The sequence below is a fragment of the Electrophorus electricus genome, chromosome 6, assembly GCF_041902795.1.
Source record: "Electrophorus electricus isolate QZ-2024a chromosome 6, ASM4190279v1, whole genome shotgun sequence".
Classification (NCBI taxonomy): Eukaryota; Metazoa; Chordata; class Actinopteri; order Gymnotiformes; family Gymnotidae; genus Electrophorus; species Electrophorus electricus.
In genome coordinates, this window is record NC_137502.1 from 28,920,602 (window position 1) to 28,991,446 (window position 70,845).

The 70,845-nt window shown below is 44.2% G+C and overlaps 3 protein-coding genes, 2 long non-coding RNA genes and 5 other non-coding genes across 15 annotated transcripts; 5 read left to right on the forward strand and 5 right to left on the reverse strand.

The window, feature by feature from the left end:
* Positions 1–17,271: 17,271 nt before the first annotated feature.
* On the reverse strand, positions 17,272–25,052 carry gmeb1 (glucocorticoid modulatory element binding protein 1). Of its 5 annotated transcripts, none has more exons than XM_035525693.2 (10): positions 24,934–25,052; positions 22,807–22,959; positions 21,716–21,762; positions 21,338–21,459; positions 20,782–20,885; positions 20,233–20,381; positions 19,837–19,968; positions 19,620–19,757; positions 19,169–19,291; positions 17,272–18,784 (listed from the first exon to the last, which is right to left on the reverse strand). In XM_035525693.2, the coding sequence occupies exons 2-10, from the start codon at positions 22,938–22,940 to the stop codon at positions 17,922–17,924; spliced, it is 1,812 nt and encodes a 603-aa protein (XP_035381586.1). In that variant the 5' UTR covers positions 22,941–22,959; positions 24,934–25,052; the 3' UTR covers positions 17,272–17,921. The 5 variants fall into 5 exon arrangements, with proteins under 5 accessions (XP_035381586.1, XP_035381588.1, XP_035381587.1 ...); XM_035525695.2 differs by having other exon boundaries at positions 24,929–24,947; XM_035525694.2 differs by lacking the exon at positions 24,934–25,052 and adding an exon at positions 24,775–24,903.
* A 162-nt stretch (positions 25,053–25,214) lies between these two features.
* On the reverse strand, positions 25,215–25,350 carry LOC113577258 (U11 spliceosomal RNA). Its single transcript, XR_003410608.1, has one exon. It is a non-coding gene; the product is annotated as a U11 spliceosomal RNA (small nuclear RNA).
* A 2,092-nt stretch (positions 25,351–27,442) lies between these two features.
* rab42a (RAB42, member RAS oncogene family a) lies at positions 27,443–33,009 on the reverse strand. The gene is made up of 2 exons (XM_027009754.3): positions 32,622–33,009; positions 27,443–31,136 (listed from the first exon to the last, which is right to left on the reverse strand). Exons 1-2 carry the CDS (start codon positions 32,834–32,836, stop codon positions 30,710–30,712), a joined length of 642 nt encoding a protein of 213 aa, XP_026865555.1. The 5' UTR covers positions 32,837–33,009; the 3' UTR covers positions 27,443–30,709.
* A 152-nt stretch (positions 33,010–33,161) lies between these two features.
* LOC113577246 (uncharacterized) lies at positions 33,162–36,536 on the forward strand. Its single transcript, XR_003410603.3, has 8 exons — positions 33,162–33,177; positions 34,221–34,293; positions 34,802–34,865; positions 35,541–35,602; positions 35,788–35,827; positions 35,987–36,036; positions 36,209–36,271; positions 36,455–36,536. It is a non-coding gene; the product is annotated as an uncharacterized LOC113577246 (long non-coding RNA).
* Positions 34,588–34,721, forward strand: LOC113577257 (small nucleolar RNA SNORA16B/SNORA16A family). The gene has a single exon (XR_003410607.1). It is a non-coding gene; the product is annotated as a small nucleolar RNA SNORA16B/SNORA16A family (small nucleolar RNA).
* Positions 35,140–35,275, forward strand: LOC113577256 (small nucleolar RNA SNORA16B/SNORA16A family). The gene has a single exon (XR_003410606.2). It is a non-coding gene; the product is annotated as a small nucleolar RNA SNORA16B/SNORA16A family (small nucleolar RNA).
* LOC113577255 (small nucleolar RNA SNORD103/SNORD85) lies at positions 35,643–35,724 on the forward strand. The gene has a single exon (XR_003410605.1). It is a non-coding gene; the product is annotated as a small nucleolar RNA SNORD103/SNORD85 (small nucleolar RNA).
* LOC113577259 (small nucleolar RNA SNORD99) lies at positions 36,073–36,143 on the forward strand. The gene has a single exon (XR_003410609.1). It is a non-coding gene; the product is annotated as a small nucleolar RNA SNORD99 (small nucleolar RNA).
* A 34-nt stretch (positions 36,537–36,570) lies between the features above and the next one.
* ctps1a (CTP synthase 1a) lies at positions 36,571–47,174 on the reverse strand. 2 transcript variants are annotated; one of them, XM_027009785.3, is made up of 19 exons: positions 46,432–47,174; positions 45,392–45,572; positions 44,993–45,163; positions 43,460–43,560; positions 43,207–43,323; positions 42,960–43,043; positions 42,725–42,805; positions 41,840–41,991; positions 41,501–41,633; positions 41,088–41,176; positions 40,719–40,813; positions 40,564–40,626; positions 40,373–40,416; positions 40,168–40,264; positions 40,007–40,062; positions 39,778–39,874; positions 38,902–39,046; positions 37,156–37,250; positions 36,571–36,979 (listed from the first exon to the last, which is right to left on the reverse strand). In XM_027009785.3, exons 2-18 carry the CDS (start codon positions 45,567–45,569, stop codon positions 37,166–37,168), a joined length of 1,788 nt encoding a protein of 595 aa, XP_026865586.2. In that variant the 5' UTR covers positions 45,570–45,572; positions 46,432–47,174; the 3' UTR covers positions 36,571–36,979; positions 37,156–37,165. The 2 variants fall into 2 exon arrangements, with proteins under 2 accessions (XP_026865586.2, XP_081572407.1); XM_081716281.1 differs by lacking the exon at positions 45,392–45,572 and having other exon boundaries at positions 46,432–47,171.
* A 17,378-nt stretch (positions 47,175–64,552) lies between these two features.
* On the reverse strand, positions 64,553–70,327 carry LOC145658610 (uncharacterized). The gene is made up of 3 exons (XR_014124255.1): positions 70,266–70,327; positions 69,961–70,106; positions 64,553–69,869 (listed from the first exon to the last, which is right to left on the reverse strand). It is a non-coding gene; the product is annotated as an uncharacterized LOC145658610 (long non-coding RNA).
* Between the last annotated feature and the right edge of the window lie 518 nt (positions 70,328–70,845).

Here is a 70,845-nt window from a genome sequence, read left to right on the forward strand (position 1 = left end):
CTTGTTTATTTATTAGGGCAAAGGGTTACCTCAAAAAAGTGAAATTATCTGGGTGGACAGAACTATGGACTTCTGAGCTTTAAGTAATCTGTTATCTGTGTGCATAGCTATCCATTTCTATTTTCAGTTTCTGACTTCTGACTTCTGCAAATGCTCCAAATTCTCGAGATTCATTTTTTTAACATCCCCTGCCTTTTAAACAGACAGAATCTAAACAAAATAAATAAATAAATAAACAAAGGTATTATAAAATACAACTGAATAGAATATATATCTAAGAAAAGAATATGAGCATGTACCTACAGTATGAGTAAGGTCTGAGTTGTGACAGTGTTATACAGTTTATACAGAATATATGACCATATTATGATGTATAACAAATATTCAAGTGTACTGAACTGTTTCTATACAGTTGTATGTATAAAACGTTAATGCATTCAAAGTGTTAAGTAAATGTGGCATCAGAAAATTGTGTGTTTTCTCCTGGGACTTTATTTAGTTACATGTTATGTGTTAATTGAACTGTGTGTATGCATTCATACCTCTTTTTATAGTCATTAGTGTGGGAAAACTTGTAATTGTGATGTTTTTTCTGTTTTGTGACCTTTCCATCCTTTCTGCTTGTTTTTGCTGTTTGTGAGCCTTGTTAAATGCTGCACCCTCACAATAAAGTATCCTTTTCTTAAGCAGAAACATCTTTTCTTGACTCTTCTTCCACATCAACGCCACATTGATGTCAGGAGTGGAATGCAGCCACTGGGCAGGAAGGAATCAAGAGGTGAATCAAAAAACTCGAATGCGGACTGTGAAATAGAAGTCGCCCGGAGGAAAGTTCCCAAAACATTATGCCTGGCTCCTACTGGATGAGTCTAGCCAGCCGCTAGTGGCGCAGCCGGCTGAGGAAGAGTGTGAGAGAGAGATTGTAGCAGCACAGAGCATGGCAATGGCAAGGGCCCCGTTATAGCCGGATGGCAGCTGTCACCTTATGCTTAGCACCAGAGGGAAAATCATCACAAATGTTTGTAGATCTCCAGCCGGAACAGCACGGCAACTAAATGGCATTTACGATGGTCCTTCAGCGAAGCTTCAGACAAGTGCCGGAAGGGTTCTCAGTCAGGCAGCTGCTCTTGGAGAGGCGAAAGCTTCATAGGTGATCCCCCAGTGGATGGCTGATGGCTCGGGAGGCATACCTAATGTTCGAGAAGTGCTACGACAGTTCCTGAATGTGCTGCTTTGTTGAGGTAGCATGTACAAATCATCGAACTGGCCAGCCTCCAATCAGAACTTGACCTCAGCGTAAGAACGGCAGGGTGAATAATGCCACACTGTGGTAAAGGAGCTCCATGAGGAGATGATGTGCAGAGCAGCCTCTGCAGTAGTGGCAGCAGAGTCGATGCCACGAACCTGAACCGGAAGGGACCTGGAAAGGGGGATGTTCAGTGAGGGGCCAGCAGCTGCCAAAAGCTCATAGTCCTCACTGACACTGACTTGTCAGTGCCTCTACAATAACTAGGCATGCTCCCTCACCCCACAAACAGCACATTGGATCACTGGGAGGTGACAACGGTCTAACTCAATGACCGGGGCCGCGCTCGACCTCAGGATGGAAATGCTGAGCTTAAAGATCCCCAAGGGCTGTGGGCAGCACACACGAGTAGCACTCTCATCAGCACTGACAATGCAGCTGACAACAGAGAAAGCAAAAGTCACAAAAGGCAGCAGCACCAAGTGAGGAGAAGGTTTGTATGACACAGGAGGCGGAGTGTGAACTATGGCGGCAGAACGAGTCGGAGGAGCAGAATAACCAGGAGGAGCAGAAGCAGACACGTCTGCTGTTGGAACTCCACTGCCATCTTCAGCTTCACCGCCTTCATTTGGGAGTGCCCCCACCCCAGTGAGAAGGCATGGGAAGTCCCCCTGCCCCTTGAGAGAAGAGCTGTGTTGGGCCAGGAGGCCAAATGGACTGTGGTTGAGAGAGGGCCGGGGACGCTCACTGTCAAGCACTTATGCCAGACAGGATAGTGGGCAGGACTTTGGGTGCGGACAGACTGTTTGTTGGGGTTTGGTGGGTCACCAGGACAGGTGACACTTGTGGTGGAGGGCTGTGTGGCATCCACCAATGGATTTAAGGTGTGGACCAATCAGGAAGATGACGAGGTGTCCCAGAATGCCATGCAACCTCGTTTAGTTAAATTTAATGTTTAATGTAAATAACTGAACTATGTGTATGTGTTGGATTGTAGTTGTAGTTTCTGTAGTTTTTACTGAAATGTGTCACTATATGTGTGATGTGTTTTCAGTTTAGCTACCCCCCCCCACACACACACACACACACACACATATTCCCAGGCATAGCTTTTCCCTTTCTGCTTGTTTAGGCTCTTTGTAAGGTTTGTTAATGGATTCTTCACAGAGATATAGAAATCCTTCTTGAGCAGAAATGTCTTCTCTTCACCCTTCTTCTGTATCAACGCTACAGTATCAACACAGAAATTCTTGAAATTTCTAGAATACAACACTACAAATATTTACCATGAGGTGCACTTGTGTGTTAAGCACGAGTCACACCGCTAAACACACAGTTATAACTCTTGGAGAGTCAGTGCCAGATAAAGGTGAAAATGTGACAAAAATGTTCAGACAGCAGTCAACCACTTCTACACAGACAAAGCAACACCTACATACACCAGGCCTGACCTCTCTGTGAAACACGCTGACCTTTTGCCTGGCACCTACTCATACATATTTCCTTGGAGAGCTGATGGTCTGTGACTCACAGGCATTAACATAAATATGAATTTATGCCTGGAGCAAATCAGGGAATTGTCCTCTTCAGCTAGTTATGAAAATAATCAAATTGCTTTCTTTGCAGTCAGGCCTTTTAAGGGAAGGGTGCAATGGGAACAGTAGAATCGATTTTCTCTCTCAGAAAAGCGATAAATTCGTTAGGGGGAGGGATTGTTTGTGGGGTGGAGGTTAGGGGGAGTCGAAGTCTAGTTGTATCCCTGTAAGAGACTTTTTTTTTTTTTGGTCTTTTTTCCATAGTCCTATCAATTTTCAAATCGAATTGAGCTCTGCTGGAAAGCGTCCGTCAATAAAGTAAAGGACGGCATCCAATTCCACCCTTGGGTAAGCTTGCAAAAGACCGGTAATCAAATGTTTAATTAATGTTACGGTGACGCTCCCTCCCCAGGGCTGCCGCTTGTTACAGCCATAATGATCGTATTTGTGAAGCTGAAAACAATGTCAGAACGCTTTAGGATCAAGATTTGTGCGAATGGCTGTAACAGGAGACAAGGAGAATGCAGACATGACACTCAAATAGTCTGCAATCAATGGAGATTATCAAGGCTAGGGCAGCATTCATCAGGTTGTACAGTCTGATAAAGAACAAACTGTTGGCCACGTGTTTCCACAATTTAAAGCCATCTCCTCCCCTTTCTAACACCCCTGGTGTAATTTAGGTTATGTTAATGTGCGGGCATGTGTCGATGGGGCAGGCGGCATGTTACATTTTCTGGGAAGAAGTGGAAGTTAAATCCAAAGTACAGTACAACTGATTGTTTTCCTGGTTTTTAACACCCACAGCCTGGCTGACTCTCAGCTCGGCTCCATACTTTATGAGCTCTGAGTCGGTTTGAGAAGCTGTGGAGTGGGCAGAGATGCCTGGTATGATGCAGAGATGCCTGGTATGATGCAGAGCGAGGCATAAAGTTGGGATGGCACGACACACACACACGCTGTGTAGTCATGCGTTAAGAAGAGAACCAGAGAGAGAGAGAGAGAGAGAGAGAGAGAGAGAGAGAGAGAGAGAGAGAGAGATTAGTAACAGGGAAGAGGTTGAGGCAAATAGCCAGAGAGAACGCAGCGATGGGACGATGTGCTAAGTGGGAGAGAGGAAGGGGGGGGGGGCAGCAGCCGCAGAGAGGGAAGAACCTGACATCTGTGGCAACAGCCTGTGCATGCTGATGAGGAAGATGTGGCAGAGTGATGCTCAGAGCCATGGCCCTGTGAGCAGAGCTGTTGGGACTGTGTGTGTGTGTGTGTGTGTGTGTGGTCAGGGGTTAGCATCATGCATCTCAATGCAGACCAGGTGTGTCGGCCTGACAGCACAGAGCACTATTCTTCATGGTGAGATGGTAGACTGGGAAAGAGCACTGGAACTCTCTTGGCCTCTCACTCTCACTCCCTCTCTCTCTCTCTCTCTCTCTCTCTCTCTCTCTCTCACTCTCTCTCTCTCTCTCTCTCTCTCCCCACGTCTTCCTTTTTCTCCTTCACCTTCTTTTGTCAGGAATTATTTTCATAAATGCAGAGATAAAAAACGGCTCCCGCAAGCGGCGCACACAGACACAGTGAAGTTCTCCGATCAAAATACAACAGCCCATAGGCAGCAACATAGCAACGTCTTTCTGTTTGAATTCAGATGGGAAAAGTGTATGTCACATCCAGTCATGGGTTCTTTCTTCTTTCCGTATTTCCCTATTACTGCCATGCCTGCACATTTTTCCAGGCAGAGTGCAGACTCTAACACAGTTCTTGTTATTTTGCTTCCAACCCCTATGACACTAGTTTTAAAATGAAACACTGACTGTGGGGTCAGGATTAATGAACGATATTTAAATTCATATTATGTGAAACACATAGGAATTATAACCCTTTTTATACACTGTCCACCCATTCTGAGGAAATATTTGACAAATTTGTCAATAGTTCACACATACGAGCTTATAAGAGTTTTGAGCATTTCCAGCAGATGGTTAGGAGTCTCTGTCACGTCTCTGTCAACCAAAGATGGGTCACAACCTGCACACTGGGCCATCATGAGGCTAAACTGGGTCAAAACAAACCAATCAGAAACATAGCCAAAATATTAGATTTGTCAAAATAAAATAGTGTTACTTAGCAGTAGATAGTGACTCGGTACATCACAGAAGTGCCTTAGTAGAGTACCAAATAATATTTTTTCATAATCACAAAAAAAAAAAAAAAGAATTGTGTAAACGATTGATTTCATTAACCAAGCAAAGGCATGTTAAAGACTTACAGGCTTACAGGCACAAGATGCAAACCTCTGATGAGCTTCAAGGTGCAGAAAAGACTGGGTAATAGTTTATGGAAAAGTGAACAGATGAGACCTGGTGTAGTTTTTCAGGGTCATACAATGGGATACGAATAGGAATACAAATATGAATAGCCTTTATAGTCATTGTAAAGGTACAACGAAATACAGTGTGCTTTCTCCGCTGAGTTATATAGTGGAGTAAAGTAAATGAGAAAACTAAATATATATACAAGGTAGTGAAATAAAATATATAGAAGATAATATAAAATATATACAAGGTAGTCCAGTGGTGAAAGTACGTAGGTGCCACACTCTCATATGTGCATATAGGCGTACATGAAATATGAAATATGCATGTGTAAATATGAGATGAAGTAGAAGAAGGCTTTGGGGGGCTGGAATGATGCAGTACTAAATGACAGTGACCTGGACAAGGTTCCAGCATAAATGTCATGTGTGAACAATAACAAAGCAATATAGCAATGGGCAGTAGTGAGGTCATCAATCATGTTAGCAGCTTCAGATGCTGTTAAAGGGGACAATGTGCAAAAGTGATGATATACATTATACTATACTTTGAATAATACACATAATGTTCATAATAATATACGGTGAGCAATTCAAAAATAGGCTTATAATATTATTGATTGAGATGCACTAGAATACACTAAGAATGTCCTAGGGAATGTTCAGATCACCCGTAGGTCTGTGATGATTGTTGTTGTAGTACGGATGAAGTCCCTGAGGTCTAGTCAAGCTTTATTGCTGTAGTGAATAACTGTGTCCTCAGTCTGGCAGTATGGGCACTGATGTTCCTGAAGCCACATTCAGAAGGCAGTAGAGTGATCAGCTGGTTTCGGGGTTGTGTTTGGTCATGGCTCTGAAGAGGCAGCGAGAACTATAGACTTCTTATTAGCTTACAACCCAGAACACTAGCCCAAAGTTCACTCGAGTTCTCCCCACTGCAGTTTCAAAATCACTTCTATTCCAGCCCCTATCCAGCCCAGTGTTGTGGACTTGACCTTAACGTATCAGAGCATGACGTTTACTGATTAAAGAATAAACTGGATAAAAGCAAGAAGAATAAAGGCAAGAAGTCCCCAGAATAAACAGAAACTGAATATGACTGCATTACAGTCTTGGCAGATCATCTCCAGAGAGATATGGTTTACAAACTTCAGGAATCTTTTGCAAAGACAACTATTATATGACAATTGTATTTGATAATATATCAATTGGGTGCTGTTGATTTGATCCCCCAATATTAGATGACTGTATAAGAATGGTTATGATTCCAATATGAGTCAGCCACTAGCAGTGACTCAATTTAAATGTGAATTTGTGATTGCAGACCATGCCTTCAATAGGGGCTGGAATAGAGGTGATCGGGAAACTGTAGGAGGTGGGGTGAACCTTGGGCTAAAGTGGTGAGTTACTCCATAGGTGGGAGAAGCCAGCACCCCCTACTAAAGATATGGAGAGAGAGAAAGAGAGTGCAAGCGGTATCAGAACCAGAGAGGAAATGGGAGTGGGGGAGGTGCATGAGATTTGTGAGAAAAAAAGGAAGTTTGGGAGTATAAATAGGGAGAAGAACATCTTTTTGATGCTGATGTAACCATGGTATGCCTGGGAGGACCAGCATCTGAGGTGTCGGTGTGATCCGGGATGCCTTATCTGTACGAAAGGGTGCTGGGCCAATCCTGAAAGAGTCAGAGAAGTAATCAGGTGGGTGACCACTCATGAAAAGGTCTTAGAGAAGATGGTGATGGAACCAGCTGGTTGATGATGGAGCCACTTTTGGGGGTAAAGAGAAAATCGGTTGGCTGGGCATTTTGACCAATTCTAAGATGGACATGGCATAACAGGGGTTGGAGTGAACGGGAAGTGGAGGAAAAGGTCTAGAGTGTTTTTCCCTAGATGATCAGGTTGCTGCACTTGAGAGATAAAAATAATTTGTTGTGGTTGAAGATGGTTACATCTGAGAGTGGCAGGCGGGGTCACATGTATTTGAGGTAGAGAATCCTTTGGGGCATCAAAGCTACAGAAACCAAAAAGAAGGGCTCCTAAGAGATGCAACAGAAAAGTGTTTGCCTTGTCACAGAGACATTGTTAGCTTGATCCCTGATGATGACACAGCCATTCATGCTGAGAGAGCAAAATTGGCTGTGCTGTCAGGGAGGGAGGGATGGCGTGCTCACTTTCCCCTGTCAATTACAAGCAACATTGGCTAATCATGGGCATCTGTGTGCTCATGCATAAGAAAGGAACAGATAACGCCATCCTCTGAGTGTGTTACTCCGCCCCTTGACATTGCATAAGCTGCAACTTGAAAAGATGTGGTGATTGGCCCTGGGTGTAGCACATGACAGCCCTTTTCCTTTTTGGTTGGCAGTTATTGTGTGACAGGGGGGATTGGTTATATCTGAATTGGGGGAAAAAAATGGGGAAAAATCCCAAAATGAAAATAATTAACCAAAAAAAAAAAGAAAGATACCAAAAGGAAAGTGGGCTTTGAGGAGTTGGAATTGGATGTGCGTCTGTGTGTGGCACAGATGCTCTGAATTTTAGACCATTGGTGCCCCCAGAGAATTATGGTCCTGATGATACGATAAAGCTCCCACAAGGCAGATGAGAATCCTCTGCTAAAGGAATGAATTAAAACCAGTGTCCATGGTAGAAACCCCTGAAGCTGTACTACACGTGGTGTCGGCAAAAAGCTGCAAGTCTGTCGGGAAAGAGACATCATCCTGGTAGCAGAAGGAAAAGCCACTGCAGAGGCGTGGAGGATGAGCTAAATCTGAATTTTCAGGAAGACTGAGTCATGCAGGCAGGAGGCCTAGAAGGCGAGGATAAAGTGATAAGAGATGAAGAACTGCCCCTGGGGGATGATGATGTCACACAACAGTTGCCAGGTGACACAGGAGCTGGAGTTTGGTGCAACAGGGCACGGCCATGAAATCAGGCACAGCAGCGGCATTGTGGATGAGCTTATTCATAGTGAAGGAAACTTGGAAGGAGGTCACTTCAAGAAGATGCTGAGAAATTGAAGGTCTTTTAAGGTGAAAGGGGGACCCTGAGAGGGCAACGAGTTGATAGGCCATGACACAGTAAAGTAAAATGTGTGATGAGAAAAATGTCACGGTCAGCAGTCTCATGGCAGAGGGACGTCCAGCGCTAGGTACAGCTCTGGAGGTGAAAGAACCATGAGCAAGCTTGACAATAAGCATGGTTGGTTTGGGGTTATTCGCCAGAGTACTTGCAAGTAGTCAAGTCGATGGGGGTAATGCGGTGAGTGTTAAAAGGGGACAGAGGGGAGTGGAAGCAGCCAATCTTCAAGCCTTCATTAGTAGGAAGAAGGTTTGGAAGAAGGTAGCAGAAAGTAGTGCGCACTGGTGAGGATGGGTAGGCCAGTCAAAAGGAAGCCATTGAGCAGGTATGGCAGGTAAGGTTGCCAATCAGAGCAAGAATGTAATTTGGGATTGATTGAGAAATCAGAGGAGTTAGCTGGTTTAGGGGGTGATTGCGGGGGGGGGGGGGGGGGGGGGTCAGCTTAGACCGGCACTGTGGAGCTTCACAAGAGATTGAAGGCAGGTAAGATTCAGACGAGGATGTAGCCAGAGCTGGGGGAGCACTGGCCTCGATGCCCCCAGTCCTAATGCACCAAGTGGGGGGGGGAGGTCATCGGGTGAGGCCTGGTGCAAATGTACCGAGAGGGGCCATGACTAGGAGTTAAGTGGTATGGACACTAACAACTGACCTGAGGCAACAGAGTGGAGCCGATAAAGCTAAGGAAGCCGGCTAATAGGCAAGAGGTCCTCGCTGGATGCAGCAATTTCGAGTTCCAATGAGGTAGGTACAAACAAAACTGAAAGGTCGAAGATAGTGAGAGATAGCTGGAGGCTGATGTCACACTGTCGGAGGAAGGCTCTGAAAGGTCAGAGACAGTCAGAGATAACTACATGACTGGTGTAGCAGAGCTAGTGCAGGATTTGGAAAAGTGGGAAGTTTGGGCGTATAAAGAGACAGAAGGAGTAGTTTTGGGTGAGGACTTTTTGCAATACTTTGTAGCTCCATATTTTGCATATTAACCTCACAGTTCAGATCCAGTATGATGGCGTACAGAACAAAAATAACAAAAATTGTTTCACTCCAGTTGCATAAAGACAGCATTCTACTTAGTCATAACCCCCCCCCCCCACCCTAAAACACCCACACCCTAACATTCTACTGTACTGGACTATGAAGATTCCTTTGATATTAAGCCCATAGTGTTATTTAGGTGATGTTGTGATGACAGGGGGGCTTCTGCCTGTTTCCCCACCTCAGACACTATTTCTGCAGTGTAGAGTGAGAGAACGCAATCCACGTATTAGACTTGACAGTACAAGCTCTGACCTGTTACATGTTACGTGATAGCTCTCTCTCTGTCTCTCTCCCTCTCTGATTTTATGGAATGGTATTTTGAGCCTTGCTGTGCTCATGAGCACAGAGCAATTACAAAAGTCTTTAGGGATCAGCATTAAAACAACACAGAGAGAGAGAGAGAGAGAGAGAGAGAGAGAGAGAGAGAGAGAGAGAGAGAGAGAATGACAGGGCACTACAATGAACTTATATACTCCAGGCGAAAACAGCAGGAATGCCTTATGGGCACATAAAACAGAGATTTAGGCATGAAGAACCAGGTTAAAACAACACCTCCCTCATTCTCTCCTATTCATTTTTCTCTCTTTTCCTCTAACCTCTTCTGCTGTTCTCCTATTATAGGAATAGGATGCAGGAGTGCCAGGTTGCCATGGTGATGACCCTTGGGAAAGCTGGAGAGGGAGAGATATTCTTCAAAGAGTTTTAGGTCCATAAGGGTCTGACACACTGCTATTAAGTGAGTAGGTAGAGCAGGAAGGTGTTCATACATCATTTGCTACATTGTTAAGAACCTGTCATGACCATATACAATATTACATTCAAATGGAATGGTTCCCAAAACAATTTCACCTGTTGTTTTATTTGTTGTTGTTTCTTAATGCTAAAAATTTAGACGGTGTGTTATCACCAGTAATGGACTTCTGCTGTAAAATATTTTCCAGCTGTTCATAAAAAAGGGGTTTAGTGAAGTGGTTTGAGTCCAAATTGTTTTCCTGTGTGCTTAAAACTATTCCACTGACAAATTGTGCAGATCTTTAGGTAGTGGACACAGATTTCTGTATCATATGTGCCGTTCACGGGCTTGCATACGCATGCCTTCCCCACTGTTATACCTCTTCATGCTGCCTCTTCATCCTGTGAGTATCTGTACCCTTTTAAATATAGACAGACTGAAATGGAGGAGTGAAAGTTGGGGTTTCAGCAAGACCTCACCTCTCTGTTGAACGGCACTCTTTCCTCTTTGAATTTACCCTACCACCTCTCCCTCCAGCTCCAAAACAAAACAGTATCTAATATTAAAAAGTCCCACTATTTTCTTTTCCTCATTTAAAATATTCCTCTCACACACACACATACATATGCAAACACACATATCACCAAAGAGAAGCATTTAGTTTGTTCCTTATCCTAAAAATTGCACTCTGTGAATCAATGCCAGTGTCAGAGACATCCGCAAACACAGCTCGGTTCCTCATGCGCAAGTGAGTCACTCATCCTGGAATTTTAAAACGCTCTCATTAAACTTTTACAGTGTGTCTACACCACGACGAGCAGGCTGGCGTAAGTGGCTGTCGGTCCGGCGGGCTCGTCATCCTCATCTCTGATGACTGACGCTTTTTAAACACCTCTCATTGACTCTGTTTCACTGCCAGATCGTTTCACTCGCTTCATTCGTTTGACTTTGTCATCTCTTCACTGAATCAGCTGCTCGCATTGGTTTCCTCTGGCTAAATGATGCAAAGCTCTGTTAGGTTTGAGATCCACTCTGAACATTCCAAAGAATCGTCATTGCTACGCGGTGTTAATTATTTCATGCTCATTAGGGATCTGGACCCATAAAGCAGCTTTGTGACAACATGTGTAGTAAAAAGCACTATATAAAAAAACTGACAATTACTTTTTTTCCTTTCTCTTTCTTTATATTAATTGGACATTAAAAGGGGATAGTGATTGTATTTCATCTTCACCAGGGGATGACAGAAATGTCTGATGTAATGTTTAATGGTACCCCCATTGGGTAACCTCACTTGCCCTGCTCTGACAAACAATGCACTTTACATGGTCTTGGGTAATTTGTTGTTTTACTACAATTTCCTTTATCACATAAAAGAACCACTGCGCCACTTTAGGTACAACTCTACTTTAGGTAAGTAGCTACAGACATAACATAGTCTTCTCATATGAGTACAGGTTGCGAGTTTAGGCTCCTCCCTCTCATAAACAATTAAATCCATGTGTCTTTAGAGCATAATTGTGCTAGCCTGGGTTATGATCCCCCATAGTTCAAAATCTACAATTCATGCAACGCAGTCGCATTGTTCTTACCATGGAACTCAACAGACACCTTTTCTACAAAACCCAAGGACCTGTGGGCTGGACCAGGATGTGGCAGAGTTCCAATCCATTGAGCTGTCATTGCTGGTCATTTCCCCAAAGCACTTCTCCTCAGAGGGAGCCATCTGGCACAGGCTCACAACTCAGGAGCTCGGCGGTGTCTACTGCTATTGTGTGTGATTAGGCCATTTCCACACATGGTTAACCACGTCTAGAGCAATTACCAACAAGAAGGTATGAACAAAACCCAGCAGGAACCACTCTGCTACTCTGAATGTATCATGGTTGGATACCACCTACTGTTTCTGGTAGGAAAAGGCTTAAATGTTAGTGGTTTGAAACAAGAGGAGTATGCCCACTAAAAAAAATGTGTCCATAATGTAACTAGTAAAATAACAGCCTTAAAGGAATGCGCCGGTCCTAAATGTCAAAAATAGACTTTGCTCAGTGTTGATAATAGTTTAAAATGGATTTAGGCTTTATCAAATGCTTGGTTTTAGACTTACACACAAGGCCAAATTTCTTCTCATAGACAATTTCCAGGGCATAATTCCAGAGCACAATTTTTGCATCATCTCCAACTCAACAAGAATTTGACAAACAAAAAACAAAACAAAAAAAAACAACGTCCTAAACGCATTTTAAACTACCCACTTTTTTTTTTTATCAGAGGTCAGTTTCTGACCACAGGAATGCTGCTGGATGAATATTTTAGGGAGGCAAACCACTTCTAACTCTGCAGTGCGACTGACAAGGCTAGAATCTCCAGCAACACTGCTGTGCCTCATACAGTCACACCAGCAAAACACCCACTATCATACACCTAACAAGTCCCTGCTGTGCTGAGAATGGCCATGCCTTCCAAAAAACTCTCAATCAACCGTGGTCAGAAACAGACTAGTGACGCACAGTGTGATAAGCGTCAAACAAACCGGGCGCGCACAAACATGGACTATAATCCATGGACTATAGTAATTGTACATCTGTAATGTAGGTGTGCTTAATGAAGTAGTCAGTGAAGTGTACGTGCAGGGTATGTGTTTCGAAAGTGTGCGGGGAGTATAAATAGTGCCTGGGGTGGTTAGACATTGTCCCAAAGCAGCTTTGCAAAGATCTGGGACCAGGCCCATGATGAGTAAGCCGAGGATGACAGTGGCAATGAAAAAACTTCCCGAGGAGAAGGCATGAGGAAGAAACCACGAACAGAGTCAAAAGGGGAATCCATCCTCCTCTTGGTGACCACGGATAATGAAGTTACAAGCACCGGAGATATCGGGGAAATTTATGTAAGAGTTATAAATAGAACCATTCAGATGATTCAGCGTAAAGATCTTTGAACCAGGGAGCCGCGTTAAAAGACAATACATTAAAGATGTGTTAAAAGATCTAGCAGGGTCAATTAAAGGTCTATAAATGTACAGTTCACGGTCCACATATTTAACTGTGAAATCATTGCGAATGTAGTTTAGGGTTCGGTTATGCCTCTGCAATCATCACCAAAGTTGCAGAATAACAGTTGGCTTTGTTTAGCATAGTGAGCTCAGAAGCAGTGACGCTGCATGAGGAATACTGTATGGAGGTGGTGGATCTAGGGGAGATTGTGGCAGATGCTTCTAAAAATGGGCCATGGGGTAATCTATCAAAACACTCCCCACTCCCAGTCACATCACATCAGAGGATTAATTCAAGGAAACAGTGGGGAGAGACAGAGAGGGAAGGGGCGGAGAGAGAGAGCGAGGTTGATTAGGTGGAGACAGCTCTAAGCACACTCCCACTGTGTGTCCTGTCGTCTTTGGTTACGGCAAGGCTTGTGACAGACAGGGTGATGATCCGGCTCTGCGCACGTCTCCCCTCGTCTCTCTCTCCCTCGCCCCTTCTCCCAAAACACGAGCAGGCCCCATATCTCCAGCTCTACCAAGGAGTTTGCACCTCTGTCCATCTTCCTGCACCCCTCACACACACCCCCCTCCCCCTAAGCTGTCGCGCCTCCCCTCGCACCTGTCGCCGGAGTCCTCTTGCGTGCAGCTGCCGTGGCGATGCGGGACTGTGAAGGGGGAAGCGTGCTATCGCCCTCACCTGCCGCCAGCCTAGATCCCATCCCCCATAATGCCGTGCTGAATCATGCCCTGACCGTCCTGCTCCAGAAGGCTGATGGAAAGTCTTCGGCACACCACGGCGACTCTGCGGCTGCTGTCATCCTCACACCTGTCTCTCCAATAAGGACGATACAGAAATAGCCGGTCCCTGTCCGAGGATGCTGTCAGAGGACAGCCTCCTAATCACCTTCAAGATAACAGGTGAATTTTCCCCCAACAGCTTCATGTTTGACTGAACAGGATCTTTAGTCTACAATCATTTTCTACATTGGAATATCAGTGTGTGTGTGTGTGTGTGTGTGTGTTTGTGTGTGTGTGTGTGAGAGAGTGTTTGTGTGTGTGCAATTGCCACAGTAATAGTGTAATAGTAGAGTTAATAGGTTTCAGGATTAAAACAACTGCAAGTAGGTCCTTGAGTCAGGTGGTGAATAGAGTCAGCCAAGACCAAAGGGTATTCAAGGAGACAGTCGCACATAAAGACCCCATTTACATCTTGCATTAACATAACTGTATCTCCATATCACTGTCTGGATAATAACGGCCAATCTCACCTTTGCATTTGCACCTCATTGGCCAAGGTACAGGGTCATTCACAACAGTTGTAATTATAGTTCTGACTGTCAAGAGGCAACAGACACCAGTTTGCCACAATTACATTGGGAGCTACAGAAAATGTTACCACAGTAAATTGGTCCCTGCGAATCAACAAACAAAATTCCCATTGCATTCTTGTAACAATCTGGTGGCATAGCTGTGCTGTGGGTTACTTTCAACCAAACGCTAACACACTAGTTGGGCACATGCATGAGATTAAAGTGTGCATGGGGCAAAATCTAATGGAGCCAAACGGATGGAAAATAAATATCCTTTACACTTGGAAGGATCAAATATATCCTTTACAAATATGTGGCAATGTACAGTCTTCTACAGTTTGTTTACTTTGTGTACTATTGGGACTGAGATGGTCTGGTCACATTTTAGGAACCATTTATGTAGAAGTCCTGGTAGTTCCAAAGCGTCCACTAACATATTCCCACAACATTATGAGCAGTCGCCAGAATCTGACATTTGATTTAATGAACTTATGTGCAAACCTATCTAAAAGGTGGGTGGGGTGTATGTGGCTCATATAGTTTGTTATTCAAGCACTATCTTTCTTTCTGCATACTATGCTGGTTTAAAAAAGATTCATTCGAGTGTGGAAAATAGATAGGACAAGCCCATATGTGAATTTCCAGGCCTTTAAGATTGCAGTAGTCTCTTTTCATATTCTGCTCCTTTGCTTCTCTGAGGAAGCAAACCTTTAATGGGGCAATGTTGCTGTTTTGAACCTTCTGAACCAGCTTTTTGAACTGTTAGCCTCTGTCTGCACGATGGCTAGGGGGAGGGGGTCAGTGCGTTCTTATCAGCTGAAGGGACAGTCCAGTTAGCGAGGACGTTAGGAACGGAGGGCACATATGTCTACGAAAGTGCAGTAATATCCAGAGCTCCTGCGATTGGCACAGATGTTGCTCTACTACCTTTTTTAGTTGAACCGGAAGGAATGAAAGTAATAGAAAAACAAACCATCTGCTGTGAACGCTTTGCTTGATGGAGATGTTTTCGCTGTCCTCCCAACAGGGTTTGGCGAGAGCCTGATGATAGCCGTATCCGAGTTTGCTATTTGGCAAGTACCTGACTTGAATGCATGGAGTGGGATGAAATTGAAAGCTTTGGACCTATTATGAAACAACTCTTAATGCCTGCAGGAAGCAGAGTCACAATCCCCTCCGCACTGTAGTGAAAACACATGCAAGTACTATTGAATCCGGAGGAGTTCAAATCCCAGAGGACCCGAGCCCACATTCTACACGCCTGCCGCTCCATGCCCGTAAGGTCTTGCAAGCTTCACACGGCCCAGGCCTCATATGTACAGTGAACTGAGAGCAGAGACAAGCACTCTAAAACTCACAGCACAGTTCATCTTGGGCTGCCAAGTCATTGTAACTGTCTGGCTGTGTGCACAGTCATGCCATAAAGGCAGGTGAGCTACCCCATTAAGGATTCAGTCGGCTGACACAACAGTATCCGGCAAAGGGGAAAAAAAAAACTGGCCGGCCTTTACCCGCCTCTTAGGACTGAATACAGTGGCAACGCGCTGCCTATTCAAACGCGGGCTACAACATGCAATACACCGCGTGGAGCAGCTACATTTTGCGAAAAAAAGGTGTTTTTTTTTTTTAAAAAGGTAATATAAAACAGCGCTCGGCGAAAAGACATGAATGCGTTTCTATGGCGCCTGCCGCCCCTCCCCGCTGGCCTGTCGGGCGCTGACAGGACCCTGCGGCTGTGATGACGGCTGGCACAAACAGGCCGGCGTCAAAGGCTCCGGCGCCGTGACAGCTCCCACCCATCACGGCCGCGATGCGCTGCGTGACAGCCAAACAGGCAGGGGGCCGCCGACAGAGAAAGGTACGGGGACGGGAAGATTAAAGTCGCCCCGATCCCTTTCTGCTTTTTATGAACGTGGTTAGCGACCACTTGCTCATGCGTATGCTTTAGCTGCAGAGTCAAGATGGACCTTGAGCGCTCCCTGCTGGCCAAAGTATGCAGTTACCTTTTTTTTTTTTAATACACTGGTATGCAAAACACAGAACAGTGCAACTGGTTAACCAATATATCTTTATTGGCTTGTCTTTGTACTCCGTAGCATTTTACAAATAGCTGACAGTTTTTGTTCAATACAGCATGTCCGTAAATAACAAGGGAACCATTTCCTTTACAGAACTGCATCAGACGGACAAGGTACACTATCCTGTGCCAGAATGCACACAGAGCTTTGTAATATTGAAGTTCCAGGCACTAATTGTCTAAGATTCTGTCACTCAATGGCCACCTTCAGAGCCAAATGGTCCTGTTCTTGTGGAGACGAGCCGTCTCGACCCACATGCAGTGCTACAAGCATACAATATCCTGCTCAATGAGCATACACGGTCAAAATGGCCATGTTTCCCTGGGGTCGAAGAGTTTAGCACAGCATAAAAAAGCCAGTCTAAGCCTTGCCTCTCAATGCTTTTGCCACGGTACGACCACAGCCTTAAGGTAGGGCAAGGATTACTTTCAAACCCTACCTCTAGTGTATAACGGCAGTCAGTTGGGAGATTATGGGTTAATAAGATGCATTTATTCTTCAGAAGGGATCAAGCAGTTAATTTCTGCATCGTACATAAACGTGATGTAGAGGAAAAGGAATGTTTATTCCAGAGATTAACAGAAATGTTCCACTTTATGCTTTAAATACTTTAATACAACTGCATGTGTGCAACTAATTCCCCTCTGATGTTGCCTATTAATGCAGAGCAAATATTAATTACAATAAATTAATATTAATTAAATAAGTATGTTTAGAAACCGGCAAGACAAGTATTTCAGTCTTATCTCTTTGTGTCATAAATTATTTGTGTCCACTGAAGGCTAAAATTATGGACTTAATCACAATAGCCCATTCGTTACTCCGCCTGTTTCCAATATAGTATCGTAGAGCCAAGGAAGAACTACAAAACCCAGTTCACCACATAAAACCTGCCATTTATAATCAAGGGAAACAGAAGGGCCATTTTGTTTTAGGCAAGGACTTGCTCAAACACATTCAAAAAATAATCCTCAACAGTTCTTTATATTGTGCTGATATATACAATAACACTCTGATAAAACACATATCCTTAAACAGTGTGATGTACCCTGTTACGTTTCCACACACACAAGCCAGTCACCAGACAGTGTTACTGCATTGACAGTCATCATTTGATGAAGGGCAAATGATCACTTGAAATGATGATAAAATGTGCAAGTTCTAATACAGTCCAAGATGTTACAACTTAGTACAAATATTACTATTTTCTAGTTTCACAAGCATCTACACAGTTTTCAAGTATTACAGTCTACTAGAGTCTAAATTCTAGGTTAGTGGGAACAGGGCATTGTTGTAATGGGGGTCCCTAACACTTTGGCACTATGATAAAGAAAAAAAAAGTGCCCAATCTAACCTTCTGTGATCCAATAAAAAATAAAAAATACTGAACTTGTTTCTACAAAATCATAACAAAATGCACATGCATCCTCTGAAGTTCAAAAAAGAATACTGAAGTAGCTCATACAAAAGCAGATACACAGATTTCAAACGTGGCCATGCAGACCTCATTAAGAAAAGTAGGTACAAAAAACAGACTTGGCTGCAAGTGCAAACGTCTCCGACCATCTCAACGGTCAGAGTGTGTGTGTGTGTGTGTGTGTGTGAGTGCATATTATTAAGATTTGTCCTCAGCCTCTGTCTGCTCCTCCTCCTCCACCACTAAGATCTGCAGGTTGTGAATTTGCCCATTGGTTTCCAAATGCAGCTCCTCCGTGTTGCCCTGCACCTCCTCTAACTGCCCCTGCACCTCCTCTAACTGCCCCTGCACCTCCTCGGAGTCTTCCTGCACCACCATTTCATTTGACTCCTCCCCGTCGCCCTCCTTCAAGGTCATGGCGCTCTCCATCGGATCCCCCTCGAGCTGCAGTGCCACCACGCCCACTCTGTGCTCCCCTGGAACGGGGTCGATCTCGATTACCGTGGCGGCTTGAGCCTGGCCCTCATCCTCCCGTACTAGCACCGTCCCTGTCACCACCTCGCCGTCCTGGGCCACTCCAGCCGTGCCTGGGGCCAGGCGCAACAGCTCCACGGGCCCCATCACCGTGCCCAGCTGGGCGGGCTCCGGTGCCGCCGCCGCCGTGCCCAGCAACGTGAGCGCCTGCGTCGGGTGCAACGTGATGGTTTCGCCTTTGCCGTCTGCGGCCGTGGCGATGCGGGTGAAGAACTGCGAGCCGGCCGACAGCGTGTGCAGCGTGAGCGTGCTGGCCGGCTGGGCCAGGCCGGCCACGGTGAAGGGCCGCCCCATGGAGGACAGCGTGATTGGGGAGAACATGGTGAACTGGGGCGGCCGCAGGGCCACGGCCTGTGCCGACGCCGGGCTCAGCAGCGTGGCGGAGGCTGGCCGCTGGAGGCGGGGCCTCTTGGGAGCGCGTTTGGCCGGCGGAGGGGAGGGCAAGAGAAGGCTGCCCAGGGCCTGGGGCTGAGACAGCCAGTTCTGAGTCTGCTGCTTCTTCTGCTCCTCCAGCTGCTGCTCCAGACCTACACACACACAGAGGCTGATTTACAACACAACACATGCACACACACACGCACAATACGCACGACACAGGCTGCTTTACACACATCACACCGCACCACACACCCACCCACACCCCCACAGGCTGCTTTACACACAACACAGGCAGCCTTACACACTACACAGGCTGCTTCACACACATACACACACACACACACAGAAGCATGCAATGCTTCACAAAGAATGTCTGCAAGATCTTTCTAATATTTTGACTTCTTTATTGCTGAGGTAACCTGATATGCTCTTTAAGGCATTGCAACGTGAGCAAAGAGGAAACAATAAACAAACAATCCAAAATGCTTTAATTTTGAGTATAACAAGGGATTGCTCTCTCTGTCAGTACTCACTTGTCAGAGTTTTGAGGACCTGTTTCTGTCCTGGGTCAGTCATTTGTCGCCGAACGCAAAGGATGCGTTTGATGGAGTCCAGCAGGCCAAACACCTGAGCCAGGTTACTCAGAACAGCCACTTCTGCACAACAGAGAAAACACAGCACGCCTGACTGCCGGCATCAAAAACACAGCACGCCTTCATGTCAACATCAAAACCTGCAGGTGCACTAGCACAGCAAGCGTGGACAAGCCACTTTATGTCTGGAAACACGTGTGTTTTGCTGCACAACCTGCAACTGTCATCAAAAATGAATTCTGTCTAAACCAAGTGACTGTCGAACTCTCTAGTCCACGCTGAAACCTTCCGTTGTGGTCCTTGCGAGCGTGGCTCAGAGAACTGGCTGTGGCATGTTCAACCGGGCCGCACGCAGAGCAGTACTGCAGTACTTGGCCCCCTGTGTGCTCACCAGCGTCCTGCAGGCCGGCCTGGTCGGAGTGGAGCTGCACCCCCCTCAGCATCTCCAGCAGTTCCGTACGGATGTTGCTGACCACCTCCCCCATGAGGCCCACGTCAGCGATGCCCTTCCAGAAATTCAGAGTCTCCTCTGGAAGACAAGGCAGGTCATGAGGACAGTCTTTGGGAAAGCTCTCCGAAAGGCTGTTGACGTTGTACGTGGAGCTCACCAGATATCTCTGGCACCTCCTTCTTCTCTATGGTTTCCACGGTAGCTGAGCTCCATTCCAAAGAGGCAGACGCTTCCTCGGGCTTCTCCTCTAGCATGACAACCTCTCCCCCGTTACCCATGGCAACCTGCCCTGAAAACCACACAGGTACAGCATGCTAAACTAGGAACTGCACACAAATATTTTTGAGAATACACTCTCAAGGGTTTGGGGTTTACAAGCCAGCGTGTTATTTCCTATTTTGTAAAGTTTAGTAAGCATTGCAATAAATATGTGCAAGAGCCTGTAAGCATAGTACAAAAAGGTCAATTCAGGGTGGCCATCTGTGTCTCTGTGTGTGTGTGTGTGTGTGTGTGTGTGTGTGTGTGTGTGTGTGTGTGTGTGTGTGAAACTCACCTTGGACAGAAGAGGGAGTACTGAGCAGGCTGCTGTCGGGAGGAAAGCGAGTGTTGTTGATAAGAAGGTCAAACTTGGTGCTGCGACAGGTGTTGGTGCACAGCGTGCTGTGCTGGTAGAAGTCTAACTGCCCTGAGTCCATCATTTTCCTACACACAGGGGGCAAATACAGGCATTCACATGTTCTCTAAACAAGATTTATATGTCCTCGCTCCCAGAACCATAAATGGCATCCTGAAATAGACAGCAGTTGTCATGGGCAGGATTCAATGAACATATACAGCATAACACTATATTATACCATAATAAAATGTGTACACATCTATTATGATTATGATTCTCAGATTTATTGTAGACGTGGTTTCAAACCAGACAGGAAAAGGTACTCCAGAACAGATAGTAGAAACAAGCAAAACCACACGTAACTCATTTAGGGTGCATTTTAATCCATTTTAAAGGTGTGAATGTATGAAAAGCACTTTGGGGTCATTTATGGGTATCTGTGTTCTTTTGTCAGGTGTAAAGGATTCCTCCCACAACCCCTTTTACCTGAGCATGACACCACCCATTCTGATGGCACGCTTCCAGTCTTTTAGAGTGGCTTTACCGGACATGTGAACAAACTGCTTAGGACTGATTAGCTGGTCCTCATACTGGTGAGAGAGAGTGAGAGAGAGAGTGAGAGTGAGAGAGAGAGAGTGAGAGAGAGAGAGAGAGAGAGAGAGAGAGAGAGAGAGAGAGAGAGAGAGAGAGAGAGAGAGAGAGAGAGAGAGTCAATCAGCTAGCAAGCAACCCAAGCTCTGTTCCTATTAGAGATTAGGTTCTAAAATGACTATTTTTCTCGTAATAGGGCTACCAGGAGAAGTGATACACAGTCTTAAGCGCTGTTCAAGGAAATTGGATTGTGTGTTGCTATTACACTAATCTCTCAATGCAGACGGAATAGTAACATCTCATTCAAGAAGACTCTCAAGCAGCAGCACTTATTAGTCTCAAGGCGAGTGATTCACAATCATAACATTTTTCTCCACACAAACCTCTGGGCTGCTAATCTGACACATTTTCTGAAAGTCTTTTTAATCGGAAGCCGTTCAGAGATACTTACCTTGACACATTTGACGTTGATACCGGGACAAACGAATTTTTTGAACAGAAGAACAGCTTTGCTCTCTCCGCATGTAATGGGATATCCCAGCTCGACATCCTCTCCTGTTACTAGAGCTTCATCTGGATTGCATGTCCACAAGCACATAACCACAAGTACACATGCGATAAAATACACCACACATGTGAAGCCTGCAAACTATGCACAAGGACAAGCTCAAAACTGGGGGGGGGGGAGTTAAATACCAAGGACTGTTTAACCTAGACTGGGTTGTTTGTGATTCACTAATGAAAGTCCTTTTTTATCAAAGTTTAGGACAAACCCTAGTCTGGGAAAATCGGCCCTAAATCATTCCACTGTGACACTACGCTGTCCTACCTTGTGCCTCCACTGTGACGACGGTGGCACCCGAGTCCTCCCCAATCCTGCAGACAGAGAGGTCCATTTAGAACAAGGCCCTTGGTGTATTATCAAGATCCTGTGACACCATGCTCCATCAATGCTTAAAGAGTACTTACAAAATGGCGCATAAAACTAAAGTGCATTTTCTTGCACAGCCTCGAATGGTTTTTCAGATATGTTTGCACAACTGATGTACCTCTCGCACCTCTTGACAATACCAAGACTACTATCCTTGGGTGATGCTATTTAAGGTCATCAATAATCTACTGAAAACCTCTGGGTGAGTGAGGGCCAGAGCTCTTGACCGTGCTGCTTGCTTTCAGTACAGACCTACAGAGGCTAAGAATTCTTCTACCTGACAATTATCATCTTGGACATGTAAGCGAAAAAATTGCCGTAGCTTCCATTGCGATACTGATGACACACGGCTGTACATATCAGGACAATAATAATGTCCACACTGAAAACCTGTATTATTATTAACATTTTTATTTTTACATTTCTTTTTAACTACTATATTATAAAGTGACCTTTTGTATGACTCTGTGCTATATAAAGTCAAGTATTACTTTTATTGTTGTTGTTTGCATTACACACCTGTGGTAAAGGTCACGTGCTGCACACACAGACAACATGTATCCCTTTCCAGGTTTATCTAAGGTTATGCAATCACATGACTGAGTGACCCATCATCACTGCAGCTATGCCTAACATGATGCCAGTGAGCCATCTTCCTGTGGTTGCCCTGCTGTGGTTGCCCTCATGGGCCAGTGCTCCTCAGTTAATTTGTAGCCATTCACACATGCCCTTCGCATTCCTGCTACAGTGATGGATTACCTGAGGCTCTGGCCTCCAATAAACTCTCTGCCACACTCCAGGTTGTAATCCATACTCTCTCTCGCATGCCTTGTAATCTAATCCACACTTAGTCTTCTTTATGCAAATAAATGCAAATAAATGCGGACTGAACTAGTGCAGCCTCTCGGCTTGCAGAGGTGCTGGTGTGCGGCTGACCTGGACATTATTGCTCAGTGTCCTTATGAGATGTGTGGTATGCGCTCACTCACCTAGATGCGATAGGCTGTAGCTGTAGGATGACCTGCGTCTTGCTGGCGTCAGTAGCCCTTGTGTCTTCATCTTCTTCAGCAGCCTTAACCACCACCACGTCCCCCACAGACACGGTCATTTCTGTCTCTGCCATGCCCCACTCCTGGTGCCCACTGGGAAGAAGTAGAGCAGTCAAACACCAAAAAGCTGTCCTCCTCTCTTGTGCTCAGTAAACAAAAAAAACAAACAAACCAATAATTTTTTTTACAGTTTTTAGCGAGTCAAACCCATCATGCAACAGTCTGAAATTTGAAATTTCACTCGGCCACAAGACCGGGTTCCAGCGTCCATTATAAATGCTGTTAGAAAGGCAATAGCTGAGATAAACCAAGGATATCAGCTTCAAATTAAATGAATGCTTCATGAACATTACAGTTCTTTGCATTTTTTCTCCAAATTTGTTGTTGCCTATAACAGAACAATGAAAACTGAAGTGACAATCATGTCTGGGCGTAACGGTGTATGATTCTATTTTTCCACTGCAGAGGTGGCAGTGAGTGTTAATTAGATGTACGCAACACACAACAATAATTGTTTTTAGACCAGGGGTATTCAAATCACAGTCCTCAACCACAGACCCACAGATTTTCCACTCCGCCTTTATCTAGGAGTCAGGTGGGATGAGGTGGCCAACCAGTTACATTCATCATTTAATCAACTATAAGGGATTACAAAATCCAGTACTGGATTTAGATTGAAGGTCAAGATTTGAATACCAGTGTATTAGACACACATTTATCACTGGCAAAATGACAAATTTTCACTTTTTTTTCTTCTATTGCAGAGAAAACCCTTAATAGACAAACACAGCAACAATTCATGTGGATGTAGACAACTAAAAAGTTATAAAACAATAAAACCTAATGAGTTTGCTGTTTTCCTATTCAGTTATGAAGAACCAAAACATATCCAAAAACAATATCACCCCCGTTCTAGGTTCACATCCAGCTGGATGGCTGAATTGGCGTTTGGTGAGATGCCTTAATAGAACTTGCTTGATTTGTTTTTTAAACAACAAATAACAACTAAAAGTAATGAGTCTGTTTTTAAAATGTGAATAAAAAGTATGTTTCTCTTAGCTACATTTTTACACTAACGAAGCACATATACTTCCCCCCTCTGAAACAGAATGCATTATTTAGGATATAGAAACATTTATCACACATTTCGCTTTCATTTAAATGTTGAATGGCTTGCTGCTATCAAGTTTAGTAGCTAGCTACGTAGTAAGACCGGTTTTTACTTTGTTTTTAGGTTTTCTGGGTGGAAATTATATGCATAGAATAGCGACTAAGCAATACACATCACTAGGTGCCCATCCCTTGTCGTACATTTTAGTTAATGGTATTTTTTAAAGAAAGATAACTACACCGAAATCAATAAAACTGACTGGCCTCACTAAGCAGCAGAACGTCCTCGAAAAAGTGACCTTACAAGCAGCACACGATTTCACCTCCTCGCTGCCATGTAAACGTTATATGCTACTTTGATTAGCTAAGCTAGGTGATTTAGCTACATTGAACACTGCTGTTTAGTTTTGGTGGCCAAGTTTTGACTCTCGGCGGAAACGTGTTTAATGTCAGTACCCAACTAAAGCACATCTCGTTGGGTCACCCGGGTGCTGATATGAAGCCTTTGCGTGTTTGAGCCATAATTTGGCCGGATGAACGTTAGCTAGCTACAGAATAGCTGCGTGCCATCTCGTTTGTCCACACATCCTGCTAGCATGCTAAGCTAACCTACACCTGAACAGAAAACAGGATTCCCTTTGGACGGCGGCTTTCATCGTGAAGGAGAAGCGCTACGAGACGTTCGTGGGCTGTGCGTCGTGCCGCTGGATAGTAAAAACCGTACGGTACGTCGGTCGACGCGCGTTTGAATGTCTCACTCCCCCTCAAAATGACGTCTCCCCGTGCGGCGGCACGTACACGGACAGCAGCGCCGCGACGACGCGTCTCCGCCATGCCGGTGGGCTGCGTCTCGACGCTCTCCGCGCTCGGTAACGATCAACTTCACGCACGCCCTCTGTCACGAGCACCGCGCGCAGAGTTAAAATTAACAAAATTTTTGGGGTTGACCGACCTTACCGTTTACAGCGACGCCGGACACATCCTTTCCGAAAGACTGGCGAACATGCGCAGTTTGTGGAGCTAGACTTCCTGGTAGCTCTCCGTTCCAGCACGACCCGTGGAAGATCTTTCGCCACAAACTGCCCATTCACCAGTTCTCATAAGGATAAAACAGCTGGAAACCAGCGATTTATTTTTACTGGATAGTAAAACTGCAACATCGGGTACCTTAAAAGCACACGTTGTATTATACTACCTATTTGGCGATTTTCTGTTTTAATTGTTGTTGACAATAAATATGGGGCGCCAAGACAGACGATCATTAGCAGCCCCTAGTTTTAAAAATTGTGCATCCGAAATCTCTTGATAGCGATTCCGCAGTAGAGTTAGAGAGTCCCTTTCCCTACTGTGTTAGTCACAACAGATGCCCTTTTTAAATTCACCATTGCCGGTGTAGAGAAGGACTCCAAACATACCATGCGTCTCGGCTATGGTAACCAAAGTATCATTATAAAGATTCATTATAAAATACGAATCTGGCATTATTTAAGTATATTACTAATTGTGTCCTTTATATAGTTGTAAAACCATTTTTTCAGCAAAAAAGTGAAATTGTATAAATCTGCGAAAATCGGATGTAGAGCATTATGGGATATGCACTATCCTGATAGACATGCCGTCCATCCAATAGAAAATGAGAGCGCCACTGAGCAAAGCGATTAAAACATTACGATTAGCTTTGCACGTATTTATTGACCCGGTATATGTGAAGACAACTATGAAACATCCTCATTATTATTGTTGTTGTTGTTGTTGTTCGAGCACCTAGTGCTTGGAACCCTTTTTTAATTGTTGTTTGTTTTTATTTTAACCCGCTAAAACGCATTGTGCAGATCAAACCGTATGGACTAGAGGCATAAAACTCAGTCAACAAATAGTCCCTCCCATTCCTCTCGCGAGCGAGATGAGCCAAATCGGCCTGAAGGGGGCGCTACAGCAGAGCAAAACGCGTTGAGATCATTAACTTCTACCACAACATTTTTGCAGATTCTGATCTTTGGCTCAAACCAAATAAAAGCACAATATGGAACCATTAAGTTTCACAATATCGTCAAAAATATTCACGAGTCTGAACCTCAATAATTCTAAAAAATCATTTTAATATTTCAAAACAATATAGCCGCCATGTGCATGTGCATTAAGGAAATTAATGAAACTTCAGATCATTTTTTAAGCACGATTCTAAGGTCGTCTGTTTAGTTTGGCGAATATAAGTCAATAGGGAGCGCTGTAAAAGATAGAAAGCTACACCTCAGTATTCTAACATCAGTTCAAGCTGAAACTTTGCATGCTGTATGTTTGGTGCAATGTTATACGTTATATGTTATATGTTGCAATGTCTGTCGAAAATCATGAACGCTATTGGCCAATCAGTGTTCAGCAGGCATTTGACAAGCTTAGCATTGACCAGTCATGAAAATCAAGTATAACTACAATATATTTTCAGTTACGAATATAAATTTGGATTCATGTGATTCTCTCCAGTACTCCTAACAACTTTGTAATTACAAGTGCTTTTAAAAAATGTCTGGGTTTTTTTTGCATTCTTAAAAAATTGCACTTTCTAGTTAGTCCTAGGACTTTGATCCTGTCCTTTCGAAATTGGTCTGCAACGTTTGGTCCAAATTGAGGAGGCCCTTTAAGGGGCGCTACAGGGACAAGAACATCTGAAATACTTAAAACTCACATTATCATTTTATGCATACTACAGATAACTGTTGGATGCCATAGAAATTCAGATTTATGAGCTGAATAAATTTGCCATTACTGATCATGTCAAAATTCAGACTGCCTGTCTAGTTATTTAAAAAAAAAAAATCAAGAGCATTGTCTAAAGGCTAAAAGGTCAATGAATGTTCAGTCTAATAAAACATCCTCACCGGGCCTCACAGGTACAAACTGCTTAAGGGCAGAAGGGAGGTAAAGTTGGAGACATCAACACATACATTTACAAACAAATGTAATGCAGTATAATGGTAAGACAAATTAGCAACCAGGAAGCTATATGGTGCACAATTACCTACTTTGCAAATAGTCACAAAACTTTGTTTCTCAACTTTCTTCCGATTTTATGAGTCCTGGTAAGAGTGGACCTGTGAACTATAGGTTTATACATGGGTGTGATATTTAGCAGGTTCTGGTGTGACCCTTAGGCCTTGTAGGCACAAGGACCCATACGTGCTTGAACTTGGAACTGCCACTTGTGACCGATTTATTTATTTATTTGGCAGTTTTTATTTATTAATGATATTAATATTATTATATCATCATTAGAATACAGGTTTTGTAAACTGAAAATTAATAGTAACTAGGAAATATCCTACACTGCAATAACACGTGTGCGTGCGTGCGCATGCACACACACACACACACACACACACACACACACACACACACTGTGTTTCTGAAAAGCTATCCCATCCATTTTTTTTTGTGAGCACTGAAGAGAATTAAGTTAGTAGAGTCATTTTATTTAAACATAAATCATTTATTTTCACACCACACATTAAATCACAACATTATAGTGACACTTTACAAAGTCTAAAAGCTTGTTGCACATAACTCCTAGAAGCTTTAGCTGTAACATCTACTTGTTTCTTTCACCCATCTGTGTCAGTTTATGCTAGGATCAGTTGACTTCATGTTCCAGGATGGAGCTTTTAGGCTGCCTATCATCTGAGCAAGAGAGATCTAGTTTGGAGAAAAAATTATAAAATTCGTACATACCATTTTCCTGTTTTGAATAGCTATATTTATTGTAGTGAATTTACCTTTCAGAAGATTTAGTAGTTCAAATGGCAACAGAGAAAGCCTGAAACAGGCCATAACAATACTTGACAACAGAAACAGAATCTCATAAAATTCCATCTCCATCCCCTTTTGGAGTAAAAGCTGGTCATTGCAGTTTTTTGCTACCACAGAGGGGCGCCATTGTACAATTGTACAATAAAGCAATGGCAAGGTAATAAAAATTACTATAAAAAGGAAGCTCAATTAAGCATTTAATAACCAGGTAGCATATAAATAAAGCATGTAATGCATTTGTTCAAAGTCTCTTTTTGTACAGAAGATTACTATAGTAATGAGTTTTGCACAATAATCAAGTATGTACTGACAAAGGTCACAATGTGAGGCCTTGTATGCTTATTTTATTGTCAGGCAGTAACGGTACCGTTTATTATCTACTTCATAACAACTTACATCTTGTGATTGTGTTTGTCAGTCACTGTCAGCTGATATATATTCTATTATTCTCTGACAGCTTTCTAAGAATTGATACTATTAACAGCTACACAAATATACTTTAGCTTTTACACTCCAAGAATAACTATCCCAAATTGATTCTGTACTTTATTTTGGTGGCAAAATATGCCACCACCTGAATACAGCTCTTGCTCTCTCTGCTCAAGCATGGTCCAGCCAACCCGATGTTTGAAAGAAATTTAGTGGAATGAGCTGCATGCACAAAAAAAGCAATTATTTTACAGCACATACCAGAAGCCTTTATATAAAACACTCATGTACAAAATGAACCCTGTATTAGTGACACTTATATGAAGGAAGCATGTGAAGGATGAATTGTTGGCACTGAGTGTATAGCAGCTTTGAATAAACTGTTGGGAGTACCATAACTTCAAAAGAGGTCCTGTATTCCAGATTACCTTCCCCATGTCACATCTGGTGCTGGCAAGATCTACTGCATTGGTCAAATTTATTTAAAATTCAATCAATTTTTTCATTGTGTGATGAAATTATTTCTTTATGATTATGGAAGGCATATTGCACTATGATCTAAATTGAGAAAAATAGAGAACATACATTTTAGTATTTCATAAAGGATCTGTGCATTGGAGAGATATAGTCATTCATATGTAAAGTGTTTTTCAAAGCCCAGTAATTCAGAGTTAAGATGGACTAGCTATTAACACCCACCAGAGCTTAACCTGGCTAGTAAAGGCCCAGGACAGCATACTCTGGAGACTCCTATATGCACTCGCCTTATAGCACACCAGAAGCGTGCATGTACACACACCCACACCCACACACAGCACATGGCAAGGTTAACAGAATGTATGCAAAGGACACAAACTGCATGTGGTCAACTACAGTAGGAGCAAGTGGATATCTGATGACATGCTGGTGAGATATGGATGTAGAACAGTCGATGTGAGCTATAAGCTGTGGCTCTGCAGGACACTGTCCATTTATATACACACCACCATGGGTCAGAATAAAGGGAAAAGTCGTGCTTTGGTTAGCAGAACCAAAGAAGATGCATCACCATGACACATGAATCTCATAAAAAAATGAATTGCCACCAAACATTTGGAATTGTTTTAAGAGTTATACTCAAAAATGAGTAATTAACTCATCTCATTTCACTCACATTCTGCATATTAAAATAATAGACAGATTCTGAGAGTATTAGAGGTAACAATGGATGCATATATCAAATACATATCTAATAGACCTTGAATGCACTATTGTATGCATTAGAGTAAGTACCAAATTCAACCAGCCTACACAAAGCTCAAATGCAAAGATTTTGGCAGTTCCCTCTAGAGCAGGGGGAGAAGTTGCGTGCCCACTATAGTGCTCCGCCCAATTCTCTGACTAGGTCGCCAGCTTGCCCGTCGATGGTGGTGATGCTGGGCGACAACGCGGGTCCTCAGGCCAGCTGGAGATGGAGCAGGTGGCATTGGGAGGTTTTCATGACTCAGTGGTTTGACCACAGAGAGCAGCCGCAGGCGGGGCAGGCTGCGCTAGGTACATTTGGATTCTGAGCTGATGGAACGGCATCTTGGTGATGCATATTAGATATTTTACAGTTATTCATTTACAAGGTTATACATACAGCACTCCATGTCTGATCCATGTCTGATGGATGGAGTGTTTACTATTTTGGCAAGTATGCACATGGAATTCCTGGCAGATATTAATTTGGACTGTTTACGACAAGACACAGTAGTATACAGAAGGCAATACCAGAATACCTTGACTTCAGATGAAATTATAAAAATTCTCTCTGTGTACACTTTACAAAACCACATGGAAGTGCTACCCAGTTTTCCACCTGCCTATTTCAATGAAACTTTTACCTTTTAACTGTGCTAATTATACATTTTGAATTACACAGTCTAATTGAAATCTAACCAACATACCTCATTCTAGTCGGGAAACATGAAAATATATGGTGTAAAGGTGTGGTTACCTTAACGAAACTAAAAAAATAATTCCTTTATGGCTGTTACATGGAGAAAGACCAGAAGCATTTATAGTTTTCCACAGAGAGAATATACATTACATGCCATCTAACTGCACTACCAACAGGACAAGACTTAGAGCTGAGTGACAACATGAAGAACCCAAAAACATGAAAGTCTGGCAGCGGGTCTTTCAGCAAAAAGTTGCCCCAAGTCATCCAACAACACTAAATGTCTTCCTGGGTCTGACCTCTCTCCTTGCCGACAGCTGTGCTCCGTCCATCCGAGTTCAGATTAATCAGAGCCGGAACCTATCCACAGCTCTCGTTAACAAGAACTACATTTCCCATCATGGAGACCAACGACAAAAAAAAAGTGCAGGGGGTGAGCAGTGATGATGCCCCAGGCCCTCGGAAACACCCAGGGGCGGCATGGCAGCGTGAAAGCGTGAGGTGTGCGCCTCGGCAAAGACGGACAGGCGGCTGCCAAGTGGGGGCCGGCGAGGCAGGAGGTGGAGGGGGTGGGTGGTGTCAGCAGTTACAGCCCTTCTCCCTCTCGGCCTCCTCCTCAGCCGGGTAGAGCACCTTGGCGGTGAGGCCGCTCTTCACGCCGTCCCAGCCGTCACGCTTGGCGATCTCGCCCATCTTCATCAGCTCGTAGATGTCACGCATGAGCAGATCGAAGGCTCGCTCCACGTTACTGTTGCACTTGGCCGACGTCTCCACATAGCGCACGCCCAGCTCGGCGGCCAGCTGCTCAGCCTCGTCGCGGGTCACCTTGCGCTCACGACCCAGGTCGCTCTTGTGGCCCACCAGGATGTAGACCATGTGGTGCGGGAGGATGTCCTCGCTGACCTCACGATGCCATTCACGGACGTGCTCGAAGGTCTTGCGGTTGGTCAGGTCGAACATCAGGAGCCCGCCCACCGAGTTACGATAATATGAAGTAGTGATGGACCTGAAAAGACAGAGGCACCAAAATCAGTACTGTGCCATCAGCAAGCGATCCAGTTTTCCACCTGCCTATTTCAATGACACTTTTACCTTTTAACTGTGCTAATTGTATATTTTGAAGTACATAGAAATCTAATTCTAATTGAAATCTAACTAACATACCTCATTCTAGTCAGGAAACCTGAAAATATATGGTGTAAAGGTGTGGTCACCTTAACGAAGCTAAAAAAAAAACAATTCCCTTATAACTGTTACATAGAGAAAGACCAGGAAGGGTTATAGTTTTCCACAGTGAGAATATACAGTACATGCCATCTAACTGCACTATCAACAGGACAAGACTTAGAGCTGGGTGACATGAGGATCCCAACAACATTAAAGTCTGGCTGCAGGTCTTTCAGCAAAAAGATGCTTCAATATATCTAATTTGGGCAAGATCACATTGGAACTGAAATCTCCACCTCCTTGGGCAAACCTCAGGAACAGCGATGATGCATTTCAAGAAAGCCTGCTGAGCAGAAAAAGTTCAGTCTGTCTCCATGACCCCTGAACAGCCAAACTACTTTGATTCCTGATGCACCTTGATTTTATTTACAATAAACCAATAAACATTGTTTATTGCACTAAATCCAAACAAAATTAACCCTGCACATGCACAGTAATACTAATAAACCTAAAGTGATTCATATAACATTAACATTTTAAACCATGGGATTGGGATGGCTGCCATAGCCAGGAAAAATCATGTAGGCTATAAGGCAGAGCATGTGACAGTTCTTATAGTGAAAATATGTTATTCTTTAGGAAAATGGGTGTACATATTTGCACAATCCCAGAGGTATGCAGTGGTTTTGAATACAGAATGAGCAGATGAGAAAACTAAAGTTCTGAGAGCACAGGAAGTTGTTTAACCCACTAGATCTGAAGCTGACTCACATCGCGGGGCGGTGGACTGATGAATGGATTGTTTATTTACATTACTTCACTCAGTATTAGGCAGTGCACCTTGCTATTCCACTGTAGTCATAGGAGCCATAAACCTGATCTAAAGGGGGTTAACCACTACTAACTGGCAGAAAACGTGCATGCTATCGTTTAAAGATACCTTAATGCATGGATATTTTGATAACAAAGCGACATTAAGCATGTCACATGAAAACGTTATATAGCTCACGACACCAAAGCGAGGCCGTCATACCAGAACGCACTGGTGGCGTCCCAATAGCTGACTTTTCACGGCTTATTTGGTTTAGCTGCGCGGCTAACCTGAAATTCTGCCAGGTAAAGGAACCGAAAACGTGACAAATGTTAATGTAAACTGGCATTTCAGACATATCACACTATATATCGTGCAACGAAATGCATGTGGGGGGGGGGGGGGAATGCCTTGTCAGAATTCGGAAACATCATTAGCTCAGGTGCGGATGGCTGAGGCCGGAAGATGGTTAACCAGAAAACAGGCTGAAAAATCTACTAATATAACACTAACCTGAACCGCTCTTGGCCAGCAGTGTCCCATAGCTGCAGTTTAATTTTTATCCCCGGCTCTATGTCTAGGGAGCGGGCATAAAAATCTACACCAACCGTTGGATCCGCCACATCGCTATATATGCCATCCGTAAACCTTTTAAGCAAAGACGACTTTCCCACTGTCGAATCCCCAAGTAAAATTATCCTGAACTGATATTGCCACAGAATATCCATCGCATGACGAGGTAAAAGCCCAGGGGAACGGTCTCTAAAACAAAGCACGCGGAGACGGTGTTTACATTGAGAAAACGGTCGTTCTAACGAGTAGGAACTGAGAAGCGCGTGCGTGCGTGCGAGCGAGCGCTGGTCCTGCTGCAGTCATGTGATCATAGATGTGCCTCATGTCCTGATCCGAGCACCTGAGTGTTGGATAATTTACTCAGTTACGACGCGGGCCACTAACTCTTTAACATTTTCCGGACACACACTACATGCGCAAGTGTCAAAATTCCCGGTGTTCTGTTAACACCTACAGTTTTATTCATCTTAAGTAGAGCTGGACAAAAATCAACACGGTAAGAGTGAATTAAATATTGCAGGCGCTGCAGGGACACTGTGACAGGGCTTCTGATAAGAGATTATATGGGAACCTTCGAAGTGTAATCGTTAACCGTGCTGTAATTTAAATGCTGTGAAATTACTTTTACTATAGGATTATACATTTCTGTGCGCAAAGGTGAATGGTCGTAATAAATCCGCGCCCAAAGGACAGCAATAAAGATCTGACAGCTCCGTGAACACAGCAGTATCCGCACTTTTAAATCAACTGTTACGAGCTTTTACAGCTGCGCAAAAACGATCAATTGGTGTGTTAATTCATCGTGGGAATTTTGCATATTAGCGATTTATCTGAAGATCAGAGTTTTACGACTAGGGTATATGTATGTAGTTAAGTAGCTTGTATGACTGTGTCCCAATGTTAAATTATTCTTGCTACTAAACTTAAACCGTATCCATTTGATCATGGAACGAGGCAGTTATTAGCCCTGTCCATGGTCCTGAACACGTGACTAGGATAAAAAGTCAAGACGTTGGATCACGAAATATATTTTTGATTATTCCACCTGCCCATCTATACGTGATATCTGGATAGCCAAACCTTTTAAGAATATATGCCTATATGACAAACGGGCCTTGTTATATACCGTCTATGCTTTGTATCCAATAACATTTATTCTTTGAATGATTACTCCACTTGGCGACTAATGTGCTCATGTGGTTTCCGCTTTTTCTAATTTAGAGCCATTTTCTCACTTTTCCAACTATTTTAATGCTAATATTCATTGTTAAATTTAAACTATATCCTGACAGTTACATAAGATCAGTAATCTGGCGCTGTATTTGGAAGCACAGAGAAAGAAATATGTTGTGTATTAACCCACAGGATAAAGTTATGCCATCATACAACTATGGATTTCTACCTATATACCATACCAAATGCATTATTTACATTATAAAACAAATTCTACATGATTATACCCAAGCTTTTTTTTATTATTATTTCGAACTATAACTCCCATGATGCTCTGTGCTTTAACGCAATCCTCCGGCCAATCAGCGAAAAGGAGCGGGGAAATAAGAGGAAACGCCGCCAGCTCGCTTCCTTTTCGCGAAGTATGCCGGCAGTATGGGTACGTATTTGTAATCCTTAACCATCCAAAGTGTTGTGGCGGTTATTTGGTTCTAATTTTGTGTTATTCGACTTTAATAATATGTGGCTTTCGAGATTACCAATGAGTAAAACAATACATTGAACTTTTGCACGTTAACTTGATCTCATGCCTCACACGGCCAACAACGCTGCAAGTCCATTCATTTAAAAATACTGCAGCCTATCATAAGCTCCAACAACTACATATTGTGTGAAACTATGCTTTGCTGTAATTTAGTTGTAGCTGCTAACAAGTGCATATTTAGGAGTTTCTCCCGGCCCCTAACGTCGATTTTGTACATATTGTGCTTAAATCGGTCACCAAGGAGCCTACAGTATAACTTCCACCGACGGTCGCTGCTCAGTTTTTTGTGTATAGCTGACGGCAACATTTGTGGTAGGATAGTCGACGTCAATTTTAAAAGCGTGTCCTAAAAACCTTGCACCATCAAGTATGCGCCACTCAATCTCATTTTGATTCGTTACAGTCAAGACTGCGCAGAATCGTAGGCAGCTTTGCCATGAAATGCATCCGCCAGCACTCCGATCAAGGTAACGACGCAAATTCTAAGGATATACGTGAAACTTGCTCCATTAGTTGAGTTAACTGTTACATTTACGGCTTTTAGCTGACGCTTTTATCCAAAACGACTTGAGCCGCAATTGATTGTCTACAACTTGCGCAATTGAGGGTTAAGGGTCTTGCTCAGGGACCCAACAGTGGAAACTTGGAGGTGGTGGGGCTTGAACCAGCAGCCTTCCCATTACAAGTCAAGTACTTTAACCACTGGGTTAACACTTCCACGTGTACCTTTGCATGCGCCTGTGTGGTCTTTATCGAAGTCGTCCCTGTTACTTGTAGCAGGTACGGTCAAAAAGAGACCTATAGTATTACTTTTACCGACGGTCGCTGTACGACTGCTACTTTAGTCGTTTCAGCAACATTAAATGAAAGGACAAACTGCTGGTACTGCAGTAGCCACTGGATTAGTAAATACGTATTCTAGCGTGTGGCTACTTTGCACCCATCAATGGTGTATTTGCAGCTGCCTATATTTTACTCCAGACGGAATGCTACGTATCAGTGCTGGTAATCTGATAGCAACTCCAGTTGTCATAATCTGAATTCTGAGCTAGAGAAATATTTGGTTGCTAATCTGACACTGGCCAATCTACTGTTCTGTTACTTGCTTTAAATGTATTTAAATGTTACCGGTTTCCTTTTAGCTGCGTTCCTGTTTTGCTGAAGGAGGGACTGAGGTGATCGCCCAGAGCTCTACGGGAAAGGGGTAAACTGAAATGCCTTTCTTGCTTACCACTTAACTTTGACTTGACTATGATGACCCACTTGCCCTATCTGAGAGCAGATCTGTTATGAGACAATCTTAAATCCTCATTTTCCTGAGTCAGGCTGTGTAGAACAGCTCTTGGACTTCACCTGCTCTTGTACTTCATAAAGTTTGTTTATTTTTAGATCTGTAAACCTCTTCAGGGGCCTGGGTCGTGAGCGACAGGTGAGAACAGTAGATTTGAGTTCTTGTGGGTTTTTGCATGTTTCTGGAGTTTCTGCTCTTGCGCATGAGATTCTAACATGCAAGGGGGACACCGACTGCCCTACAGAAATATCCATGACTGTACACTTGATCCAAAACGATGTTCATTTTCTTGGCTAGGGCTGCCCTGGTGCAAAGGTCCAAGGTGTATGCTTGAAGTCAAATGCCAGGTATGTCTGTTCACTATAGATCAGAACTTGCTTTATACTGATCAAGGATGACTTGTTTGATTAGTGACTGCTGGGTGACACTTGCGGATATGGGACTGAGATCAGAAGGCAGCATGTGCTGCTTTACTTCTGCTGTGTAAGTCTTCTGAATATGTTCTGGTTTCTCCTTCAGTCCAGTAGACCTGAGCCACCTGTGGAGAGGGCTGTAACAATGTCATGCCACGTCCAGTTATTGGTAAGCCTTGACCAGTATAGGTCCTTACTATAGTCAGGAATCCAAGTCAGTGATGAAACCCTTTGTTCAAATTGGACTGTTGGATGAAACATGCGGATATGGGACTGAGCTTGGGATTGGGGTGGAATTGAAGAGCAGTATGTATTGTGTCACTGATGGCCTTCTCCCCCCTTTCTTGCTCAGGATGGATGTGAGCTGGCTAAAACCCATGAGGATTTCAACTTCTGTTAAATGGAATGCAAAATAAAATTGATTTTTAAAGGTTTCCTGTTTCTTTTCTAGAGGGATGACTCATAATGGTCTTTTAACCACTTTATTTATATAATAAACATTGAGCTTTCAGTTTAATAAAAATGACTTGCTGTGTAATTCTTACCTCCAGAAGAATCTTGTAAAGTTCATAATGATAACTTAAATACTTTAAGCTCTTCTGCTTGAATAATAACTTCATGTAAGGAACTGCTTTAAGGTGTAGGTTGAGCTCTGGTGCAATATAGCTTACATGGGCTAATGTTTTTAAAGCCTTTTAAAAAGTACCCAGCCACCTGCTCAATATTGTAATTCATTGCCATTGAACACATAGTTAACAGTATTAGTACTATTGTTACTGAAAATGAACAGACGCATTGTGGATAAACAACCATTGGAGTGGCAGGGGGTGGTTGGCTGCATGCATTAAAACAGTCTTCAGTGCCTTTCACTGCAGTCCTGCACACAAGGAGAAATCTATTAAGTACAAATCAAGTGTACCAAGGCCCCATATAAACACCTAGAAAGCCCTGTTTTAACATTGTCATTAACTGGATGGTCATACTTTTCATTGGCTAGATGTTGGATATAAACATGTCAACCACTGACTGGAGCCAGCATTCTGGGGAACATACTGTTCAGGGGTCAGTCCTGGGAAAGGGAGGGTAGCTTGAATTCTGCTATCTCTGAGTCTGGAGAACTGCTGCCACTGTGGTCACTGTATGTGTCTCTGGAAGGACAGGAGAGAAACAACCTGTGGGCATGTAACGACAATTTGCAACATTTCCTATAGTCAGCAAGTTCACTGTGCTGTACAGATGGTCAGAGCTGTGTTAATTTTTTAACTAGCTAGTTCACATTGGAGAAAGTGTCTTATCCCTCAACACAGGCCAAGAAATCACCTCACTAGCCCTCAAGCAATTTCATCAAACTAAGGGTTAACAAAACCAAACTGACCACTGAAGCTGGGTGCCATGTCTGATTTAGGCACTCTGGGTCTAAACAGTTTCTCTGGAATTTTTTTCTAAGTGTTGCAACCTGTGCTAAACATTTAACATTTGATATTTCATTCCATGTAATTTCTCCATCCAAGTATTACTGGGTTCTCTGAACTGGGAGAATATTTAAGCATCGTCATTTTACCACCAAAAAGTAGCAAACTATTTTTTGTGAAACATATTTTCACTTTTAAAAAAAAAACAAAACCGAGATAATTCAAATTACTTTGTTAGTACTCAAATGAGCCAGTATGCTCCATAGAGCAGGTGCCCCCACGCAGACATCCATGTTTAAAATGGATTTAGCACGCACTCACATCCAGGCCACTAGGAGGCAGTATAATGGCTGTTTTATAATGTGAAGAATCATTACTAAAATACTTGTTGCCCCTTTAAGTTAGTCGAATATCGCTACATATAAGGTAATACTACAACGCATTAATATATTGATTGAGGTCAGCTACAGCACTGACATCAATCCATCTCTTTGTCAACCTTTTAAAGGCAGTGTAGGGTGTAAACCATGTTAATTCTGGTCCTACTGGGTAGTGTAGTTTAAGCTTGTAAGATACTCCGAGAAAGCTATGAACAGAAGACAAATTACACAGCATCAGCTAGCCAGCTAAGTGCATCATAGCCGCTATTACAATAGCTTTAGCCAACCAAGACAGCGGTCAACTGCAAACAAAATTAAGCTGCCTTGATGAAACTGAAGGTGCACCATTGGAAGACAACTACAAACACAGGTGGTAGTCTTATGTTTCCACGTATAGTAGTAATCACTCATCACTAGCTAATTTAAATGAACACTGATCCTACTGCTATGTTGACTTGCTGAATCTCTAGTATTTATTGTAGGGTATTGTTTATTACATTTATTGTTGTCTGTTATAGAGCTTGTGTGTTATGCACTTCTAGGCATCAACAGCGATCCCTGTACTTCAACAGCATTCTAGGTCATTGGTACTTTGACCTCTAATCTACTGTAGTGGCTAGGATATATATTCTATGAGTAAATGTAAATTTTGTTTTTTGACTCCTTAATCTTGTGCTTAAAAGCGTCCCAGTGATATTTGGGAGAATATATGTAGACAAAATATTTTTGTCTTATTTCTGCTTACCAGTGTGCGACAAAGGCAATTTTCCAAAACACCTATTTTTTTTTTTACATTTATACAGACAGAAGAACATGGCACAGACGAAAAACCTCACACGGGGCTTCAGTGGTCTTCAGTGGTCTCAGTGGTCAAATGACAGCATGCTAATCGTAGACTGCTATCTTCCATTCACCGTTAGCCACATTAGCCTATTTGCTTTGGCCGTTCCATGCAGTCCAAGTTGTATCATGATCTTCAAATGCAGTTCAAGGCTTGAGCTTCGTACCGTGGCGAGAGGCGGCATCCTTTCTGAAGGTAGCTGTGCAGCTTCCCCGCTGCAGCCAGCAGCAGGCCAAAGTAGGGAGGGGAAGGCTTGATCGGTCTGGATGTGAACTCCGGGTGGTACTGCACGCCCACAAAATAGGGATGGTCTGACGTGGAGAAGAAAGTCTGGTCAGTGGCTATATGAGTTTCAAGGCAAACACTACCACCACCACCCACCGCTTGTAGTAAACAAGGTTTTCAGAGAAACTGAACATTTCAGAAGGACATCCTTTATCAGCTGTGCAACATCTGAAGTTCTGGGAAGTGAAATCAGTCCCTGAACTCCAAACACACTTTGCTTGCACAGCTGATGAAGGACCTCTCTCTGAAACCCTTTCTTTGGAACCCTTGTATACTACACATCTCTTTCTATCTCTACATCTTTAACCACAGTACATGGCAGTTACTCCCTGCAATCTTCAGTGTGTGTGAGAGATTTGTACAAAATGTAGCATTCTGTACAAACAAGGCATTTATGCTAGATTTACAAACTGTAAAAGGATATTGGATTGTTTAGAAACAATTTCACACACATTTTATGCTTCAGTGAATATCCAATTGCAAAACGTGCCTTATGTCTAAAATGGTTTGATCCAAATGTATGGAAAACTGACCACCTTTGATAAAGGAAGATGAGAGGATATCCACCTGCAAATTTCTCCTCTGTATGTTCAGCACAGAACCAACTGCATCTATTCACACAAACCTCACACATCCCCCCCGATCCTTGCGTACACCCACTTCCCCTGCGTCACTGCAGGTTTACTGCACCGAAGCTGGCCACCATACATCCTGTGTTGCATGTCATCGTCGTGGAAACAAAGCCGGCCATGCTCACCCTCCAGCTCTATGATCTCCATCCTCTCTCCCTCCATATCCTGCCCCACGAAGTGGAAGCCTTTCTCCTCAAAATGCTGCTTCAGTTCTGGGTTCACCTGCACAGGTACAATTATACTGCATCACTTCACATCCTAGAACAGCAAGTTGGTGAGTCAGATTAAACCGGACGCATGAACTAATTTATCTGAGATTCAAACAGGGAATAGCACTGTCTGGAGGGATCGTACTTCAAAACGGTGTCTGTGCCTTTCATCCACATGGTCTGCATCCCCATAAAGTTTTCCTGAAAGAAAATGCATTTGATTTAATTCAGATCACAAATATTGTGCAATGTGCCCTGTATTAGGTTTCAGGATTGAATTAAATTGTTGTTTAAAGGGATTCTTACTCAAGATGCTGGATTTTGTCTTAAAGATGGTACGCCTCTTTCCCAGCCTCATTGTGCCGCCCATTTGTCCAGGATTGTGCTCAGGCATGTCAATCACCTACAAGACACCAATCAAATGTCTTTTTAGAGTCAATCAATTGTATCCATTGGTCTTACTGGCTCCATCTGTCATAGTTTGAGATAAACCCTAAAAACAGTAGCTCACCACAGGGTGTTTTGATTCTGGGTCAAACTCCGTGGAGTTGGCATCTGTTGAACACATGGAACAGGTGGGAAAATACAAGAGACGGATGAATAATGCAAGCTCGGAAATTTCAGTGCAGCAGGAGCATAAAATGGAAGTTAAAACCCAGCTCAACGAAGGACATGGATGAGGAAGAAAGCACTGGCACTTACCTGCCCAGCCCAGAACATTCCTGGCAAACTCACAAACTGCGAGCTGCATTCCCAAACACACACCTGAACGCATCAAAACATACCAGTGAACCATTTTGCAAGGAGGGGTCATCAGGACGTAGGATCAGGAACTCCCTTGAAATGTTAGCGCTTACCCAAGAAAGGCTTCTTCTGCTTTCGAGCCCAGCTGATGGCGTGCATCTTGCCTTCCGTCCCTCTTACTCCAAAACCTCCTGGTACCAGGATACCACTGCCAGCACAGAAAAACCAGAACTATTAAACTCCACACTCAACCATCTGGCTGGGTCACAGCCAAACACAGCAGCCAAGATCTGACAATCCTACTTCAACCAGGCCTTCAGTTAGATTTTTATTTATTTATTTTAAAGCAATAGCAGGACCAATACATTCATTTACCATTGGTTACAACTGACTGTGACCTGATCCAAGATCAGCTCACCAGGCATTCCTCTTTCTCGTGCCAACACTGATCATGTAACGGAGGTTGTAATTAGTTCACTCACTCTGCGCTGCACAGCTTCTGCCAGGCTTCATGATACTTCACGGGTTCCTCCTGTAAGGTAGCAGGCTCCAAGTCCGCAGAGTCGATATACTATAAAAAGAAGGAACGAGAGAGAAAAAGGGTAGGAGGTCAAGCATGGATGTCAAGACAAAAGAAAGGATTAAACAGAGCTGCTGAAGACCACCATGATTGGCTAACCACTTCAAGCCCCAGCCCTTTCAACACCACCACAATGCAAGTGCGTATGAAGTAGGCAGCCAGCCACACCTGCCTGAGCCCTTTCCACATATCAGAACGGCAGCCTGGGCTTCTTCCACTGGTCTTAGTTCTGTGGCTTCAATGCAGGACCATCGGTCCGGAACAAAGGGGCCGAGGATGAGGTGGGACGGGAATGAGACGGGCACTTGCGCTCACCTTAACCTCCAGCTTTTGGCTAATGGCGAGTGCCGAGTGCTCCAGGGCCTTGATGACCGATGCGTACGAGTCTGAGAACTTTGTGTACTTCCCCACCAGGGCGATGGAGCAGTGCTCCAGCAATCTGTCCGACCTATGACAAACGTGTCACCAAATGCATGTGTAAATACTGAAAATGCGATAGATGTTGTGCTGACCAAAATCCAGTGTAATGTGCGTTACTAATAGACTATTAAACTACTAGTTAAACTGTGGGGGGGTTTTTTTATCCGTCATCAAACAAACAAAACCATCAGCGTCTGGAAGACCAGCCCTATAGGACACCCGCATGTGGCACACCTATCGGACATCTCCTTCCACTTGGTCAGCATCTTCCGGGGCCTGCTCTCGATCGGCAGGTCCAGCCGGCGGCAGAAATAATTCACCACACCCTGGTCCTCCAGCAGGAGGGGCACTCTGTAGATGGACGAGACATCATGGACGCAGATCACCTGGGCAGGAGCAGAGGGCATGGAAAATTGGCGATACAGACCTGTAATGTTCAAAACGCCCTGGGCATTTTCTTGACTGGTGCATTTGCAAATATGAACTCAAAATACCAGCCTTTTTAAATTGCCTAATCAATGATCAAGGTTAGGGGCAGGTCTTGAAACCTGGTTCTGGTTCAGAACCAGATCCTAAATTCCAAGAACTAGGTACCCACTTAAAAATAATAAATAAATAAAAAAATTGATTCCACTTATTGGTTCCTACTAATGCATTGTATGCTTCAAATACATGATTAGTCAAAAAATACGTCTGTAAGGAGGCACCTATGTGCCTGGACAGGTGTGTCATGTAATACAATTTTTTTTCCCCCAATGTGCTCTGCTGTAGCACTAGCAGAAGATGGATGGCAGTAAGTGCTAAAGTTTACAACTCTGATTTCTCTACTTTAGAGAAATCAGAAAAGCAAAGTGAAATGCATGTGGAAACTTGACCCATTGTAAAGGAGGTTTTACCTCCATCATGGTAAAACATCTTGAGCACTAGCACGACACTGAGCTTCTGTGTTCGACTGACTGCAGACTCCTAGCCCAGATGTCCAGCAACACAGACAACAATAGCATCTCGCTAGCATATCCAAACATCAAATCACAACACATAGGGGGTTCTTTTACACAGACAGGAAGCTTAATAACGTACTTCGGACTGTTACAAAAAACCTTGGCTCCTGAACCTCACCTGTTCGGGTTGCACATGGCAAAACATGGAGATCTTCTCCTTTACCGAGTTATCGAGGGGTGTGGAGCAGCGGCACATGATCTTGGTTGGGGATAAAGAAAAGAAAAAAGAGAAATATAAAATCACTCACACCATCACACTGCTGTAGTGACAGGGTCTTAAATTGTGCCCTGCTCTGTAACCAGGCTGTTAGGCTTCGTGGCAAGTTCATTGTAAGAGGAGAAGATTTGTTCACCAGGTCTGGAGATATGCCGAGCCCTCTCAGCTCCCTCACGCTGTTCTGTGTTGGTTTGGTCTTCTGCTCACCGGTGGCACTGGGCTGGATTATCAGACACAAGGCAAACCAAGAACATAATGGTGACTGTCGTTTGAAAGCTCAGCCAACCTAGCACTGAGCTGTAGGCTACGAGAGGCAATGAGGAACACTCGTGCTGCGGTTAGCCTTCTGCAGCAGGGCCAGCGTTCTTGTCAATGAGTCTCACCTGAGGAACCAGACTGACGTGGATGTTGCAGAAGTTCTCCCTCTTGGCTTTGAACTGGAACTGGCGGAAGGCCTCGATGAAAGGCATGCTCTCTATGTCTCCGACTGTGCCGCCCAGCTGCGGAGACAAGCGCCCGTGCAAAATCAGAAGGTGGGCCATGGAGCTTTTTTAAATAAATAAATAAATAAATAAAAGTTTTAAAAAACTCAGCGTGGCCAGTAGAGCTCCTGTTGGCTGGAGCCAAAGCACTCACCTCTATGACGCACACTTGAGGTTCCATGCCATCATCGTCCACTGGTACCTTGGCTTGCTTCATCACCCAGTCCTGAATGGCATCAGTTATGTGCGGTACCACTGCAATGAACAATTCATTCACCCAAACGAGTGAGTGGAGGTTAAATTCATTGTAATGGCTGCTACGTGCACTACAGTGTAGCGAGACTGAAGTGGAACAGGGAGTTGGGAGGACTTTCAGTAGAGACCACCGACTGTTGTGTTACGACTCCGCTGACGTTAGAACAAGGAGTCTTTAGCATTACAAACGGCTTCGTTTTCATTTGAAAAGGTGACGTGTACAACAACAAAGGCCTTAGGTGAAGCAACAGAATTATCAGCTCACGGTGCTGTTTTATGAGTGCCAGAAATACTGGGTTACACAAAAACACGCAACATACTTTTTCAAAAGCGGTATGATTTTTTTTATGATTACTGCTCTTGTATAAACATTTGCACTTCAAAAGAACAGTTCAAACTGCAGATTCTAGCTGGATCAACCAATCGGTTAGGATGGAAGACTAGATCAAAGAGGCTCCAAAACAGACCCTCCACACATGATGTCAATGGTCAAAGTCCAATCTGTACCTCAAGTACTTTGAAGCTCAAGTATGGCTCAGCTTGAAATCCATGAGACTTGAAGCATTCTAAGACAAGAATCAAGAATATTCTCCGTCCTGGCTCCTAGATGGTGGAACGAACTTCCACATCCAGACAGCAGAGTCCTTTGTAGTCTTCAAGCACAGACTGAAGACCCATCTATTTGTGGAAATATCTAAATGACCACTGACCCTGATCCTATGTTAACTAACTGAAACTAGTACTTATTTTAGGGTATTGTTGATTGCACTGATGTTGACTGCTCCTTTGTTGACTAACAAACTCTAGTACCTGTTGTTTATTGCAATCATCATTGTCCAGAATTGATCCCTGTATTTCAGAAGTATTCTACTTCATTGGTATATTGGACTCTAACCTACTGTACTGGCTAGGATATATTCTATGAGTAAATGACAAAGCACTTTTGTAAGTCGCTCTGCTAAATGCCGTAAATGTAAATGAAACCATCACCTTACAGCAGCCACAGGTACTCGTTACCATGTTAATGTGCACACTGATGTACAAGAGTCTGCACTTACTGTTCTGAGAGAAAGCCCATCATCTCTGACCATTAAACTGTCACACCAGTGACTTTACTAGTTTCAACCAGGAATTAGACCCAAATTTTCTTTCATATTTCATCTGCATATAATGCTGGGCTTATTTTCTTGCACTGCTTAATTGTACAAGTAATGTTATACTATTAAATATTCATTTTTAAAAACTAGCTAAGCACTGAGTTAATATAACAAGACAGCACTACTAATATTGCCTGTACTACTGATATCTACAGTGCCTACAGTATCAAAGCCTGTAAGTAAAATCAAGTAAAACTGTCACCAGCATCCCTGCTTGAGAGAGAGAGAGAGAAATACATTTTCTACTGCCCACACTCCAGAGAAAAGCATCTTACCCTGTACAGTTTTGCCCAGGTAGTCTCCTCTTCGCTCTTTGTTAATAACTGACTGATAGATCTTGCCGGTGGTGAGGTTGTTGTCTCTGGTCAACCGAATGTCCAGGAATCGCTCATAGTTCCCCAGGTCCAAATCCACCTCTCCCCCATCGTCCAGCACAAAAACTTCACCTGGATATAACACAGACCAACTCAGGCTTCAGCACAGTGAGCCAAGAGGCAAAAACCGGGCTTTATGTCGACAGCAACATTAAAACACACACAATAATCCACCAGGACCAGGTCTGTTAACATTACTTACTCTCCATTATTTACTGGCAAAACGTTCCGACTGGACTAAATGGATCTGATCGACAGTCGATTCGGAACAGCAGTGTAAATGGTGCGCTGCCACTTTACCGTGTTCGTAAGGGGAGAAGGTGCCAGCATCGATGTTGATGTACGGGTCAATTTTAATGGCTGTGACGTGAAGACCGCAGGACTTTAGTATCGTGCCGACGCTGCTGGCGATGATACCTTTACCAATCCCCGAGATTACACCACCCGTGACCAGAATATACTTCATTGTAGCGTTCATTGGCTGCGCAACAGACAGAATATGGTCATAAAGGCAGAGCAGCACACGTTCATTTAAACTGTAAACGTAGCCAACGATGCTGTTTATTGAGCAACAACTGCTGCAGCCCTTATCGTAGCACAGTTCTGCTGAGCACACTGTCTCTTTCCAAAGGTTCAGCAACGTGAACCCGGAGGTCGGCGTCTGAACCTTGGATAACGCCCCAGTCAGTAAGACAGCTAATGCTAACTAAATAGCCATGTGGATGCACGGTTGCGTACAAAACAAGATAGCACACCACAGTTTACTTCAGAACTCGTTCTGTTTGACACATTTGACAAAGACGACATAATGTAGCTAAGGTTAATGTTACAATGTTTAAAGAGTAAAGCATGTAACTAGTTAGCTAACGACCTAATAGCAAGCTTTCGAAAGCCGACACCGCACACACAGCTAGCCAGAGCAATACGTAAACATAGTATTTTAAAAGCAAGATCACACTGTGTTAGAGTTGTAATAAACCAAATCGGTGGCTAGCTAAATACAACTATCGCAGACCGACTAGCAACTGTGATTAGTTTTGTTGCTTCCTCATTTTCCATAGGTAACGTAGCAATGTGGCTCAGATTACCATTAACTGCTAGATAGAAATAAGTGGTAAAACAGTGTAGCGAATTATTCACTTTATCGATACATCCCGCTTCTTAAAGATAGAAATATAAAATTGGGTATACTATAGCTACAAATCTTTGATAAACAGCGAGTTAGCTAACCGCATTCGTACAAAGTCAACGTATAACGTGGATAACTATCGTAGCTTGACTAAGTTAGCTAAAAAAAAAAGTGCTAATTTCAGCAGTACAATAGAGGTTCACTGACTCACCTGTGAGTAAATGAAGACACGTTGACTTGATTTGGTGTAGTTTTATTTGTCGCAGTTACAGACGATCTTAAAGACAGTTTGCTTCTAAAACGTGGAAAGCCAGCTGAATACAAATACCCGGGAAAGTTTAACCGGTCCTAGTAAAACATTCAAAGTGTCCTACACGTGTTTCTATGACCTCGGAACAAGAGGCATGGAACTTACAAGGGTTTTTCAGAATAAAAGGCTCTGTCTACGTTCGCCTACTGTATGACCGTCAATTGCACAACTGCTTCATAATCAAATTCCAAATGTAAAGCATGCTACACTTCTATTCCACTCTAATGTTAGCAATCTGAATAGCCGGAGAGATAAATAAATAACTTCTCTGTTTAGCGAGGTCTCAAGAAATGTTTGTGTCTCCCAAATTTATAAACCTCTCTGCTGATTTAAAAAAATGCAATATTGGTAAGACTTTTATATTCAAGTTATGAATTTTCTGAAACCAGTGTTTTAAATTAAACGACTTACCGTTCAAAGTTTCGTTTTTCTTATTTTAATAGGTTAGTGACTTTTAGTTTGATAGAATTTCTTTCGCTACTGATGGCAAGCGTATTATGGTGCCAGCACCAGCCATTAAAATTGACCCGTACATCAACATCGATGCTGACCCGTACATCAACATCGATTAGCTGGTAACCAACTACTTTGTCAAACCTTGAGGAGTTGGCCGTTTTCTGTTGCTTCACATATTACACCCTCCACAAATGTAGAGCAATATCATTTAGTACCCTTAAAAACGTATAAAAAATATCGATTAAGTTTGTCTTGGGGCATATATTATACAGTATTTTTTTGTCGTTTTAGTGACGCCATTATACACTATTTTCACAATTATTGTTTAATATTCAATATACATTTAGAAAACATTGCTTAAATTCTCCAACAGGTGGCGATATCGTCCTGCCGCCTGTCACGACGCACTAGTCTCAACAGTACTGACCTTGAAATGAGTCGTCTCTTGCAGGACTCATTCAACATTAACTATTAGCTAACTATTAGGTCCTTGAAATGTTAGCACGACTCATAAGAGATGATTCAACACTGAGTGGAATGAATTGTTAACTCCAAGAGTAATGTAATGGCAGCATCTGGTAGGCTTAAACTTAGGGGAACAGCATAGAGGAGGGAGTTACTGAGGAAAAAAAAAAATCAAAATCTACTGCCTTGGGCTGTCAGCAAGATGTGGGAGGGCCTGACTATTTGCACAGGACCCTCTGTTCCACAAAGTCAGTGTGGCACACATAGACACATACCCATATGCACAAACCTACTTCTGTAAATCTATATTACACCAGTGTGCATCATTCAGAGTTGGGGTGCCATGCAGTTGACTAGCGTACATGGGGGGGTCACTTCCTCATTTGTATATCTGATTACACAACATGCCATATCTCATCATAACACTCATTCTTACAGCATCCCAGGCTATTCACATAACACAGTGTCCTTTTTAACCCTCATCGCAGACTAATTCACACATGCTCCAATCTCACTCCATGCTCCTTACAGACAGTGAGAGGGAGAGAGAGAGTGGCGTGGAGCGTGTATGGCGTGGAGTGGCGTGCTGCTCATGGAAGAGTTGTAAGGAAGGAAGCTAATCAAACGCCTGTTGGTGTTGTGTTGTGTTTCGGGCGATAGGGAATACAACTGCTGATCAGTCAAGGGACCGATGCAGTTTACTCCCAGAGAAAGGGGGGGGGGACAGAGAGGGAGAGAGAGGAAAGGAAGAATGCACAGAGAAAGATAGTAAGAAATAGAGCTGACCACTCAGGAGGACGTGGCTCTTTGCGCATGTAAACTCCAGATAGTACCGACCCACCACACACATTATCAACCACTTTCAGACATGATGAAACATTTTTAATTCATCTCGGACCACAAAGCTAAATTTAATTAAACTGCCCCAGTAGTACAGTCCCACCACGCTACCTCCCTCCACCACAAACACTCTCCTATCTATCTCTCTCTCACACACACACACACACACACACACACACACACACACACACACACACACACACACACACACACACACACACACACACACACAGCACCAGTCACACCACCACCTTTAGCTATCCTGCCATTTCCTCTAATTAAAAAGAGCAAGTCCAGCAGTGAGGTTCAGAGAGTTGCAGTCAATCAGACCTGTCTGCCTCTTCATCACACACAGCAGACACACACACACACACACACACACACACACACACACACACACGCGCACACACACACACACACACACACACAGAGAGAAAAAGAACCATGGACAACCAAGTACACACAGCAGCAAACAACAGAGTAAGCTGTTGTAGAAATGTACTTTTGGTATCATAGTGGATTTTGATATTCTGTGAAATCTCTATGATGTACCTTATCCTGAATGTACAGGCTATTCAGGACACCTTGTTTAAACATAGGTTATAGATTTGTACCAAGCACAAGAGAAATTGGTGAGAAACTAACTATGTATCTGAAAGGTTAGTTGTGTGAGGCATGTACCAAACTGTGCATGAACTGCTTCTGAAGCATTCTCTGTGTACCAGCCTGTGTCTAGCCCTGACTGAAGAGGTTTTAAGAAACACAGCATTCTAACACAAAGGCCACCGCAGTGCATTGCTATTGTTTATATGGGGATATTTCCTTTGTGTGTGTGGGTGTGTGTGTGTTTGTGTGTGCGTGCTTTAAGTCTTTCTCTGCTCCACCATGGCGACTCTTACTCTTATCTAATTATGTAGAATAGATGACATTTGAGCAGGCACTCTGCACAGTGAGCTATCTTCCCGTCATCTGGACGCGTCGCTGGGCCTTGGACCCCCCCCACACACACACACACACATACACACACACACACACACACACACACACACACCCAGCACAGAGATCCAGGCTCCTCCAGTGCTCTCTGCCCATGAGCTAATTGCATTTTTTGCTTTCTCTCCCCCCTCTATCTCACTATGCCTTCCTCTCTTTCTCTCTCTCTCTCTCTCTCTCTCTCTCTCTCTCTCTCTCTTTTCCTCTCGCTCTCATTCTCTCTCCCTCCATCTCCCTCTCTAGGACAGCAGCTGGTTCTTTTCTCAGATACCCAGCATGGAGAAGAGCGGCATGCGTCCTCCTTGTGTGTGCAAAAACACGTGGCCTTGCGGTGCCGACTCATCCTGATCCAAATCTCTCCTTGGGAATTTTTGTAGAACTGTGACATTCCCAGCATGGAGCAGCAGGGCCATCAAAGATGCGCTGCCTTTTGTTTCTTGATCCATATTTCCTTTCTTTCTTTTGTCATTGGCAATTTATTCGTTTGTTCCATTCGTCCATCCACAATCCGCCCCTCCCACCCCCACCCCCCAACTCGCTGACCTACTTCGTCCCAAACGAGACGTCCGTGGGCTGAAGTGGCTTCCCATTGGTGCAGCCAGTGTGGCTAAATTCACAGCTACTTTATAGGCAGGGGCTGAAAAGTAGAGGATGATTATGGGTCGCGCCGGGGACTACGGGGTGCTGGAGGCCCGCCGCTCTGGCCGCCGGCGGTGTATGTCCCACCAGACCCCTCCGCCTCCCACCTGCGTGAACGTCCTCTTGCGTCAAAAGCCGCCTTGAGCTGTAAAGGGCTCAGCTCTTCTGCTGTGGCACACACGTGGCCATTCTGCATTTAAAGCATGACGCATTCGACCTTTCTGCCTGCTCGATGCCGACGCGAACACGCGCTCCCGTGGCCTTCCCAGGCAGATCCGCAACGTGGCGCCCTCCATAACCCTGAAGCAGAGCCGCCAGACCGCTCTGAAGGTCTACAGAGGGGGGGTGAGGGGATCGCGTCAAGGCTGAGCCTGACAGCCTGTCACTCGATACCCGCCAGGCAGGACGGACCGCCGGGGTGCGGCTCTTCTACACAGTGAGAAACAGCGACACCATAACCCAGTTGCGTTGCGTTAGCAGTAACTCTCGCTCAGACTCTACAGTATGACCCTTCTTGTCCTCTTCCTCTGCTCCTCTGACATGTCGTTGTGTGGCCTGTGTTTGTGTGGCTCTGCTCTGGGTGCAGTTGGTCTCCTGTACTGTGTGATTCATCGAGAATGCCCTCTACATCATTTATTTATCATTGTCCTGTTATGTACTGTCCTTGTGCTGTTTGTGCTGTTCTTGTGCTGTATTTACCCCCGCCCCCTTCACATGCCCCCCCCCCCCCCCCCCCCGCCCGACCTCCCATCATCCTTTGCAAGATGTGGCCTTTGTGCTGCTGTGCAGTTTGAGGAGCCCAGTGAATTGGTTGTATAATTGTCTCTTATGTAACCCCGGTGAATTAGGCAGGAGGTATGTTTAAAAAGAGGACAGGGACCAGTGGCTCGGAGTACTGCATTTTAACTCCAGATATGGAATAGGTGGGGGATGGGTGTGTGTGTGTGTGTGTGTGTGTGTGTGTGTGTGTGTGTGTGTGTGTGTGTGTGTGTGTGTGTGTGTGTGTGTGTGTGTGTGTGTGTGTATAAGAGTACACTTCTTCTCATCTTATCATACCAGTATTCACCCTTCTCTGTGTGTGGGGGGGGGCAATTTGTACCAACCATGTTTGTGCATGGGCGTGCATGTTGCAATCGCTGTGTCAAAGTGCACACCTGCCGTGTGAACTCATCATACAGGAAGAGGTTGTGGATGTTGCGCAGACAGAGAAAGCAAAATCCAGCAATAGGCGGGTGCTGTCCCACCTTGAACCGCAGACGTGCGGATCCCTGCGCTCGGAGGAGGCGTCTAGGATCGGGCCAGCCAGCCGTTAGGCGGGCGGAGTGGAGGCTAAAGTGACAGCCATCCCAGCTAGAAGAAGAAGAAGACACCCCAGCTGTGACGTGCTCGGACTCAGCGGACAGGCCACAGTTACACTGGCCAGAGTACTGCAGAAAACATGAGACTTTAAACAGCCAAAATGTCCTACAGTGTCCAACAGCTCTACACAGAGAAAAAGAAGAAAAGCACCGCAGCATTTAAAAATAGAATAAAACTTCTATTTTGAGACAGTCCTTGTAACATCCAGGGTACTGATGTTGCATTTATCCATATTTATATAGTTAAAAGTTAAAAGTAGCTGCTGTCCAGTTTAATAACATTTTCATATCAACTTTTTTATATCATCCTATATGCTGACTGTCGAAAATCACCCGTACACTACATGTTAACTGTGGTGACGTTTTTCTCTTAAAACCGTACGTGTTTGATAGGAAGACTTAGTTTTTTTGGATCTGCTGTGATAAGACGGTGACGTTCGAACGTGGGGGGGGGTGCACTGATAGTGACCTTAAGGGAGGTAACACACACAAATCCACCAATCAGGAGAGACGGAATGTTGGGAATGTTCCTAGGCTACAACATGTTCCCAGCAGGGCAAGAAAAAACAGAGAGGGCAAGAGAGAGAGAGATGGAGAGAGAGAGAGAGAGAGAGAGAGAGAGAGAGAGAGAGGACAGTGAAAGATATGGAAAGAAGAACACATCACGAGTTGGGTTCATAAGGGGTTTTTTTTAGTTAATGGTGCACACATCCCTCTGTCACTCTGTCTCTCTCTCACACACACACACACACACACACACTCACACACACCTATGCGCACGGCCACATGCACACACGTGCATGATGAGCACGGTGCAGCAAGGAACAGAGCATTTCGTGCTGGCCGTGGCATGCGATAAGACAGAGGATCATGTTGTGAGCAGTGTCATTGCTCTGCCCTCATCAGCGTGATGGGGACAAAGTGCATTCCTACCAAGCAGGAGCTCTTTGGAGGTCCTGGGGAGAAGAAAACATCCCCCTCCTACTCACACACACGCACACACATGCTCACTCACTCTTTCTGTTGTCTTACAGACAGCTCTGTTGAAGTGCACTCTAGGCTGCTGTTCTCTCTTGTCCACACAAAAGCAGGGTGCCCCTTCACGGCTGGCCCTAAAGGACTGCATTATTTAACCTGAGCTAAGCAGGTTCTTCTCTGTTCAAAATAAAGCCGGACGCATGACCGTGAAGTGCAGAGTCAGCTGCTGCCCCCTGAGCTGCCATTTTACTGGTGTCAGTAGATACTGGGAGTTAGAACTTTATAGAACACCGAGAAGTTTTCAGTTCTGTGAGATTACAGAACATGTACACTAAACCTAAAATGGTTAAACATCCTGAGAGAAGGACACTGGCCAGTGTGTTGAAACGGAGAGTTGCATAATTCCCTTCCACTTAGATCTGTCTTTCTCTCCTGCCTCCTTCTCCTGTCATTATGCTTCATGATGGGGCATAATTGGTTCTGATCATCACTGACTCAATGGAGTGCATCCCTGGTGAATTTCCTCTGCTTTTCTCTCTCTCATATGCGGTCAGTACACATACCACACACACACACACACACACACACACACACACACACACACACACACACACACTAGATTGCTGATTGCACATAACACATGATTAAGGCATGGACACAGCTCAGGAGAGGTGAGAGGTTTACTGAGAAAACAATAAGCTTAATCATTGCTCTCCCTCCCTCTCACTCTCTCTCTCCCTCCCTCTCACTCTCTCTCTCCCTCCCTCTCACTCTCTCTCTCCTTCCCTCTCACTCTCTCCCTCCCTCCTGCTATCTCCCCATGCTCTTTCTGTCTCTCTCTCTCTCTCCTTCCCTTGCTCTCTCTCTCTGTATTCATTTACTTTTGCTTAACAAAATGAAATCTGTAACAGCCTTAGGACCATATCTGTCCATCCCTTTAGTTTTATTCTTTCCTTCTTCCTCATAAACACACACACACACACACACACACACACACACACACACACACACATATTCTGTGGTTCTCTCTTGGCCCTTCCCAGTGCTTATTTAGCAATAGTCCTCACTCCAGCAAAAGCCCTTACTAGAACAAACAATCCTGATTGAGCGGTTGATGTGTTTTCCCGCAAAGCAAGCGTGTGCTCTGAACTGGAACAGGCCAGGCCTCAGCGAGCTGCACCAGCACTTGACCATTCCATCAGAGGAGCACGAGGAAGCGTTTCGGTGATGAGACGCGGTGAGGCTGTGCATACTTTGGAGCTCAGGGCAAACCTCGACAAGCGAACACATGCTAGCATGCCCTTTTTATATAAGGCTTGTAATGATCCAGCTGTAAAACAAAAACCAACAAAAACAATACTTTGTGACTACAGCCTGTGCCTTCACTATAGTTTAAGCATTAGCCTACGATGATGATGAGATCAGGGATCGCTGTGAAGGAAAATGACACAAGGGAAGTCTGGATCTCCAGAACAACTGCCACTACCTGTGCCACTCCCCACCCTGTAGGGAATGAGAAAAGGAGAGAAACGAGGAGGAGGCTGCTTGCGATTGGTGGGCACACATTGCTGGCATGCAAATTCAAAACAACAGGTAAAGTCAGATGTGTTTACACAGAGCTGGATATTTGCTAGGAGGGTGGAACCATAGGTGTCTTCCCTCTGTCTAACTTCCTGTTTCTGCAAATGGAGGTCACTTTAAGTGAAGGCTCTCTCTCCCTGTAAAAGCCACGGAGCCACGTCAGGCTGTGTCTTTCCTGCTTTGCTCTGTCCCTTCATTTTTACGGTCTGCTGTGCGAAAATGCCCTCACATCTGTGCAGGCTTTCAAAATCACACAGTAAATTGCTCATACTGAAGAACAAAATGTCCATTAAGTGCCAGTTGGTCAAAGAACAATGATGGAATCACCGCCGAATGGCAGACAAGTGTGGCAATCTTAAGGAAATTTGGTTCGAACCATCGCACCTATCTTTTAAATACCTCATCACAAGGCTGTTATTATTAAGTTGTGCCTCTATTCCTCTGCTAGGGCAACGTGTACCAAATCCAGATGTCATAGAGGAGCTCGCAATGGCTGGGACTTTTCGCGACTAGGGACAGATCACCTCGCCACCTCCTTGGTTTTTGCCCTCCTGCTTTGCTCCCTACATTTAGGGCTTCAGCTGGTCGCTGAATTCAGACAAGCCTGGTGGGCAGCAGACATCCAAGGCCAGGATGGGCAGTTGGCTGGCTGTGCTGTAGATGGGGCAACACAGCCTCCAGCCACTGGGGACCCACGCAAGGCTGAAGCCCTTGGCTATTAGGACACATTCGTGAGATCCTGGTATCTGGGTTTCCAAACTTGGAGCATATTCTTTGCCAGGGGTGTTCACATTTCACCATCAAATCCACGTCCAGTCCTGGTAGTTGACTGAACAGCATAATTGGTCAGGTACATTGTCACCACATCTGAATCACGAGTAAAGGGAAGATGAAACATTTATGGGATGTGCACCCCTGATCAGATCTGCGCTTCAGCGAGATTCCACAGGTGGGAGCTCAAGAAACATGATGGGTCTTAGACTACAGAGTAGGTCACATGACAAGAGGTCTTTTGGGCATCCAGAGTGTTTTTAAAACGCTCAGATGTTGGTTGGTTGAAAGGTGATACTTTAAGATAACACCACTCCGTTATGCCTCTGATTAATATGAGTGAGTTCCCATTGCTCTGTTGCCTAACCAAACACTTCAGTTTGAAAGCCTTTTATGCGGTTAGGTTTAGAGAGAGATGGTCCTGTTCTGTCCACGTTCCATGAATTCTGTAGTAAATGTTTCATTATGTTCTCTTTGCATCCTCTTCAGTTATCAATACCCCCCCCCCCCCCCCAAATGTCCCGGACCACCGTGGAACAAAAGAGACCATTTTGCAAAGCTGGTTTTTTGTGCATCGAGGGTCCTTTTCATACAGAGCAGCTGCAAGAGACAGGCAAGTCCGTTGTCATCGGCAACAGACACGGCAGCTTGATCTGGCACCACCAAAACATGGGCAGATAGGGATCACTGCCCCTCAGAGAAATCCAACCTGATCAGAGTGTAATCTTGTGGGTCTTGTCTGGTTTTAACAGAGCAGGGGCCAGAGAAAGTAAATCTTCCTGGCTTTAGTCAACTAACATTACAATAACCATTAATTCATACACTAAGCATAACAACATAACACTAAAGTCACAGCTAACACTGGGAACTCCAATTCCTTGCCTTCATGTGTTTTCCAGAGACAATAGTAGACTTATGTTGGAGGGAAAGATGAAATGTGCTGCACTGACAGCATTAACCTATCCATAATTAACCTATCAAAGCTGATAAGAAAACATTGTTCCTTCTCTTTTTCCGCATGCCAAATACAGCAGTGAGTTCAAACTTGACCTATTTGTGGAAGGTTTGGGAGATGACTCCATACATACTTTGGAGGATATGGTAATGCACTGCACACACAGCACACCCAGGCAGTGGCATAATGAACACAGCAGCCAATAAAAGGAGAACACTGTGGAGGTTCCCTCAGGATAACAGGCTGACTGTCTCTTACAAGCATTCAAAACACAAGAAAATGTTGTCAAATGGGCATGAAACTCATACGACAGGAGAGGGCTGCTTACACTGTGCCACTGTAGTACCTTCACCATCATAAACATAGAACAAATCTTTGCCATTATGCTGACGCTTGATGGTCTATTATGTGAGATTATCACATGTAAACAGCCATGAAACATCTGGGGATAACAGGAAAAACTCCCCACTCCTCACTGCAAAGTTCAGTTCTTTCTCTTTTTCATTATGTAATCATTAAATATATAACATATAGAAGTTGTCCCACAAGCCAATAAGAGTTTAGAGCTGAGCAGCTCCTCTCCCGCATGTGTGTGTGTATGTGTGTGTGTGTGTATAATCTGGAGTCTGTGCAGTTCTTTATCATTAGCTCATTAGGATGAAGCAGCAGATAAGGGGCCATCTGCCAATGAGAGCTATACCCACCTGTGATGACAGCCACACCCACCCGTGCTCTGTGCATGCCTGAGGAGAGAGCCGCCTGCTGGCAGTGTAGACATTACACAGTTTCCTGGGCTCTTCTGTCAGGGCAAACTTTTTTAAAGTAGTGTGGCAACTTCTGTAGCACAGACAGACTCACGCTGCACACAAACACAGACACACACACACACACACACAGACAAAGCGCACAATCACAAGTTGCGAAGAAGGAGAGTAGGCCAGAGAAGAGCCTAGGGCTCAGACGGCTCCCCTCTCCCTGTGCTGGAGCAAGTTACATAAGCGGATTGAGTGCAGAAGCCAGCCTGGACTCCCTGATGCATCCTGGGATATTGTGCGTGTATGGTATGTGTGTGTGTGTGTGTGTGTGTGTGTGTGTGTGTGTGCAGAGACAGACATGAAGAGCTTTAAATAGCTCTAATCCTGCTCCACTCTCTCATAAACATGCGTTAGGGCATTTTTTTTCTATCCATGATTCCTTTGCCTGAGCTTTGACTGAGTTTTTATGGGCAATCACAGTCTTTTGTCTGTAGCCTTCAGACTAATAAAACACACCTGAGGTGTGTTTGTGTGCACGCGCATGTGTTTTGATCAGGGTGTCATTATGTGTGGCTGGAGCACTGTCCTTGAAATTGTGTGTCTACGTGTGTGTGTGTGTGTGTGTGTGTGTGTGTGTGTGTGTGTGTGTGTGCGCGCGCGCATTGGATTGAAGGCAAAAATAGAGACTAAAGTGTTTGATATCTGTAAGATATTTAGACACTCACAGGATATTCCTTAAAGGCTGACACAGGGTCATTGGTAGACAATGTGTTTTCCTTCCATGTGTTAGTTGTACAACAAGTCATTGGTGTGTGTGTTTTTAAAAGTTGATATCTGTCTGTAAAGCATCCTTGAGTCTGAGAGAGGCACTATGTAAATGTAAATGTAAATAATAATAATAATAATAATAATAATAATATAACTGAATGAAGTGAAATTGAAAATGAAGTGAAAAACGCTAAGTGTTTTTTTGGTATCCAAGGAGAGAACTGGATGTCCATTCTATGGCAGTGTCCAAAAAAAGAGGAACATACATTGCTTTGTGAAAACACAATGCTGTCAATATAGTGTTTCACTGTTATGTAACATGCTACACTAAGCAGCATTTTTGGAACGTTGTTTATACTGTGACGGAAGGAGGCTAAGCAGGATGCGGGGACAAGTCACGCTGAACAAAAACATACATTTATTTACACACTTAACACACCCTACTTAGCACGCAGGCTAATAGGTCAAACATCGACAACATTCACGATAAGACAAAAAACTTATATACACGTACGATAACAAGGAGGTATGACGCGAGGGGGCATGACCACGTAGACGAACACACACACACACACACACACGCACACACACACGCACGCACGCACGTGCGCGAGACGTTTGAGGGGGAGGGGCCATACCGTGACATATACACTATAAACTTTATCAAAGTCTTTTTTCTCGCGGCTTATGAAAACACCACTTATACTGTACTCTACTCTGTGTTTAAAAACACAGTTATGATAAGGGTTTGCACAGGAGTAGTTGATTCCTTGTTAAAATTTGAAATTCCACTGAAGGCTTAAAAAGTCACTTCCAAGTAGATAATGGGAAATTTATATTAAGCCTTAGGCTACACTCTAACAAGAATTGGGTCAATAACATGCATAAAAAGAGACGTGTTGCTGGATTGGAGGTATGTCACGTCAGGACAGAAAAAGAAATGGTTTAGATGCACATGCATTCAGTTCCCTTGGCAGCTATTACTAACTGCTAAAGGGATATTCAATTATAGCAGGGAAGTTCGGTTCACCCCATAACAATATGTGTGCATGCATTTTTGGAATGTCAGACAGGTGAAACGAGATTGTTTACGAAGTTAACACTACATGTCAGTATTGCGCTTAAAGACAGTCATCTTTCCCCAAGGCAGCACAACAGTGAAGGGATCTATTGCAAAAACAGTTTTTTTTGTTTGTTTGTTTGTTTGTTTTTTCCCATTTTCTCTTGGTTTCAAAACACCCAGTTTAAACCCTCTGGTATAGCAGAGAGCAGCAATGTAAAAGGGCAAAGGTCGGTAAGGTGATATGACTTTCACCGCGCTACGTGCGCCACAGCACTGCGTGCAGGCAACTGCTAAAGGTTCCACAATGCGACCCCATAGATGTCTGACTAGCCCATGCGGCACAATGCACATAGCAGAGCTGACATTCAAACAGGAATCCTGAATATCTAAAATATTTGGTGCTAAATAAGATTAGGGCACACTAAAACTCTGCTAAAGGTACTCTGTGATTACTACTAAAGTCATTCTATGAATACTGTTGAAGTAACTATAAATGCTGCTAAAGGTACAATATAATGTACCTTTGTATGTATAATGTACAAAATACTGCTTAAGACACTCTATAAATACTTCTAATAGCACACTATAAACACTCCTAAAGGCACTCTATATATACTGCTAGTCACTCTATAAATATTGCTAAAGGCACACTATGAATACTGCTGAAGTCACACTATAAACACTCCTAAAGGCACTCTATATATACTGCTAGTCACTCTATAAATATTGCTAAAGGCACACTATGAATACTGCTGAAGTCACACTATAAACACTCCTAAAGGCACTCTATATATACTGCTAGTCACTCTATAAATATTGCTAAAGGCACACCATGAATACTGCTAAAGGCAAAGTATGAATATTGCTAAAGGCACTCTCTGATTACTGCTAAAGTCATTCTATGAATACTGTTGAAGTAACTATAAATGCTGCTAACGTCGCACAGTGACGGTGGCGGCACAGAGGGAGCAAGAGGCGAAGGAAAGAGTTCAGCGGGTCTTTATTATCCGTGACTGGAGCGAGCGAAAGAAAGAAGCGACTGCAGTAAGCCAAACAAAAGAAAGAACAGCGTAGCAAAGGTTTGCACAGAGTAAAGCGGCGCAGGCAGCGTGCAGCACCGATGGTAGAAACCTGTGTGCTCAAATAAAGGAAACAAGAAACAGGTGTGCATTGTCTAATAGGCAGGAGATAGGGGATAGGGGCAGTGTGTGTGTGCGCCTGTGTGTATGTGTGTCCCTCCTGCTGGATGGCCGCCTACCATAACACATACTATGAAGACTGGTAAAGGCACACTGAATACTGCTAAAAGCACAATACAAGTACTGCTAATGGCACACTATGAATACAGCCAAAGCCTATAAATACTACTAAACTCACACTACAAATACTGCTAAACAAACACAACGAATACAGGTAAAGGTACACTATGAAGACTGCTAAACTCACTCTATAAATAATCCTAGAGGAACACTCTGAATACTGCTAAAGGAACACTCTGAATACTGCTAAAGGTTGCATTACAGGAGGGTGATAACTAATTAGGTGGCAGTAATAATGCAGCCTTATTAAAAAATCAGTACATGTACAAGGTGATATTTGTCCATTGTCCAGAAGGAGAGGACCCTGTCACCATCACTCTCAGTGAAACATACATGCTGGAGGACTGAATCAGTCTCACTGAGAGCCCTCAGAGTAATGCAGGAGTGCAGAGAGAGAACAGAAGCACACAGCTCTCTCCAGCGTCTGTATCCATGAGGACCTCCCCCAAAAACCTGCCCCCCTCCCTTTAATTCTCTCTCAAAGGCCATTCTATGTACCCCCTTTTGTCCTGTGGTCTGTTTGGCACTCCGACAGTGGGCCGCATCTTGCATCTTGTGGTTGTCTGTGCATCTCTCCCTGTGTGTGTGTGTGTGTGTGTGTGTGTGTGTGTTTGCATGAATGACAATGCCGCTTTTGTCTCTTGCATACTAACTTGCCGTTGACAATAAAGCCTTTTAGCCAGCGAGTGTGGCGGCTCGAGACAGAAGACCCTCCCCTTAAAGTCAAAACGTGTGACAGCTTGGAGATATGCACTATCCTTACCCCCTGCCAACACACACACACACACACACACACACACACAGAGACACACACACACACACACAGAGACACACACACACACACACACACACACACACACACACACACACACACACACACACAGAGACACACACACACACACAGAGACACACACACACACACAGAGACACACACACACACACACACAGAGACACACACACACACACACACACACAGAATTTGTTTTTGTTTCTATAGACTCTGTTTGTGATACCAGTGTCATTGCGTGAACATCTGGCAGCCCTTTCCAACACTGGAATGTTGGATGATAAATAAGGCTAAAGCCTCTATATGCTGCATGTAGCCTCCCCAGAGAAGACTGCAGTTTGAGGAGAAGGCTAGCTGGACCTATAGGCTTGAGTGATGAACGTGTTACTACCACCAGCAGCGGTATCATATATCAGTCGCCTCTTTTTGCCAATGAATGCATGTGATTTATTTATTTATTTATTTGTGTATTCATTCATTCGTTGGGTTATTTTGTTTGTTATGCAGTAGTGGATCTGAAATGTGTAAAATCAAGTGGATTTGGGAAGCGTAAAATCAAGAGATGAGCTGTACCAGGTAATACGTGATTGCCCTTTATTTATTAAGACTGCCTTGTCTGTGTTTGTTGGCTTCTTTGTCTGTTGCCTGCCTGTCAGCAGCTGCTCCAGCTGATGGGCCTGCAAGGCTCACTACAGTCTGCCCTACAGCTGCTTGAGTTACTCTCACTGAGTGGCTCTCGTCGGTTACCCCTCACTAAGCACAGAGCGTCTCTCTGTTTTCCTCCTCTGCTTTCCCTCGGTCTGTCCTTCTACTCTCTCTCTCTCTCTCTCTCTCTCTCTCTCTCTCTCTCTCTCTCTTTCTTTCTTTCTCTTTCAGCTAGCCAATCCTTTATTTTCCTAAACAGAGTCGTTGTTGTTGACCAGAGAAGATGTCATAAAGAGCAGACTTTGTTCATATCAAGTCTCTGGTGTTGACTTGATTCTCTCTCTCTCTCTCTCTCTCTCTTTCTGAACAACAGATGGTTAATGATTCATCGAGTGGTTTGGTGGCTGCACACGTGCTTATGTGAGTGTAGTGTTACTGTGGACTTGGTAGTCTTGGAGTGTGTGTGTGTGTGTGTGTGTGTGTGTGTGTGTGTGTGTGTGTGTGTGTGTGTGTGTGTGTGTGTGTGTGCCTTGTGTGTAGGTGTGTGTGCGTGTGTGTAGGTGTGTGTGTGCGCGTGTGTGTGTTTGAGCATGTTGGTGGGGGGAGTCATTTGTTTATGCAATGCTAATGCACTTGAGAGCAGTCAGAGAACATTCATCATGTTATTTTTATAAACCACAGTCCTTTGGTCTCAGTTAAAATAATTTTATTGACAGAACGCTTCCACATTTTACCAAGCATCAGACAATCCGATCAAGTCATTAGATGGTTTACTTTGTTACATTTAACAAAACCTGCCTAAACTCAATAGTGTATGTTTTAATGTCTGTTTATATGTTATATGTTTAATGTATGTTTAATTAGATTCAAATAAAATGGCTTTTTTTATTTAAACATATTTCAGTGTTATCTTTTCCATGTCAACACTGCTGGTCTATTTACAGGTCATGTACATTAGGAACATGATTAAACTGATGACCTGGGTCAGTTGTAATGTTGATGAAGGAGGACATGGCTCATTACTCATTTAGGCTGATTCTAACAGAAATAACTGTTGAAGTATTTCAGCAGTTAAGCAACACAGTAACACCTAGTTTCATTTTTCAGTCGTTGGTTGATAGCTGAGGGGAAATTTGCTGATTTATGCTGTGACCAGATATCATCATCAGTATTTTACCACTGCAAAGACAACTTTACATTCTTTCTTTAATATCAGAATGAAATGGTTTAGTGAATAAGCCGCACCTCGGTCCCGATGTCAGTGTGTCACTGGTCGGCTTCTTGCTTCCACCCAATCAGAAACTGTGATTAGGTGGGGGAAAGTTTACAGTGTCTGCATGTGGTTGAATTTGGGTTGACTCTGGAAAAACGATTACACTGCGCCTGAAGCAAACCAGGACCTTTACGGCTTTGGTGCCCTTGACCCTCAGGAATGGGACATGACCTTTCCACTCTCTCCAGACACTTCAGTTCCTTGGCCAGTGAACACTAATCTACGGTTTGTGTCTTGATGTACAGCATACGCACTTTGCTATAACTAATCCAACCTCTTGATAGTATGCTTTTGATTGATAAATGTAAATGACACTGGGTTAATGTGCTATTGCACTATTTGGACCTATAAGTTACATTTAAACTCGATTAAGATAGAATAACACTCCCAACTTGGATCTTTTTGCATTCTTTATGAAATTTTGGCTTCGTCTGTTTGTATGCTGATGTAAGGTACCACCAGATAGTATCCCGTCTACATTACGTCTACATCTACAGCTGCTCCCACCATCAAGGTTATTTGGTATAGTAACAAATATATGTAAGTCACTCAGCGTAAGAGTGTGCTCTAAATACTGTAACATATAACATAAATAATGTGAACATCAGAAACCTGTTCCACGTGGGAATGGCTGGCTGCTGTCCAGGTTATAGTCTGCACATCATTCCAGCTTTCATCTTAGCGTCCTCTTTCCTTCTCTGAAAAACACGGATGTGGCATGAACAATGGTGTTGGAGCAGAGCTCGGTGGAAGGGAGCCGGCTTTTCCTCCTCTCGTAGGAGTTTGTCCTTGTCAGTTTAGAGAGGAAATCGTCTCTCTTTGCCCATCCACTTCCTGCGGTTCACAATAAGAGGAAGTGATTAAGGGGGAGGGGGATGGGACTGACAGTGCAATGCCACACTTTGGCAGCATGCTTAAGCTTCATGAAGAGTGTGTGTGTGTGTGTGTGTGTGTGTGTGTGTGTGTGTGTGGGTGTGTGTGGGTGTGTTCGTGTTTGCCTGAGAGAGAGAGAAAAGCTGTTTTTTGTATTTTGTCCTTCTTTCAGGACATCCCCTCCTCCCAAAAACTGGTAACAATATCCCTTATGAGAAAGCAAACAAGACAATGGGGTAAAGAGGCAGAGAAAGAGAGAAGATGAGACAGAGCAAAGTGAGCTAAAAATCCAACTCCACAGCCCCACATGTAGGGTTTGAGGTCAGACCCGTTACACACAAAGTCAGTCCCATTACATGTACTGATATTTCATTGGCTCTCAGATATAAGCTACTGAGATCTTCCACTCCAGGGCAAACGCCACCTACCAGAGTAGCAGCCACCCTCTGGAGCCCCAGGTCACTGTGTGCCGGTGGGTCCAGTGGCCCAATCACAGTAGCAGCAGATGGAGCTTAAGGTCCGGACCCGGCAGGACACAGTGGAGCTGAACCAGCATGGCCAGCGTGGCATCTGACGCCTGATCTCAGATAAGAACCCGCGCCATGGGAACCTCCAAAGCGTCATGAGGAGAAAGCAGCTGTGTTCCTAAGGACACGGTTGGGGCTGCGCTCAGAACAGTTGCTGAGCGGGACCTTTCGGACACGTGGCCGTTCCCAAGCTCTTCTCTGTGCACCGACAACACCTACTGGTACCAGCGGAAGGCACTGCGTCGCCGCCCTGCTGGTGACCTTCCGCAGGGTAGTTTTCTTTCCAGCATCACTGATCTGAAATGAAATAGCCTGACTGGAGCTAATGGCCCCGGGACCAAGGAGATGATTCTGGGCCCCAGAGGCACACCTGCAGCTCACTCGCCGGGGACGACAGGCTGCGTGACGACAGGCCGCGTGACGACAGGCCACGTGACATCATCAGATGACAAGGACTAACTAAAGCTCAGACCCAGACTCATCGCTGCGAGTCCTGCTTTAACCCCAAAGGGCCCCATCATTGCCACTCCGTCAACACTGCTTCTGAGCATCCTGGTCCTTCGCCTGCCCCACAGGGCTAAAGGAGAGATGGATGAGGGAGAACGGGGCAAGGCTCAATGCCTTTTGACTGATGCAGATGCACCCCACTGGGGTCTCTATGGCGACAGGGGTTCGACAAGATCAGGCCGGTATCATATTTCTTACATTTTGAGTGAATGTGCTTGTTTCTAACAGCCTGCGAGAGTTTAAAATGAGGGCACGCTAAAAATAAAAGAAAAACATTCTTCTCTTTTTTGCAACTCTGACAGACTTTACATTTAATTGTGTGAAACCAAATTGTGTTTCAGGGTTCCACTATAATATATATATATATATATATATATATATATATATATATATATATATATATATCAAAAATATATTGCAAACTAAATTTAGATTTGAATACATATATGATTTTGGATCATTTCAGATATTCCTGTGATTCACTTAAAGTTCTACAGTAAGAAAACATCTGTACCAGAATGAATGTGTTCTCTTTAGTCATCTTTCAGTCAGTTTATACACTGTGTATATTTATTCTACTGCACTGCAGGTTGAGTCAAGAAATACTTGGTAAGGATGCTTCCCTGGTTAAATCGTAATAGAGACATTCTGTACCTTCATAGGGCCATGGACCTACATAAATGGGTCCTGTTTAGCTGCTGGGCTGCAGTGGGTAAGGGGGTGTCGTAGGCCTCTCTGAGGCACTGAGTGCATGCTAACGAGAGCAGTCCCCGAGCACTGATTCAATTATTGCCCCCTTTCCTCCTTAGGCAGGGCCCTTCGATGGGAGTGGCGGGAAGCTATTTAGCTGCAGTCTCCAGAAATCAATATGCTCATCTGGGCAGGCCTGCAGTGTCATGCGAACACGCACATACACACGCGCGTGCGTGTGCGCTTGCACGGCCTCACACGCGCATACTTCCATACACTCCCATGCAAGCGTGTGCGTGTGCACTTACGGACACGCACGTGCATGCACACGCACACACTGACCTGCACGCACCCTCACACGCTCTCATGCATGCTCCCGTGCACACACACGTGTGCTACTGCTCTTGACACCAGGGGCGGAGGTGTCCTATGAGGCATTCATGTTGTAGTTAACCGCACCGACATGCGAAGTCAGAACTTCACTTCACTTCACTTCAGCGCCACAATATACTTTCCGAAGCTGGACCCAGGCAGGCAGCCTCCTGAGCCTGAGTGAGGGGAAGGGTGGGGAGTCCTTGTGCACCATCTGGAGACACTTTCCTGACAGGAGAAATAAATGTAACCATCAAAACATGCCGGATTTTTAGTCCTGTTGAAGGACCAAATACACAAGCTTTCCTTGCAGTGGACATGTGCTGCATCGGTAGCCACATATTCTTGTCATTTTGAGAGAGGAAGTTTGGTTGGAAATTTCAGTACAAAAAAACAGTCCCCACCCCCCACCCCCAAACCATAGTTGTCAGCATGTAAAATTATTTTAACAATAGGCTTAGTGATTGAGGAAGAGTCTAAAAATGTCAAATATGCACGATGCCATTATCTCGATCAAGCTTCACTTACGATCTTGGTCATTTCACTGACTATAATTGCAGAATCTATTTTGCTTTGCACGTTTGTAGTAGTATTACTCTGCAAAGTGCTTTGGAGCTTGACTGCAGGCTTGCAAGGTTATGAGCTATATGGGGCTTCAGCCTGATACAATCGTATTGAGTTTAATGTCAAGCCTAAAAGAACCCGACTCCTGTAAGACAAACAGGATTAGACTGGGATCATGGCCTAAGGTGATTTTGCTGTCTCTCTCTCTCTCTCTCTCTCTCTCTCTCGCTCTCTCTCTCACTCTCTTTCTGTCTCCCTCGCTTTCGGTTTTTCTCTCCAGGGAGGGGGCAGGGGAGGATGTCTTGAAGACTGTGAAAAGGAAGTTGTTGGTGCAACAAACAAGGCAATGAAAATGTAACATGCGTGCGGCCTATAGCGATGGGTACACAGGAAAGCAAGTGGAGTGTGTGTGTGTGTGTGTTGGCAAGAGAGAGAGAAAAAAGGAAAGAAAGAAAGAAAATCTGCATGCAAACTTTTGCTCACACAAAGGTACGCAGATTGGTGCATGTAATGACCTGTTTCATGGGGCTTGGTCGTAACCTCCCAAATGTGCTCGGCACTGCTGTGCACAGAGGCGGGCCTGAATGGCACCCGGCCAGTAACAGAGCTGAGCAATCACAGGTTGCCAAGGTGACTGGAGACCAATCAGTTATGGAGACCGAGGCAAGGTTGGCGGGGTTAAGTGGAGCTCAGTGGGAATGACGCGGCGGCCTGCCCAGCGACTCTAGCCACTCACCTTCAACAGCCGTAAAATGGGCTTCCTATTCACTCTGTCTCTTTCACTCTCTCACACTCACTCTTTCTCCTCTTGTCACTCTCTCTCTCTCTCTCTCTCTCTCTCGCTCTCCCTCTCTCTCCCTCCCTCTCTCTCTCTCTCTCTCTCTCTCTCTCTCTCTTTCGCTGCTTTCTACATAGTTATGTTGCTGGTAGAGGTGTCAACACTGATAGTCATCATTAGTCATATGTAAACTCAGCATCTACTGCAAATAACCACAGCCTCAGAATGCATCTGCCACACAAGCCCAGACACAGCAACGCACAGAGCCAATACAGCACACACACCCACATACGTAGAGCAGGGTTTAAATTTCACATCGTACTATCTGTCACCTATCATTGAAAACAAAAACGGTACACGCTTTTAAATAATGAATGTGTCGTTGTTGCTGAAAATGAAAATGCTGGATTTTTATAAATATGAGAAATAGAGAGATGTGCAAAGTGCAAAAGATAAACAAATCCCACAGAGAGCACACACACACACACACACACACAAACACGCACGCACGCATGCATGCACGCACACAGACACACACACACACACACACATACACACACTGTAGGATGATGCAGAGGCACCACTCTGCCTCACGCCCTGTTGTGTCACTGCACTGCTCTAAATAATTTAGTGTCACTCAAATATTGATATGGAAATCACTGCTGAGCGATCTGACAACATGGAGAGACAGACAGAGAGAGAGAGAGAGAGAGAGAGAGAGAGAGAGAGAGAGAGAGAGAGAGAGAGAGATCATACCTCCCTTCTTTTCCCTCTGTTGTGTTCATTCACTCTCATCTGTCTGTATCCTCTTGAAAGTGGAACTTAGCGGACTCTTCTGTACACCTGTATGATACATTTGGGACCAGCTGTGTCCAGCACTGTCTCAGTGACGACCAGCGGGTAGATGGAGAGTAACCATGAGTAAAGCACTGCACTGAAAAACACAGACTCCTCCACTGACACTTTACGCTCTATATGATGTCACAGTCAAACACCTTTTGTGCGAAGACACATTTAACCTTTTGAGAATGTCTTTTGTGACATATTAGATTCAAACCATTGTGTATATATTAAGGAGTGGTTTTGTAAAATTTATTTAATGTTACCCATAGCCACTTTGTAGAAGACTGTAGGGCGATTTTCATTTACTTAGCACATCTCTGAATTATACTGATTATACTTTTTTTTTTTTCCCTCGAGCAGCATGAAGACATTTGGTGTCCTGTGCTTGTTGCACTTCTAGAATCTTCTGACAAAACTGCATGTTTTTCTGACCTTGGAGTGTCAATGCACATAGCTATACTATAACTATAACTATAGCTCTCAGATTAATACACTATACACAGCCCTACCAAAATGGAATTGCAAGTAAATAAGGCATCCAAACTATATAAAATTTAGTATGATTACAGAGCTTTTGAAGAAGCAATGACGACACCAACAAAAAGATTTTGTTGCTGCTCTGAGGACAGGCAGATCTGTGAGCACAACAAGGACGTTCATGTGCTGTTAAGTGTGAAAGCAATAGAAATATGAACTTGTATGAACAGAGCATAGGAGATGTAGAGGATATAGCCTTGTGTAAGAATAACAGTCACAGGAGCTGGTCATAAGACATACAGCAAAGACCTGAGAATCCAGAGCCTGAAAAAATACAGAATTTTAGAGTAAGAGTACTAAGACAAATTTATTTTAATTTAAAGCTAGAAAAGTAGAATAATAGAATCATTTGGCTACAGCCAACAGCCCACCAACGTGTCCTTTAAGACGCCTTGCCAGAGCTGTTCAGGAAATATTTCTGCCCTGTGGTTCATGTTGTGTGTCTCTTACACCAGGAACTGAAAGGCATGCTTAACTGGACAGAAGTTTGGAATATGCTCCAATTTGTTCATTCACCATTAATATTTTGACAATATAAAACATAAAAGAAACAATTCTGACAATGTATAAAAGACCTCTTCCAGGAAGTCAGTGTTGATTTGATTTTTGAGTGATTTGAGGTTTTCACCTGACCGCAGTTAACATTTTTGGCCTGACTATTTCATACACCAGCGGCCGAATTCTCTGCTGTGCTGAATTCTCTTTGGCAGCACCCACAGACATTACCATCCATAAGACAGATCTCGGATCTCCATACTGGTTTTACCCACACTGACTGCATGTGGACACAAAGACTAGAACCTGCCATGATTAACAGCTTTCATTCACTACTTCATCTTTGGCTACAAAGTACATTTGGAGAACACCATGTGATTCTAGCAGCATATTTTTTTAAGATAACTTGTGCATCTGTGCGACTGAACACACTGTGCTGTGAAAAGCTGTGCAGTCGAATATATATGCAAAACGTATCTGCACGACGCCACCGTCGACACTTCTCAGAACTATTTAGGCAGCTGACATTTACTCTGAGCAGCAGTAAGAGCCGGCCATGCGAGACTGATTGCGGAGTTTTAGCGAGCGCGTCTGCTCGTATGTGAGCCGAGGCGACTGCACTCTTCACGTCAGCCTCTGCGGACCTCTGATAAGCTCTAGCAGGGGAGGAGGTAAATATAACTAATCGGATGGACCCGAGAAACAGGAACTCTAGTGCTAGGGCAATCGTGGACACACACGCGCGTCCACAGACACGTTGACTTGCACGCACACAGACACACACGGGCGCGCATGCACGCGCACACACACCTATATATGCACGCACTGGCATGCACACAAACACACACACACATGCATACACACACACGCGTGCGCACGCACATGCACGAACACACACACAGTGACACAGAGTGACCCTTGCTTGCCAAATTGCTAGCATGAGGGATTACACAGGTTGTCTTGCAGTGGTGCACAACAGTTACACAACACTGACACAACAACAGTTACTTGCAGACACTTAAAGTGACATTTTGTTCAACGGCTTGTTTTGGAATCTCTATCCTGGATCCCCTTTATGTATTACAGACTGCATCACTGATTAACTCATGAGCTCCTCGCATTTTCTTGCCTATTTGTACATGTTCTATAAACATATTTAGACATGTGTGCCAGTGTATGTCTGAATTGTTGCTGTGTTTAAAATGTGGACTGGTAGAGTGAGACCTGACATTACTTTGCCCTGAGGTCATTTTCTGAATGGACTGCTCACGTGGCAGCAGAGTGTGTCTTCTTGTCCTGGGTGTTTGTGTGAGTGTCCACGCCCATATCCGGTGCAGAGTCAGCCATGGCCGGGTGCGCCCTCCCACTCGCGCGCCTTTCTCCGGGCACAGTGCCACCCTGCTCTCTGCCCAGTGATTGGCCGCACTCCCAGAGCCGATTGCCTGTGGAGAACTGAAATGCTCCTCTCTCTCGGCACGCGCCGAAAACACCAGCTCGGCCAATGGCACTGCGAGAAGCCAGAACCAACGCGTTAAAAATACAATACAAAAACCAGAAAAACCAGCAGCAACGGTTTGATACCAGTCAAATCGTCTCACCCCTCATTATTGACTGTTATGAGGTAAGATCTCTTCACTTGAGGTCTCGTCACCAACGCCACAAGTACCGCTAGAGGCTGGTTGTGAACCCTGCCCCAGCAGGTGCCCGCACACTCTGCACCACACGCTCTTTCTCCCTGGTTCTCCTGCATGAAGCCCTGCATTGTGAATACTTATATAAAACTCATTCTCAGAGCACATATGAGCATCCTTAATTACAGCCTGTCTGCTTTTGTCTTACGACGAGCAGAGCTGTTTGCTGTGCACACAAACAGCAGTTGCCAGGGACGTGGTGAACCACTTACATAATCGAATGTCCACGGTGACGCCCACCTCAGCAGTTTGCTCGTGAAGAGAACGATGGCTCCTGTCAAAGTGTGTGCACACAAACACACACATGCACAGACATTTACACAAACACACACACACACATGCGCATAAACACATTTTACTTCTTAGAAACGTCAGGAATATTTGGACAGAAAACAGGTAGAACTGCATGCAGAATTGTCAGTCCAAGTGATGTGTCAGCACCGGGTGAAGAGTGGTCACGAGAATCCTCAGCACATATGTCCATGTGTACTGTATGCACACGGCCTGCCCTACGTACTGTATTTAGGGTTGAAACATTAGCTTTTGAAGTTATCAGCATGATGTAAAAATTGATATACAATGCTTGAAACATTCTGAGAGCAGTCCGTCTCACTAATAGATGAGTTCATGACATTTCATCAACGTGCGTGAACATAGCCATTCACATTTAACATCGGGGCTCATAACGGTTGCTAATGAGTTATGAAGCACCTCCTGATGTATGATTAGCTGTTAAATGATGCCTTCTGAAAACGAGTATAATGTGGCAAGGATCCCAATCCTTAAATGAGT

Bases quoted from the DNA above. Each gene is read 5' to 3' on its own strand.
- gmeb1 (XM_081716280.1), bottom strand. From the start codon at position 24,810: ATGGCGGAGACGCGTCGTCGCGGCGCTGCTGTCCGTGTACGTGCCGCC. The intron at 21,460-21,715 runs GTAGGACAGCGT...CATGCAATCCAG, and splicing joins CGTCACAGTGGAGGCACAAG to ATGAAGCTCTAGTAACAGGA. The intron at 20,886-21,337 runs GTAAGTATCTCT...CTCTCTCACCAG, and splicing joins TCAACGTCAAATGTGTCAAG to TATGAGGACCAGCTAATCAG.
- ctps1a (XM_027009785.3), bottom strand. From the start codon at position 45,569: ATGAACGCTACAATGAAGTATATTCTGGTCACGGGTGGTGTAATCTCG. The intron at 45,164-45,391 runs GTAAAGTGGCAG...TGTTATATCCAG, and splicing joins CTTCTCCCCTTACGAACACG to GTGAAGTTTTTGTGCTGGAC. The intron at 41,634-41,839 runs GTGTGCCACATG...CGTTTGTCATAG, and splicing joins TGGAAGGAGATGTCCGATAG to GTCGGACAGATTGCTGGAGC.
- rab42a (XM_027009754.3), bottom strand. From the start codon at position 32,836: ATGGATATTCTGTGGCAATATCAGTTCAGGATAATTTTACTTGGGGAT. The intron at 31,137-32,621 runs GTTAGTGTTATA...CTGTCTTTTCAG, and splicing joins GCTGGCCAAGAGCGGTTCAG to GTCCATCACTACTTCATATT.